The sequence below is a fragment of the Aethalodelphis obliquidens genome, unplaced genomic scaffold (genome assembly GCF_003676395.1).
Source record: "Aethalodelphis obliquidens isolate GAN/ISIS:26980383/991018 unplaced genomic scaffold, ASM367639v1 scaffold1, whole genome shotgun sequence".
Taxonomy (NCBI): Eukaryota; Metazoa; Chordata; class Mammalia; order Artiodactyla; family Delphinidae; genus Aethalodelphis; species Aethalodelphis obliquidens.
The window spans coordinates 61,421,627-61,493,715 of NW_020837945.1; the positions used below are offsets into that span (position 1 = coordinate 61,421,627).

Genomic DNA, 72,089 nt, shown 5'->3' on the forward strand with positions numbered 1-72,089 from the left:
ACTGTAATCAAGACAGTATGGTACTGGCACAAAAACAGAAAGATAGGACAATGGAACAGGATAGAAAGCCCAAAGATAAACCCACGCACATATGGTCACCTTATCTTTGATAAAGGAGGCAGGAATGTACAGTGGAGAAAGGACAGCCTCTTCAATAAGTGGTGCTGTGAAAACTGGACAGCTACATGTAAAAGTATGAGATTAGATCACTCCCTAACACCATACACAAAAATAAGCTCGAAGTGGATTAAAGACCTAAATGTAAGGCCAGAAACTATCAAACTCTTAGAGGAAAACATAGGCAGAACACTCTATGACATAAATCACAGTAAGATCCTTTTTGACCCACCTCCTAGAGAAATGGAAATAAAAACAAAAATAAACAAATGGTACCTAATGAAGCTTCAGAACTTTTGCACAGCAAAGGAAACCATAAATAAGACCAAAAGACAACCCTCAGAATGGGAGAAAATATTTGCAAATGAAGCAAGTGACAAAGGATTAATCTCCAAAATTTACCAGCAGCTCATGCAGCTGAATAACAAAAAAACAACCCAATCCAAAAATGGGCAGGTGACCTAAATAGACTTTTCTCCAAAGAAGATATACAGATTGCCAACAAACACATGAAAGAATGCTCAATATCATTAATCATTAGAGAAATGCAAATTAAAACTACAATGAGATATCATCTCACACCAGTCAGAATGGCCATCATCAAAAAATTAGAAACAATAAATGCTGGAGAGGGTGTGGAGAAAAGGGAACACTCTTGCACTGCTGGTGGGAATGTGAATTGGTACAGCCACTATGCAGAACAGTATGGAGGTTCCTTAGAAAACTACAAATAGAACTACCATATGACCCAGCAATCCGACTACTGGGCATATACCCTGAGAAAACCATAATTCAAAAAGAGTCATGTACCAAAATGTTCATTGCAGCTCTATATACAATAGCCAGGAGATGGAAACACCCTAAGTGTCCATCATCAGATGAATGGATAAAGAAGATGTGGCACATATATGCAATGGAATATTACTCAGCCATAAAAAGAAATGAAACTGAGCTATTTGTAATGAGATTGATGGACCTAGAATCTGTCATACAGAGTGAAGTAAGTCAGAAAGAGAAAGACAAATACCGTATGCTAACACATATATATGTAATTTAAGAAAAAAAAAAGTCATGAAGAACCTAGGGGTAAGACAGGAATAAAGACACAGACCTACTAGAGAATGGACTTGAGGTTATGGGGAGGGGGAAGGGTAAGCTGTGACAAAGTGAGAGAGAGGCATGGACATATATACACTACCAAAGGGATAGCTAGTGGGAAGCAGATGCATAGCACAGGGAGATCAGCTCGGTGCTCTGTGACCACCTAGAGGAGTGGGGTAGGGGGGATGGGAGGAAGGGTGACGCAAGAGGGAAGAGATATGGGAAGATATGTATATGTATAACTGATTCACTTTGTTATAAAGCAGAAACTAACACACCATTGTAAAGCAATTATACTCCAATAAAGATGTAAAAAAAAAATAAAAACTTTAGGCACAAAAACCTCAAAGAAGGTACATACTATCAGCGTTATCTATCACTGTTGATATGACCTTATTCATTCAGATGAAGTATTGTTTTTCGGGTTTCTCCACTGTAAAGTTACTGCCTTTCTTCCCCTTTCCCAAAGTTCTATTCAGAAGGAAGTCACTGTCTACAGCCCACAGTTCGGGAACAGGGATTTATGGACCCTACTCAAGGGCAGATTATCTACATACACTATTTGGAAATTTTTTGCAAGAGAGATTTGTCTATTCTCCCCGTTTATTAATTTATTCAATCATTTATTTATATTAGTATGGACTTATGGATATTTACTTTATATTTTGTGTTATAGTCCAAAAGCACTTTATTTATTTCCTCAAATTGGGGGTTCTTTCAGTTGGCTCCTGTGTCTCTTCAATATGTTTCCATCAATGTAGGGTTGTTGTTTGTTTTTTGAGCATTCCCTTACTTCCTGGTACTATAAGATGCTTCAGACACATCTTGTATATTTCCTGCCTCAGTACTAGAATCAGCCACTTCTCCAAGGAACCCTGGTTCTTCTTACTGGAAAATGGTGTTAGAATACAAGATGTGGATGCTAAGTATGATCATTCTTACTGGTATGTCATTGCTTCTAGACCCTGTCATCTGACATAGCAAAGAAATATGCTTGTATTTTAACCCATGTATGTACACATATCTATAAATATTTGTATATGTAATCATCTGTATCTATATTAAGGTAAATGTGTGTTCATACTCATGTCTCCAACTTCAGTCCAGTACCACATGGATTATTCTAGCCTCATCCTCTTGTTTATAACTTCCTATTCCAGTGATGAGAAACCTGGTTCCCACCAACAACCATCCACTTACTTAACTATTCGATTCCATTATATGGTTTCAGAATTGTTAACCCACATTGCTATGGGACACAACTTTATCAACAAGAGTACAGTGCTTATGTACAATTCTTTTGCCTCTAGTATAACAGACTCCCCTCATTTTCAAAGTTGCACTTTTGAAAAAGTCAGCACTTTTTCACCCATCCTCTTCAGTAGGCTTCTTTCATACATTTATAAAACAGTTAGGCTCACTCGTCACAATCTACATTCCTTTATGAGCTTTTCTGAACTTCTAAATTGTTTTTTAAAATTTGCTTTCATTAATGTTCATTCTCTGAAGTTCTATAGGTTTTGAAAAAAAAGACATAATGCCTAGTATATAAAATAGTTTCACTGCCATAAAAATCTCCTATGCTTCATCTATTCAACCCTTCTCCCCTTCCCCCCAAATGACCAGCAACCACTGATGTTTCTACTGTCTCTGTAGTTTTGCCTTTTCTAGAATGTCACATAATTGGAATCACATGTAGCTTTCTCAGACTGGCTATCTTCACTTAGCCATTTACATTTAAGGTTTCCCCATATATTTTCTTGGTTTGATAGCTCATTTCTTTATTCTTGAACAATGTTCTATTTTATGAATATACCACAGTTTTGTTTATCCTTTCACCTATTGAAGGACATCTTGGTTACTTCTGTTTTTTGGCTATTATGAATAAAGCTGTTATAAACATTTGCATACTCGTTTTTGTGTGAATGTAAATTTTTAAATGAGGGTAAATATCTTGGAATGTGATTGCTGAATCATATGGTAAGACTGCATTTAGCTTCATAAAAAACTGCCAAACTGTCTTCCAAAGTAGCTGTACCATTTTGTATTCTCACCAGCAAGAAATGAGAGTTCCTGTTTCTCCAAATCCTCACTGACATTTGGTGTTGTCAGTGTTTTAGATTTTAGCCATTTTAGCATGTGTGTAATGGTATCTCACTGTTGTTTTAATTTGCAATTCCTTGATGACATATAATGTTGAGTATCTTTTTATATGCTTACTTTCCATCTGTATACCTTATTTGGTAAGGTGTCTATTCAGATCTTTTGCCCATTTTTAAATTGGGTTGTTTGTTTTCTTATTGCTGAATTTTAAGAATTCTTTTTATATTTTGGATACAAGATCTTTACTAGATATATGTTTTATGAACATTTCATGCTAGTCTGTGACTTGTCTTTTTTTTTTTTCGGTACGTGGACCTCTCACTGCTGTGGCCTCTCCCGTTGCGGAGCACAGGCTCCGGACGCACAGGCTCAGCAGCCATGGCTTACGGGCCCAGCCGCTCCATGGCATGTGGGATCTTCCCGGAGCGGGACACGAACCCATGTCCCCTGCATTGGCAGGCGGACTCTCAACCACTGTGCCACCAGGGAAGCCCCTGTGACTTGTCTTATCATTCTCTTAACAATATCTTTTACAGAGCAGAAGTTTTAAAATTTCTATAAAATCCAGCTTATTATTTTTTTCTTTAATGGATCCTGCTTTTGTTGTTGTATCTAAAAACTCATCACCAAACCCGACGTCACCTAGATTTTCTCTTATGTGTTTTTCTAGAAATTTTATAGTTCTGAATATTACATTTAAGTGTATGATCATTTTGAGTTAATTTTTTATGAAAGTGTAAGGTCTGTGTCTAGGTTAATTTTTTTTGGTTTTTTTGCAAATAAACATGCAATTTTTCAACACCATTTGTTGAAATTCACTTCTTTTTCTTAGTTTCATAAGGTGGAAACATGGACTACTAATTTGTGATCTTTTTCTTTTCAAACATAAGATTTAATGCTATAAATTTCCCTCTATTTACTGCTTTCACTGCATTCCATACATTTAGATAAGTTATATTTTAATTTAGTTAAAAATATGTTTAAATTTCTCTTGAGATTTCTTCTTTGACGTATGTGTTATTTAGCAGTGTGTTGTTTAATCTCCGAATATTTTGGGATTTTCCAGATATCTTTCTGTTATTGATTTCTATGTTAATTCAGTTAAGATCTGAGAACATACTTAGTGTGATTTCTAGGCTTTTACACTTGTTAAGGTGTGCATTATGGCCCCAAATGTGTTCTTTCTTGGTGAATTTTCCATATAAACTCAAGAAGAATGTGTATTATGATGTTGTTGGATCGAGAATTCCATAAATGTCAATTAGATCAAGTTGATTGACAGTGCTGTTTGAGTCAACTCTCTCCTTACTGATTATCTGCCTCTGAAAGAGAGGGGTTGACTCTCTAGCTAGAATCATGGATGTGTCATTCCTCCTTCTAGTTCTATCAAATTTCCTTGCAATTTTGACACTCTGTTAGTTGCATACACCTTAATGATTATTATGTCTTCTTGAAGAATTGACCCCTTTATCATTATATAATGCTTCTATTTATCACTGATAATTTTCCTTTGCTTAAATTCTAATTTATCTGAAATTAATATAGCTACTCCCACTTTCTTATTCTTTCTTCATCCCTTTACTTTTAACTTATTTGTGTCTTTATATTCAAAGTGGATTTCTTGTACAGAGTATGTATAGTTGGGGCTTGTTTTTTATCTGCTCTGATGATCTCTGTCTTTAATTGATGTACTTAGACCAACTTTTTTTAAAAATATAGTCTGAGCCTTGCAGCTCTTTCCACTTTAATCCACTGTTATTACACTGAAGCCCTGCGTATGTGGTAATATGGAGTGGAGGAGGAGAATTATTCTATAATCTTATAATTAAATTTCAGACTTTTAGTGGGCCTGTGTCAATGGGCTGTGGCTTTCACAAATATTTCTTCACCTTTATCCCTCCAAACCTTCTTACCTTCCCCACCCCACCTTTACATAAGACAGGAAGAGTAGAAGGAGCTAGGGAAATGTCCCTCCCCTGGCTAAAATATGGCTTCTTTTTTCACTGGAGAGCAGGCCTTTGTTATGGAAACTGCTCTGGACATATTTCCAAATTGTCACTTTTCTCTTCCCCTTGCCAGAGAAATGAAGTGATTTTTTTCTTGTCTCTTTACCTTGAAAACCTGGTGGGGTTCCTTGAGGTGCAAACCCATTAAAATATGCCCCCCTACCGCTAAAACTGTAGCTTCCAGGAGTTTCTCACTCTTTTGATAGTCCACACTCAGCCTCCAGCAATTCATCAAAATTACCCTTTGAGCATTTGTATCATCAACTGACTCCAGAGGCTCCTACTCCAGGTAAGATGATACGTTATTCTCCATATTTGCTTATCTCTCTAGATTTCAGGGTGAGTGTTTGCCCTGTGACTTTGATAGACCTGCCCAAGACAAGTTATCAATTTTAATTTTTTTTCAGTTTTTTTAATGCTCTAAGGATGGAAACGACAAGCTTATGTACGAGCTTTACTCCATTTTTGTATCCCTGAAAGACTCCAGCAATGTCTTATGCTAGTGTTTATCGAATGACTGAATTTACAGATAAAATAAACCAAGTTTACATACAGCTGAACAAAATTTTCCAACTTCTCAGAAGTTGCTTATTAGTATAAAAGTTAGAAGACATGGGAGAAAAGAATGTGGAATAACCATGATTCTCTATTATATTCAAAACTTATTTTTGTGCGATTTCAATTAAAAAACAAATATACAAGGTAAAAACTCGATAATTTTTTAGAAAAATAATTTGTAATATTGCCAAACATATATTCACTTACATTCTTGTTTTCAAAACTTTAAGCAATGCACAGGCATATAGATTAAAATGTGAAACTATCTCTTTGACCACAGCTTGCTTCCCACTCACCTATTAAGAAAGGTTTTATTTTGTTTTAATATTTTCAAAATCTTTCTGTGTAATTAGATACAAGTCTCCCTCAACCGCTCTTTCATTTGACAAATATTTACTGTGCACCTATCATATGCCAGTACTGTTCTAGGTGCTAGGAATGTAGCAGTGAGCAAGACAAAGTTCCCACCTTTATAGGTCTTCTAGAATCATGAGAGATACTGGTAATAAACATAAATAAATGAATAGATAATGTAATGTCAGAAAGTGATAAATTTTATGAAGAAATTAAAACAAGAGTGGTCAAGAAAGGCCTTATTCTTCTTTCCATTTTTTATGCCCTTGTAATTACTCAGGTAATATACATCAGTATACCCTTATATATCAGTATACTTATTATCAACTGTAGCTTAATAGAATTGGAATATAATTTCTAGACTTTTATTAAAATAGCTATATCTAAAAAAAAAAAAAAAAAAAAAAAAAAAAAAGCTATATCTAGCTAATGTTTATTTTTTTGTCTCATTTATTATTTAATTCATTTCACAAATATTCCTCAAAAGCCTACCATTTGCCAGGCGCTGTTATATATGTTGAGGAGCTAAAGATAGAGCTATACCTGGGGATGGTAGCTAGATGTGAAAATTCAGATTATAGAGAAGCACTTGACACTTCTCTATTTCAAGATATTCACATATTAGCTTAAGTCATTCTTTTATTATAGCCTACTGCCAATGTACTTATACATGGCTTTCAACTCCCTCTCTCAGATTGCCTATTCCTTCCTTCCACAAAGCAAAAGCAGAAAAGAAAAGGAGAAAGAAAGAAGGGAGGGAGGAGGGAGAGAGAGAGGAAGGACGGAAGAAAGGACAAGGTATAATGTCTATACAGAGAATATGACTTGTCCCAGGGGGCAGATTGTCTCTAATCAGAAGATGAAAATACTTATTCTAACAAAGAACAAAACAACCCCTGCCCCAGTGCTACCTCTTTATATTTGGAAGCTGTTACAATTTATTTTATATGGAGAGTACTTACTTTTTTCTCTTGTCTCTTTTACAAATTGCTTCGTTAAGAGTGTTTTTGAAGAAAGTGGCTTTTGAAAGAGTCTATATCTCATACAGTCCAAATTAAAGAAGTTTTCTTAAAAGAGACTTAGCTTCATTTCATGATAATAGCATGTAACATTAAATGCAGGGGAGCAAATCCAAACTCCCCAAAAATAAAATACTGAAAATGTTAAAGAAGCCAAAATAAGATAATAAGACACTGGGGAAAGAATATAGAATAAGCAATATGCCTTTTCTATTAGTTTCAAAATTCTATTTTGTAGCAGGGGCTGGAAGGAGGGGCAAAATGAGGAATTGTTGCTCAAAGTGTATAAGGTTTCAGTTATGCAAGATGAATAAGTTCTAGAGATTTGTTGTATAGCATAGTACCTATAGTTAACAATACAGTGTTGTGTAGTTGTATACGTTAAAATATGTTAAGAGAATAGACCTCATGTTAAGTGTTCTTACCATATCCCCCCTCCCAACACACACACACACAAATCCAAGGAAATGTCTGGAGGTGATGGATATGTTTAGTACCTTGATTGTGGTTTAGTATCTTGGTATCATGGTGTATGTGTATATCTAAACTCATCAAGATATATACATTAAATATGTGCAAATTTTTGTAAGTTAATTATACCTCAATATAATTTAAAAGACTCAGTTTGTATGTTTTGAATTAGAAAAAACACATAAATTTAAAACTGAACACTTCTTTTTTAAATATAAAAGATTCAGTGTAATGTCAAATATTTTTGAAAATGGCCAAATAATTGATAAAATGTTTTGAAGACATAGTCTGTGTTTAATTAAAGTGCCTCAATTGATATTCTCAAGAATCCTGCAGAATGAGTGTTTTATTGTTGCACTGTCTCTCAGATATTGAAGCAGTGGATAAGAGAGAACCAAGGTACCAACAAGTAAATGGCAGTAATGATGCCCATCCTTTGTCTTTTGGGTCCCCATTCCATTGTTTTTCTATTAGATCATTCTGTTTCATTGACTCATCTGGTTTGCGGAAGCTCTGAAGACAAAGCAGGGTAAATATAGTGACATCTTACGGACAGTCAATTAGATGCATACACAGTCAACCTAAACAATTTAGGAATAAAATTCCCTCTCTTTTCTCCCCCCTCAATGATTTGTTTTTCCTGAGTCACTGCTCATAGTTTTCCTCTCACTTGGATGTATTCATTTCTTCTGGCCATCTATCCTTAAGTCTCTCCTTTGCCTTGAGGCTTTTTTCAAATATTTTTGTAATAGTGTAAAATTGAAAAGGGCCCAAGTATGTGAATAAGTAAATGATATTTTAACTTAAGAAATGCATTCAACATTCATTCATGATAAAACCTCTTAGAAAAATAAGAATAGAGAGGAACTTCCTCAACTTAATAAAGAGCATTTACAGAAAAAGCCCACAGCTACCATTATATCTAATGGTGAAAGACTGAATGCCTTCCCCCTAAGATCAAGAACAAGGTAAGGATGTCCACTTTCACCACTCTTAATTCAAGTGCTAGAAGTTCTATCCAGGACATTATGACAAGAAAAGTAAATAAAGGGAATACAGATCAGAAAGGAAGAGATAAAGCTGCCCCTATTTGCAGATGGCATAATTATCTATGTAGAAAATCCCAAGGAATCTATCAAAAAACAAACAAACAAACAAAACTCTAGCTCTAAGTGAGTTCGGCAAGGTCACAGAAAAATATGTTAAATCAATTGTATTTCTGTATGTTAGCAATGAACATGTGGACACTGAAATTTAAAATGCAACATCATTGGGCTTCCCTGGTGGCGCAGTGGTTGAGAGTCCGCCTGCCAATGCAGGGGACGTGGGTTCGTGCCCCGCTCCGGGAGGATCCCACATGCCGCGGAGCGGCTGGGCCCGTGAGCCATGGCCGCTGGGCCTGCGCGTCCGGAGCCTGTGCTCCGCAGCGGGAGAGGCCGCAACAGTGAGAGGCCCGCATACCGCAAAAAAAACAACCAAAAAAAACAACCAAAAAAAAAAACAACCAAAATGCAACATCATTTATAATTGCTCAAAAACCAGTATTCTTGTGGTACAAATCTATGAAAACATGAACAGGACATATATGATGAAAACTTTGTGAAAGAAATGAAAGAAGATTAAATAAATGGAGAGACATACCTGTTCATGGATTGGAAAACTTAATATAGCAAAGATGTCAATTCTTCCCCCAACTGATTTACAGGTTTAATGTAATTTTTATCAGAACCTCAGTTACACTTTTTGGGGATATAGACAAGAGTGCTCAAAGGTTTACATGGAAAAACAAAAGAAGTAGAATAGATAAAAGAAGAAAGAAGGAGGAATCAGTCTACCCAATTTCAAGATTTATTATATAGCAACAGTAATCAAAACTGTGTGACATTGCTAGAAGGATAGATACACAGATCAATGGACAATAGAAAACCCAAATATACCTACAAAACTAAGCCCACATAATTTTTGACAATAGTACAAAAGCAATTTAAAGCAAGAAAGATGGCCTTTTCAACAAATGTGCTGGAGCAACTGGACATCTATAGCCAAAAAGCAAAATAAAACAACAAAAAAACCCCAGAAAACCTAATATAAGTCTCACACCTTATGAAAAATTTAACTAAAAGACATCCCAGGGGCTTCCCTGGTGGTACAGTGGTTGAGAGTCCACCTGCCGATGCAGGGGACACGAGTTCGTGCCCCAGTCCGGGAAGATCGCACATGCCGCGGAGCGTCTGGGCCCGTGAGCCATGGCCGCTGAGCCTGCGCGTCCAGAGCCTGTGCTCCGCAACGGGAGAGGCCACAACAGTGAGAGGCCCGCGTACTGAAAAAAAAAAAAAAAAAAAAGACATCCCAAACTTAAATGTTAGATGCAAAGCTGTAAATCTTTAAGAATAAACATCCTGAAAATCTTCAAGATCTAGGGCTAGGCAGAGTTCCTCGACTTGACACTAAGGCATGAACCATAAAAGGACAGAAGAATCAATAAGTTATACTTCAACAAAATTTTAAACTTTTTGCTCTGCAAGAGACTGTTAAGTGGATGAAAAGACATATTACAGAGTGGAAGAAAATATTTGCAAATCACATTTTGTCATGTAGTATCTAGAATACACAGGGAATTCTCAAATTTGAGCAATCTGAAAGTAAACAGTTCAATTAGAACATGGGCAAAAGACATGAAAAGACATTTTACCAAGGTTTTCACATGGTGGCAAATAAGCACATAAAAAGATGTTCAGCATCGTTAGCCATTATGGAAATGCAAATTAAAACCATGGTGAGGTATCACTACATATCTATTAGAATAGCTAAAGTCAAATATGGTGACTAAACCAAACGCTAGCAAGGATGTGAAAAACCCGGATCATTCATGCATTGCTGGTGGGAATATAAAATGCTATAGTCACTCAGTTTGGCAGTCCCTGTAAAAACTAAACATGCAACTACTTTGTGACCCAGAAATTGCCCGCTTGGGTGTTTATCTCAGAGAAGTAAAGACATGTTCACATAAAAACCTGTACACCAATGTGTACTGTGATTTTATTTGTAATAGCCCGAACTGGAAACAACCCAGATGGTGAATGGTTAAACAAACTGTGGTAAAGCCATACCATGGAATACTACTCAGCAATATAAAGGAATGGAAATATTCTGTATCAGTATCCTGGTTGTGATATTGTACCATAGTTTTGCAAGATGTTAGAATCAAGGAAAACTGGGCAAAGGGCACACAGGATCTCTCTATATTATTTCTTGCAACTTCCTTTAACTCTCCAAATATCTCAGAGTAAAGGTTTCCTTAAAAAATCATGGAACATATACATATGTGTGTGTGTCTGTGTAGTATGTATAGATATGCATACTACACAGACAGTTCTCTCTCTAAGCCCTTAAAATGTTAAGTAGACCTAACTTAAATTTTATTGTATTGTTATCTAACATTATATGTTCTATACTTACATTCCCAACTATAAGCTTCTTGAGGTGACACATGAAGTGTCAGGTATCACAGTACTGAATACTTAACAGGCATTCAGTAAACATTTTATGGAATCATCTAGATATTTGCTCCAACAATTCCCCTTGGTTTACCAGCATAGACAACACACAACTGCAGACTTATTTACTCTCAGTTCCTTTAACTGCTTTGAAGTTCGGCAGCATTTGACATTTTTGGCCTCTTCTTCCTCAAAATTCTCTTTTTCCTTAACTTCTTTGACCAGTCTTCTTTTGATTCCCCTAGTTATTTCATATGTCTTATGACTCATTCTCTGATACTTCATCTTTCCAAACTCTAAATATAAATGTTACCTTATTTTATTTAGCTTCTTTCTTTTTTTCCTCTCTAATTTCCACTGATAATTTCAACCATGTTTCTGATTTTTTTTTTATTAAGACACTTTTATGGATGGCTTCCTAATTTTCAGTTCCAGGCTATACCTAAGCCCCTAAACTCTAATTCTTGACTGTGTGATAAATATTGCCATCTGAACTGCCCTTGACACTTCTAACTCAACATTCCCCATACAGAACATATCTTTTTTTCCCCTTATCTCATTACACACATCTCACCCTTGTCCTGTGCTCCCTATTTCTTATAAAGACCCCACCAGCATCAGTGATATAAAGTCTGTGTGTTCATTGTAGCCAATAAAACTTTCAAACGTTGTACCAGGAAACTGGCCATCTCTTTTCCGTGCTGGAGAGGACCTCTCTTCAGGCTACTTCTTGGTCTCCCCGCTGAGATTATGAACATGAGCTTTAGAGATATCTAACTGATTTTAAGACAAAGCCTGTATTTCTTCCCACTTATATTGGACCCCTAATGCCTCACCTCATATCACATTGCCCCACACATTTACTCCAGCCATTGCTACAGTAACCAGCTGCACAAAGGTATAAGCTAACAGCATCTCAGGTCAGCTCCACCACATTTCTTATTTCCTGATCTGGGGCTCCTAGGCCCATGGGGCTACCTGCAGAACCTGCTCAGCCATTCTGACACACACACAGAGAAGTGGGACAAACTTTGACTAATAGGGGTTAGAAAACTGGGAGCTTATGAGTAAATACCTATCTCTTCCCTGTCAGGCAGGCATTTCTGAGACCTATTCTCCGTGGATCCTCAGAGATTCCCCAAGACAGTTGGATCAGCCCCAGTTGTCCATAGCATTGACCTACACAGTAACACAACCTTGTAGTTAAGATGAGGTCGTACTGAGGGTGGGCCTCTAAAGCAATATGATTGATATCCTTATAAAAAGGGGAAATTTGGACACAGACAACACACAGGGAGTACACCATGTAAAGATGAAGGCGGAGATTAGGGTGATGCTTCTATAACACAAGGAAAGCTAAATATCATTAGCAACCCACCAGAAGCCAGGAGAGAGGCATGGAACAGGTTTCTCCCTCATAGCCCTTAGAAGGGACTAACTCTGCTCATCAACACATTGATTTTGGACTCCTAGTCTCCAGAACTATGACAGAATAAGTTTCTGTTGTTTAATCCATCCGGTTTATGGTACTTAGTTTTAGGAAACTAATATACTAGTAACTAGGTGCCAACTAAGAAAGCCAAGAGGGGGAACCCAACTGAGGGGAAGACAAAAGTAGAGACGGGGTACAGTGTTTTCATTTTAGGCATATTTGAGTCATTAAAAGAGAAACGTAGAGACATGAATGCAAATTGGATTTTTTGTGTGATAGAGCAAGAAACATGGCTCCCATTAATTTAGCTGGAAAGGAAAGCATTATGTGAAAAGGGCAGAACTCATCCTCTGCATGTAACTAATGAATCTGCACTTGAAAAAGCATGCTCACTCTTTTAAGCCTTAGATGGATGGAGAAGAACCAATTAGGTAAATTGGGTGAAATTCAGATAAGGAATTTATGAGAATGGAAGATTGGCTTTAGCAAAGATGAAAGGAAAGAAATGTACTTGGCTAGGCTAAGTGATGATTAAGTGGAATTTGATGATAAGGGACACATATTTTAAAGGTGAAGCTTCAAAGTAGAAATAAACAGATGCAAAGAGAAAGATGCATGCACTGTACCAGTTTATTATAAATACAGGGAAATATTTTTGAAATATGGAGGTGGGAGTAAATACGTTAATTTGTTAATAAGACAACAAAGTGAGAAACCATAAGAGTAAAATGAACAAATTGGATAACAGAAAAATTTGAGTCTGGAATTTAAAAAATCATTTGCCTTAAAAATACTAAAGGAGAAATGAAAATAGGAAAAGCATTTTATTACATATGACTGATAAATGATTAATATCAAAAATTTATAAGTGCTCCTATTAGAAAAAAAGTTATGTCAATTTATAAAATAAAATTTTTTTGAAAAGTTAATATATTAATGTAGATATATAAATAACTAACAGACAGTTGAAAAGGTACTCAAAGTCACTAATTATCAAAACATGCAAATTAAAAGTATAAGATATTTTCTCTTTTCACATTGGAAAAGTTTTTGGAGACCTAAAATACTTAATGTTGATGAAGATACAGGGAAATCAGTACTTTTGTACACTAGTGAAGGGATTAAAATGGGTCTAACCTTTTTGAACCAATTTCAAAATTATTTTCAAAAATTTAAATGTGCATATATTTTGTTTCAAAGTCAACTTGTAGGAATATATCCTGCAGTTATTAAAGAAATGCGTACCGTAGTATTTTACTGCACAATTGTTCAGGTAATGCAAAATTAGAAGCAACCTAAATGCCACCATTAATAGAGAAATAGTTAAATAAGTGGTGATGGTCATAACATAGAGTATTTGTGGCCATTAGAAAAAATGAGGTAGATTCCTGTGCAATTATTGTGACCTAGGAACATGCCTGTGACATTTTCTTAAGTGCAAAAAAGGGAATGACAAGATGGTATTAATCATAAGAACCTTTTTTTTAGTAAGCAGGCACATCTTTATTCATCAAAAAGCCTTAACAATGCTTATCTCTGGTAGGTTAATATTATTAATGACTTGTACTTTCACTATGCACATATCTGTAACTTTTGAAATGTTTTGAATGTGAATGTATTTCTTTTATAATCAAACTTTTAAACAAATGGATAAAAGAAACCCTAGTTAAGAAAAACAAAAAACATAAAAGGGGAGATGCTCCAGGAATATATATTTGAAAGGTAGGAGAAAAATACTTTTTGAGAAAATGCTTATAGATATGCGATGCATCTGGCAGGTGTGACACTCCATCTAGTTAGCATCATTTTTTAAAAGATCAGCAAATTCATGATGGAATTTTAGCTTAATAAATTAGGTACAATATATCTTTGGATTTTATGGATTTAATGTTTAGCGTTTCCATTGAAACTTTATGATGTAAAGTAATTTTTCATTTTTCCAAGGCATAAACTTGAGTTAGGTGCTGAAAAGCTGGTTTGTGGGATACAAGTCATTTAGCTAGGAGCAAAGTTTACAAATGGGCAAGAATCTTCATTTCAACAAGGCTTTGTTTTTTTTTTTTTTTTCTAATTGCACATCCTGTAGTTATACTGTACCACTTACCTGTAAAGTAATAAAATCTACCTTTGTGAAAAAATGACCAGTAAAGGAAAAGAAAGGCAATTTTAGATGTGGGTATTCACTCAAGAACCTCATGTTATGTTAGTGTACAAGCCTTTAGATATAGGAAAAGGCCATATTATCTGTGTTTGTGTAGCACCTCCCTTCCCTTCCACCTACTTCCGGTGAAAGGTCCTTTTCTCCCTGACAGCACATGTGAGCATGTGCTCAAGATTTGGACAGTTGATCAGAACACCTTTTTCTTTCCTGATCACAGTCATTACTTAAGGCTTGAAACAGTCAGAATCTGTCTTAGATTGGGTCCCACAGGAGTAGACCCTGAGATGAGGAGTGCTATGAAATGATTTATTAGGAAGTAGTCCAAGAGACATCTAGAGAAAAGTTAGAGAGGAAGGGAGTGATATTGGAAAGGAAGAACACCAAGCAAGCCTGTGATGTCAAGCAAGGTCCTACGAAGGATATTGTGTCAGGGGTCCCCAAGACCACTCCCAGGTTTGATGATTCACTAGGAGGATTCACAGGACTCAGCATATAATCGTGCTCATGGCTATGATTTTTTACAGTGAAAGGATACAAAGCAAAATGAGCAAAGAAAAAGGGTGTGTAGGGTGAGGCTCAGAGGAAACCAGACATAAGCTTTCTTGAATCCTCTTCTACTGGAGTCACACAAGACACTCAATTTCCCCCGTAAATGAGTTGTGACAACACATAAGAAATGTTGCTAACCAGGGAAGTTCATTAGAGGCTCAGTGCCCAAGGCTTTTGTTGGGGGCTGGTCACATAGGCACCCTCAGCCTGGCACTTACCAAAGTTCCAAACTCCCAGAAGGAAAGCTGGTGTTCAGCATGAACCATATTGTTTGTACAGCTTAGGTACGGTGACTCTTATCAGAGAATGGGGAAACCCTTCTGAAATCCAAGTTCCCAGATGCCAACCAGGGGCCAACCTTGCAAGTGGACTTTTAAGGTTAGCAATTTCAGTCCTTGATATGTTAACTCTTTCCTACACAGATACCTTTGGTTCAATCCCATAGGAAAGCTCTGAAAACTGTGTAGGCTACACCTGACTTTTGGGTAAAGGAACTAAAGACATAAATTTCCAGACACTTCTAGCAATCTGTGTGGGCAGGCCAAGCTGGTTCCAGCTGTCTGAGGGCAAGTCCTCCAACAAAGAGATGCAGGTGTTGGCTGTTGAGAGTGACAGCCCACTGGGAGACATGTGCATAAAAAATAGTCCTGACCCTGAGAGGATATGGGTGAAGTTCTGACAGCATCTGCTACAGTGGTCCTTCCTGGGATGGTATATACTGAACCAGTGATACAGAAATCATCCTCTTGAGATAGGCAAGCTGGCACATGAGCCTAACGCTGCATGTAGGTATGTTCTCCACCTGCTGGAGAAGACCCTTCCACAGTAGCTGAGAATGGAATCTGCACTTACAGGAAAGCAGAGAAAAGATGAGTATAGAAAATCCTAATAGTGTTTCAAGTTCTACTTGAAACCATCTCTAATATCAGTCCTACTAGGGGTCCTCTTTTTTTTCCTTCCAGTTTTATTGACTGGAACAGTGTTTGAGGGGTACAGCATAATGATTTGACTTACATATATCACGAAATGATTAACACGATATTTAGTGAACATCCACCATCTCATATAGATAAAAAATAAAAGAAAAAGAAAAACAACCTGTTTTCCTTGTGAGGAGAACTCTTAGGATTTACTCCGAACAACTGTCTTAAAACAACAGCAGATATAATTGTATTATCATGTTGTACATTACATCTTTAGTACTTATTTATTTGGAACCATTCCCCCCTCCCCGCAACTCCCCACCTCTAGTAACCACAAATCTGATCTCTTTTTCTATGAGTTTGTTTTTTTGAAGCATAATTGACCTACAACACTGTGCTAGTTCCTGATGCACAAACATAGTGATTTGATATTGCTATACATTACAAAATGACACCATGTAAGTCTAGTTACCATCTGTCACCATACAAAGTTATTACAGTACTATTCACAATATTCCCTATGCTGTACATTATGTCCTCGTGACTTATTTATTTTATAACTGGAGGTTTCTACCTCTTAATCTCCTTCACCTATTTCTCTCATCGCTTCAACCCTCTACCATGGATCCTCTTATCTTAGCCTGTAGCACATCTCCTTAATTTAGACTTTTATAGCTTGCAACCATTCCAGAGAGTCCTGTTAAAAATACTCTGTACATTACCTATTGCATCTCGCAGATCATGGATACCCGATTCAGAGATATTTGATAGTAAACTTTATTTCCTTTTTTTTTTTTTTTTTTTTTTTTTTTTTTTTTTTTTTTTTTTTTTGCGGTACGCGGGCCTTTCACTGCTGTGGCCTCTTCCGTTGCAGAGCACAGGCTCCGGATGCGCAGGCTCAGCGGCCATGGCGCTGAGATCGATCTTCCCGGACTGGGGCACGAACCCATGTCCCCTACATCGGCAGGCGGACTCTCAACCACTGCGCCACCAGGGAAACCCATTTATTTTCTTTTAAAGTTAGGAACTTCGATTAGTGGATTCCATGTTAGGTATTTACTAAAACAGATTTTGACAAACTACAGCCAAATCTACCACTCCAGCCCCCCTTCTCTCAAGCACCCCTCCTAGTCTGTTTTTGTAGGACCACAAGAAAGAACAGTTTTTACATTTTTAAATGGTTGAGGGAAAAAATTAAAAGAATATTTTGTGATACATAAAAATCATATGTAATTCAGCTTTCAGTGTTTATAAATAATGTCTTTAATTTTATGAATAAAATATGTGTGGAAATTTGTTCTCTTTCATGTCATATGAGTACCTACATAATAGTCTTGATTTTGCCTCTTGGTCAACAAAGCCTGAAATATTTATTATCTGGACCTTTCAAAAATGTTTGTTAATCCCCATCTGAGAACAATGGAAGAGGAAAACTGACTAACCCTTCTTTGGGGAAGGGACCATTTGTTATTATATATTTTTTAATAATCACATATAATAGTACTTAGAAAAATTCTCTGAAAGTAGAAACATGGAAGACATTGATATCCTACCCTAATAATGGCAGATGGAGGAGTAGCTTAATGATAGTGACCAACCATCACTAAATGATGACTACAGTGACTGAAGACAATGAATACTGCTATCTGCTTGCCCTTTAAGGCATAGTAAGGTGAAGGGGAATTGATGAACCTCTTCCTTGTGATTAGTTTTTTTTTTTACATCTTTACTGGAGTACTATTGCCCCACAATGGTGTATTAGTTTCTGCTTTACAACAAAGCGAATCAGCTATACCTACACACACGTTCCCATATCTCCTCCATCCTGCGTCTCCCTCCCTCCCACCCTCCCCACCCCACCCCTCCAGGCTGCCACAAAGCACCGAGCCGATCCCCCTGTGCTACGCGGCGGCCTCTCACCAGCCACCTACCCCACGCCCGGTAGTGTATACATGTCCATGCCCCTCCCCCGCCCCGTCACAGCCCACCCCTCCACCTCCCCATATCCGCAAATCCACTCTCCAGTAGGTCTGCATCTCTATTCCCGTCCTACCCCCATGCTCTTCATGACTTTTTTTTTCCCTTAACTTCCATACACATGTGCTAGCACATGGTACCCGCCTTTCTCCCTCTGACCCACTTCACCCTGCACGACAGACTCCAGGTCCATCCACCTCACCACAAACAGCCCAATTTCGTTTCCCTCCATGGCTGAGTAATACTCCACTGTATACATGTGCCTCTATCTCCGGGCTATTGTAAATAGAGCTGCAATGAACATTATGGTACATGACTCTTTTTGAATTATGGTTTTCTCAGGGTATATGCCCAGTAGTGGGATTGCTGGGTCATATGGTAGTTCTATTTGTAGTTTTTAAAGAAACCTCCATACTGTTCTCCACAGTGGCTGTATCAATTTACATTCCCACCAGCAGTGCAAGAGGGTTCCCTTTTATCCACCCCCGCTCCAGCATTTATTGTTTCTAGATTTTTTGATGATGGCCATCCTGACTGGTGTGAGATGATATCTCATTGTAGTTTTGATTTGCATTTCTCTAATGATTAATGATGTTGAAAATTCTTCCATGTGTTTGTTGGCAGTCTGTATATCTTCTCTGGAGAAATGTCTACTTAGGTCTTCTGCCCATTTTTGATTGGGTTGTTTGGTTTTTGGTTACTGAGCTGCATGAGCTGCTTATAAATTTTGGATATTAATCCTTTGTCAGTTGCTTCATTTACAAATATTTCTACCATTGTGAGGGTTGTCTTTTGGTCTTGTTTATAGTTTCCTTTGCTGTGCAAAAGCTTTGAAGTTTCATTAGGTCCCATTTGTTTATTTTTGTTTTTATTTCCATTTCTCTGGGAGGTGGGTCAAAAAGGATCTTGCTGTGATTTATGTCATAGAGTGTTCTGCCTATGTATTCCTCTAAGAGTTTGATAGTTTCTGGCCTTACATTTAGATTTTTACTCCATTTTGAGCTTATTTTTGTGTATGGTGTTAGGGAGTGATCTAATCTCATGCTTTTCCATGTATCTGTCCAGTTTTCCCAGCACCACTTATTGAAGAGGCTGTCCTTTCTCCACTGTACATTCCTGCCTCCTTTATCAAAGATAAGGTGACCATATGTGCTTGGGTTTATCTCTGGGCTTTCTATCCTGTTCCATTGATCTATATTTCTGTTTTTGTGCCAGTACCATACTGTCTTGATTACTGTAGCTTTGTAGTATAGTCCAAAATCAGGGAGCCTGATTCCTCCAGCTCCATTTTTCTTTCTAAAGATTGCTTTGGCTATTCGGGGTCTTTTGTGTTTCCATACAAATTGTGAAATTTTTTGTTCTAGTCCTGTGAAAAATGCCAGTGGTAGTTTGATAGGGATTGCATTGAATCTGTAGATTGCTTTGGGTAATAGAGTCATTTTCACAATATTGATTCTTCCAATCCAAGAACATGGTATATCTCTCCATCTATTTGTATCATCTTTAATTTCTTTCATCAGTGTCTCATAATTTTCTGCATACAGGTCTTTTGTCTCCTTAGGTAGGTTTATTCGCAGATATATTATACTTTTTGTTGCAAAAATAAATGGGAGTGTTTTCTTGATTTCACTTTCAGATTTTTCATCATTAGTGTATAGGAATGCCAGAGATTTCTGTGCATTAATTTTGTATCCTGCTACTCTACCAAATTCATTGATTACCTATAGTAGTTTTCTGGTAGCATCTTTAGGATTCTCTATGTATAGTATCATGTCATCTGCAAACAGTGACAGCTTTACTTCTTCTTTTCCGATTTGGATTCCCTTTATTTCCTTTTCTTCTCTGATTGCTGTGGCCAAAACTTCCAAAACTATGTTGAATAAGAGTGGTGAGAGTGGGCAACCTTGTCTTGTTCCTGATTTTAGTGGAAATGCTTTCAGTTTTTCACCATTGAGGATGATGTTGGCTGTGGGTTTGTCATATATGGCCTTTATTATGTTGAGGAAAGTTCCCTCTATGCCTACATACTGCAGGGTTTTCATCATAAATGGGTGTTGAATTTTGTCGAAAGCTTTCTCTGCATCTATTGAGATGATCATATGGTTTTTCTCCTTCAATTTGTTAATATGGTGTATCACATTGATTGATTTCCGTATATTGAAGAATCCTTGCATTCCTGGAATAAACCCCACTTGATCATGGTGTATGATCCGTTTTATGTGCTTTTTGATTCTGTTTGCTAGTATTTTGTTGAGGATTTTTGCATCTATGTTCATCAGTGATATTGGCCTGTAGTTTTCTTTCTTTGTGACATCCTTGTCTGGTTTTGGTATCAGGGTGATGGTGGCCTCGTAGAATGAGTTTGGGAGTGTTCCTCCCTCTGCTATATTTTGGAAGAGTTTGAGAAGGATAGGTGTTAGCTCTTCTCTAAATGTTTGATAGAATTCGCCTGTGAAGCCATCTGGTCCTGGGCTTTTGTTTGTTGGAAGATTTTTAATCACAGTTTCAATTTCAGTGCTTGTGATTGGTGTGTTCATATTTTCTGTTTCTTCCTGATTCAATCTTGGCAGGTTGTGCATTTTTATTTGTCCATTTCTTCCAGGTTGTCCATTTTATTGGCAGAGAGTTGCTTATAGTAATCTCTCATGATCTTTTGTATTTCTGCAGTGTCAGTTGTTACATCTCCTTTTTCATTTATAATTCTGTTGATTTGAGTCTTCTCCCTTTTTTCCTTGATGAGTCTGGCTAATGGTTTATCAATTTTGTTTATCTTCTCAAAGAACCAGCTTTTAATTTTATTGATCTTTGCTATCGTTTCTTTCATTTCTTTTTCATTTATTTCTGATCTGATCTTTATGATTTCTTTCCTTCTGCTAACTTTGGGTTTTTTTTGTTCTTCTTTCTCTAATTGCTTTAGGTGCAAGGTTAGGTTGTTTATTCGAGATGTTTCCTGTTTCTTACGGTAGGATTGTATTGCTATAAACTTCCCTCTTAGAACTGCTTTTGCTGCATCCCATAGATTTTGGGTCGTCGTGTCTCCATTGTCATTTGTTTCTAGGTATTTTTTGATTTCCTCTTTGATTTCTTCAGTGATCACTTGGTTATTAAGTAGTGTATTGTTTAGCCTCCATGTGTTTGTATTTTTTACAGATCTTTTCCTGTAATTGATATCTAGTCTCATAGCGTTGTGGTCGGAAAAGATACTTGATACAATTTCAATTTTCTTAAATTTACCAAGGCTTGATTTGTGACCCAAGATATGATCTATCCTGGAGAATGTTCCATGAGCACTTGAGGAGAATGTGTATTCTGCTGTTTTTGGATGGAATGTCCTATAAATATCAATTAAGTCCATCTTGTTTAATGTATCATTTAAAGCTTGTGTTTCCTTATTTATTTTCATTTTGGATGATTTGTCCATTGGTGAAAGTGGGGTGTTAAAGTTCCCTAGTATGAATGTGTTACTGTTGATTTCCCCTTTTATGGCTGTTAGTATTTGCCTTATGTATTGAGGTGCTCCTATGTTGGGTGCATAAATATTTACAATTGTTATATCTTCTTCTTGGATCGATCCCTTGATCATTATGTAGTGTCCTTCTTTGTCTCTTCTAATAGTCTTTATTTTAAAGTCTATTTTGTCTGATATGAGAATTGCTACTCCAGCTTTCTTTTGGTTTCCATTTGCATGGAATATCTTTTTCCATCCCCTCACTTTCAGTCTGTATGTGTCTCTGGGTCTGAAGTGGGTCACTTGTAGACAGCAAATATATGGGTCTCGTTTTTGTATCCATTCAGCCAATCTGTTTCTTTTGGTGGGAGCATTTAGTCCATTTACATTTAAGGTAATTATCGATATGTATGTTCCTATTCCCATTTTCTTAATTGTTTTGGGTTCGTTATTGTAGGTCTTTTCCTCCTCTTGTGTTTCTTGCCTAGAGAAGATCCTTTAGCAGTTGTTGTAAAGCTGGTTTGGTGGTGCTGAACTCTCTCAGCTTTTGCTTGTCTGTAAAGGTTTTAATTTCTCCATCAAATCTGAATGAGATCCTTGCTGGGTAGAGTAATCTTGGTTGCAGGTTTTTCTCCTTCATCACTTTAACTATGTCCTGCCAGTTCCTTCTGGCTTGCAGAGTTTCTGCTGAAAGATCAGCTGTTAACCTTATGCGGATTCCCTTGTGTGTTATTTGTTGTTTTTCCCTTGCTGCTTTTAATATGTTTTCTTTGTATTTAATTTTTGACAGTTTGATTAATATGTGTCTTGGTGTATTTCTCCTTGGATTTATCCTGTATGGAACTCTTTGTGCTTCCTGGACTTGATTAACTATTTCCTTTCCCATATTAGGGAAGTTTTCAACTATAATCTCTTCAAATGTTTTCTCAGTCCCTTTCTGTTTCTCTTCTTCTTCTGGAACCCCTATAATTCAAATGTTGGTGTGCTTAATGTTGTCCCAGAGGTCTCTGAGACTGTCCTCAGTTCTTTTCATTCTTTTTTCTTTATTCTGCTCTGCAGTAGTTATTTCCACTATTATATCTTCCAGGTCACTTATCCGTTCTTCTGCCTCAGTTATTCTGCTATTGATCCCATCTAGAGTATTTTTAATTTCATTTATTGTGTTGTTCATCGTTGTTTGTTTCATCTTTAGTTCCTCTAGGTCCTTGTTAAATGTTTCTTGCATTTTGCCTATCTATTTCCAAGATTTTGGATCATCTTTACTCTCATTATTCTGACTTCTTTTTCAGGTAGACTGCCTATTTCCTCTTCATTTGTTAGGTCTGGTGGGTTTTTATCTTGCTCCTTCATCTGCTGTGTGTTTGTCTGTCTTCTCATTTTGCTTATCTTACTGTGTTTGGAGTCTCCTTTTTGCAGGCTGCAGGTTCGTAGTTCCTGTTGTTTTTGGTGTCTGTCCCCAGTAGCTAAGGTTGGTTCAGTGGGTTGTGTAGGCTTCCTGGTGGAGGGGACTAGTGCCTGTGTTCTGGTGGATGAGGCTGGATCTTGTCTTTCTGGTGGGCAGGTCCACGTCTTTTGGTATATTTTGGAGTGTCTGTGGACTTATTATGATTTTAGGCATCCTCTTTGCTAATGGGTGTGGCTGTGTTCCTGTCTTGCTAGTTGTTTGGCATAGGATGTCCAGCACTGTAGCTTGTTGGTCATTGAGTGAAGCTGGATGCTGGTCTTGAGATGGAGATCTCTGGGAGATTTTCACTGTTTGATATTATGTGGAGCTGGGAAGTCTCTTGTGGACCAGTGTCCTGAAGTTGGCTCTCCCTCCTCAGAGGCACAGCACTGACTCCTGGCTGCTGCACCAAGAGCCTTTCATCCACATGGCTTAGAATAAAAGGGAGAAAAAGTAGAAAGAAAGAATTGGTAGAAGTAGAAAGAAAGAAAGATAGAAAGAAAGAAAGAAAGAAAGGAGGTTGGGAGGGAGGGAGCAAGGAAGGAAGGAGGGAAGGAAGGAAAAAAAGAAAGGAGATAAAGTAAAATAAAATAAAGTAAGATAAAATATAATAAAGTTATTAAAATAAAAAATAATTATTAAGAGAAAAAAAAGAAAAAAATTTAAAAAACAAACAAGAAAACGGACGGATAGATCCCTAGGGCAAATGGTGGAAGCAAAGCTATACAGACAAAATCTCACACAGAACCATACACATACACACTCACAAAAAGAGGAAAAGGGGAAAAAAATCATAAATCTTGCTCTCAAAGTCCACCTCCTCAATTTGGGATGATTCGTTGTCTAAAGGAGGGAAGGAAGGAAAGAAAGAAAGAAGATAAAGTAAAATAACGTTATTAAAATAAAAAATAATTATTAAGAAAAAAATTTTTTAAAAATGGACGGATAGAACCGTAGGACAAATGGTGGAAGCAAAGCTATACAGACAAAATCTCACACAGAAGCATACAAATACACACTCACAAAAAGAGGAAAAGGGGAAAAAATCATAAATCTTGCTCTCAAAGTCCACCTGCTTAATTTGGGATGATTGGTTGTCTATTCGGGTATTCCACAGATGCAGGGTACTTCAGGTTGATTGTGGAGCTTTAATCCGCTGCTTTTGAGGCTGCTGGGAGAGATTTCCCTTTCTCTTTTTTGTTCTCACAGGTCCCAGGGGCTCAGCTTTGGATTTGGCCCCGCCTCTGCGTGTAGGTCGCCGGAGGGCGTCTGTTCTTCGCTCAGACAGGACGGGGTTAAAGGAGCGGGCCTGCGACAGCAGAGGCCGGCGTGACGTTGCACCAGCCTGAGGCGTGCCGTGCGTTCTCCCGGAGGAGCTGACCTTGATACCGGGACCCTGGCAGTGGCGGGCTGCACAGGCTCCCCGGAAGGGGGCTGTGGATAGTGACCTGTCCTCGCACACAGGCTTCTTGGTGGAGGCAGCAGCTGCCTTAGCGTCTCATGCCTGTCTCTGGGGCCCGTGCTTTTAGCCGCGGCTCGCGCCCGTCTCTGGAGCTCCTTTAAGCAGCGCTCTTAATCCCCTCTCCTCGCGCACCAGGAAACAAAGAGGTAAGAAAAAGTCTCTTGCCTCTTCGGCAGGTCCAGACTTTTCCCCGGACTCCCTCCTGGCTAGCCACGGCGCACTAACCCCCTGCAGGCTGTGTTCACGCCGCCATCCCCCGTCCTCTCCTGGCGCTCCGACCGAAGCCCAAGCCTCAACTCTCAGCCCCGCCCGCCCCGGCGGGTGAGCAGACAAGCCTCTCGGGCTGGTGAGTGCCGGTCGGCCCTGATCCTCTGTGGGGAAATCTCTCCGCTTTGCCCCTGTGATTAGGTTTTGAAGAGTCAATTGAGGACTTATATGAGGTATCCAAATCTAAGATACTGACAACTCAAAAATCAGAGGTTCAAGTGTGTTAATTAGCTCATATTTTAAAAAGCAGGTACATCTCTAAGAATACTAAGTTTCTCAGTCATTCATGCCCAATATGCATGGTTTTCACCATGATAATCAGATTGCTTTTTGTTTAGCTGTTGCAGGGAATGGCTGGTATAAGCAAAGGAAGAATAGATGGGAAAAAAAGAAAATGTGATCTTGGATCCTGAAAAACTGGAAGAGGGTGACACTGTGTGTGCCACTCCACTGGGTGAATTTTTATTTTTGTCAGCCTGAGAACTGTCCCCTAAGAGTAAGAAAGAGGAAAAATAGTTAACTTGAAGATGTGGGAGAAAGTGTGGGAGAAGATGTGGAGGACACCAAGGAAACTTGTTTCATTTCACAATTTTATCTAAGGACCAGATCTCCTTATATACCTATGTTATGCTGCCTGCATATAATTAGGAAATCAGTAGGGAGATATTATTACATTAATTTTGATGTTGAAGATACTTTAATAGGCAAGTTGTATGTGGAATCATTTAAGTTTTATCATATACAGTTATTTCCTAATACTTTTTCTGTGGTTGCATCATGTCCTTTCCTAAGGGATTACTTGAGACTAATAATCATTTATAAAGCAATACTGTGGCACTATTTTCAAGGAGAATCTCTTAGCAATATGAATGAAGATGGAGGCCAAGCTGGTGAATTAAGATAAACCATAAGCCCACTGACTCCTGTCCTCTCAGCCACCCATTGGGAGGAGTTCCTTGTGATCCACCACAAGGAGGAGATCTAGATGAGTTTCTCAAAGTGCTCTCCTCAGCTTAGTGAAACTTATTAATTGGAATTACTTGAGAAATTCATTGTCTTAGATTCAAGTTCCAAATTTGGGGATTCTATGTAGTACGTTTAATACATATGTAGGAAAAACTAACTATTTTGTCTTCACTGTGCTCTACTTTAGATAAAATGGTAAGCAAAATGGGAGAGAGCTTACCCTCATGGTACCATCATCTACCTGCCGTCTAATGTGCGTGTGACCCTCCAGTCTCCCGTAACTCATTAATATCCAGCATCAGTATGTGTTCAGTCTTTAATGCATGCTTATTGTTATCTTCATTCCCACCTAGGATTGATCTAAGAAATTAAGAAATTATGAAATTGGGTTCATCAGAGTGAAGACAGATACCTTTTATAATAATAACAACTAACTTTAAAGAGCACTTATTAAGGGGCAGGCCCTATGCTAAGTGCTAAGTTCGCCTGCATTATTTCATATATTCCTCTCAACAACTTTATGTGGTAGGTAGTATATTTTTCCATTTTATAAATGAAGAAACAGCAGCTTAGAGAAGTTAAGTAACTTGCCCGAGGTCACATCATAAGTGAGCTGTGTTTCAACACAACTCTTGACTCTCTCAAGTCTGAGTTCTTAAACACTGAGATATAACATTTTTCTATAAACCACCGATTATTGCCAGATAATAATTGGTTATCATACAACTGTCTGTCTTATAAGAAGGTTAGAATCAGCCAATGGATACATTGACTAGGCAAAGTAATTCCACCTAGAAGGAAAGAGCAAAGCCTGGAGAGGTAGAACTGGTATGGGTGTTGGTAGAGTAGCATGTTCACAATGAAGAGACTTTCTTGACCAGCAGTGACTCCACATTGGAGTCATGGAAACCAAAATCAGGTAGATCAATGCCATATGTGAAAAATCTTGAAAGCCATTTACAGGAGTTTGAATTTAATGCAGCAGACAATGTAGTGTTATGGAAGTTCTTAAACTAATGCAGTAGCTTACAGGATGCATTGGAGTTGACTAAAATTGCTCTGTAGTTTGGTTCTGAGGCATGGTGTTTGGCGGAGATAGAAAGTGCATCCTAGTGGGAGGAGAGAAGGGAAAATGAGTAGGTAAACTTTAAGTGTATTGAAATTAAAGTAAATTTAAGATGTTATTGGCTGGTTATCCAAGTAAATATGCTCCATAGACAGTTTGAATTAAGATATTGTTTTTTCACTGAGCAGCACTGGGATTGGCAATTGCAGTCTATATATAGGGATGTTCATTGAAGAGGAGAAGATGGAATAAGTGTCAGTGAAGAAGAGCAGACGGCCAAGATAATAGCTTTGATGGAAACCCACAGTTTGGTCATGGGAGGAGGGAGAAAAGCCAACAAAGGAAGCAAAGAAGAATCATTCATTAAGGTTGGAGAACAAAGGGGTACAATGTCCTGGAAACCAAGAGAAGGCCAAGAATGAAGGAGCAGGTACTGGACAGTGTCAAAAGTCATAAAGAGGCTGAAAAAAACATTCAGGAGGATGAAACCTGAGGAGAGATTGGAGATCAATGGTGACACTTGAGAAAGAATTCAATAAGGTAGAAACGGTAGGAACAGATTTCAGGGAATACTTAGGCAGGTATGTCAGTGAAGGCAATTAACAAGAGTCCTAGCTTGAGAACTTTGGCACTAAAAAAGAGAGAAATTGAACTATTCCAGCATAACACACCCTTGATTTCATAATAAAAGACAATAGAAAAGTGAGATTCATCTAAGAGAACTTCACTTGCTAGCTGCATTTGCTGGAGCCTCTATTATTTTCTTGTGGCAGAAAAGACAGTGGTAGAAATTTGCCTTTTTAATAATGAATAGTGAAAAACACAATTCTCTATTTCTATGTTGCCTTTCCATCAGCATTAACTTTACATTTTCCTTAACTTGTCATCTTCTGTGCTGGCAGTAGGAGAAAAAAAAAAAACATGCTTATCTACTGAGATAAAAGTGAAATTTTCAAGACTGTCTATGTACATGATTTCTCTCCTGACTTTTCATTGGCAACAGAGTGTCTAATGTTCAAGGACAAGAGGAATCAGACCGCAGGGTGCCCGCCAGCTCTCCAGGGGACAGAAACCCACTTTTGCATGCATATAAATGAGTCCTGAAGTAGGTTGTGAGATAAGAAGTGGTATAATGTAATAGAGCGCTACACTGCAAGGGGACCTGGACTCTCCTGATGGAGGGGGAAGGTAGATGCTGTATGGCTGGAGTAGATAATGACCTTAGAAAAGAATCTTTCCAATCTTTCAGAGGCATGATGTATTTTCCCTGAGTGCTGTGCCAAGATGGCATGTTGTTTAATTGTGTAAAATATAAAACCGAACAGCTCCTTTCCTCTCACCTTCCAAAAATGCTTACGCTTACAAGGGGAAAGTTTAGCATCAGTTTCCATTCATTTCAAAGGATTACAAAAAGATTGATGTGGAGATATATTGATCTTTTGAAAGGTCAGCAGCAGATTCATAGTTCAAGGTACTACTTCTGAATAGACAAAATGCTAAGTAACGGGAGGAACCACAGGATGAAACAAGGGGAAAAAAACCACGGAAGAATGCCCCATGTAAAATCAACTACATTTTATTGTTTTTGTTCCTAAAGAACAATATAACATAGTGTATGTGTGTATACACATACACAACATTATCATTTACATTAAGGTTAGAGTTCAGACAATTAATTCAGTGATTGCAAGGAATAATTAGAAATATATTTCAGTTTTGTGGTGTAACAAAGTTAGGAAAAAAGAGAGACATACAGAGAAGGGCAACGGAGGTGGAAAAAGAGAGAAGAAAGCGATAAAAATGGAGTGAAGGGGATATAAAGAAGAAACTTAAGGAAAATGAGGGTGAGAGAGAAAGGGAGAGGAAGAAAGGGGTATGTATTCATTGAGCACTTCCTGTATTCCCAGAACCGCATAAAGAGCTAAGAGAGAGGGAGGATGGCAGAGCGATGGAAAAGAAGGCCTGATGAATCGTCTCTACATTCCGAGATGATTGTGCTGGTTGGCCATCTGTTGCCCTTTTTACTCACCCACTGTTCTTTGCCTGGTTAGGTGCACCAAAATAGGTGTGCCTGCTTGGCACCATCCTTTAAAATCAGGACTAGATTTCTAGCAGTTTAGATCAGTCCTTTCAGAGTTTGCAATAATACATCTTATTTTATTTTCAAAGTTCAAAGCAAATTTTTGAAATAAAGTTTTAGTTTCCTTTGGGATCTTTGAGGTTTCTTCTTAATCTGTGAAGGAATGACTGCATTTTAGAGGCCGACTTTGGAACCTCAGTGTGTCGTTGCACAAGGTGTTGCAGGAGGAAGTCGTTTGACATTCAAAACACAAGATATTGCATTTTAACACCTCTGATGGTTTATTTTTGGAATCAGCTATTATTTTATTATGGTGAGCTCTTCCGGCTCCTTGTACATTCAAGTCACCCCACTCTTTTTGTGCTTTTGGTATGTCTCAGTGAGAAATACCTTACTGGATCCATCCCTCCATCCATTCCTTTCTCCCTCCTTTCTACCTTCAGAAATGCCCACTATAGTTCATAGCTCTTTAATTGCTTCTCTTGAACAGTGTCTCAGGATTCCAGGGGAAGCATATTGATCTCTGACCTGCCTCACCTAAGTAACCTCATATGAAACTTGGACAAAATCCATCAATGTGCTTCACATCACCTGTCAACTCTAGCCCAGTTACTGAAAACCAATGTACATTTTACCTGGTTCTTTCTAAAACGGTTTCATTCAGGCTGACCACAAACTTCTGAGATATTAAATACATTTTAATATATATTTAAGTATATTCTCCCCCTTTTAAAGTTACTGTATTACAAGTTCCACAACTATAAGGATTTTGGTTTCTACTAGACAGATTCCCCAAGGTGTGATAAATATGTGTTGCTTTTATCTCTGCACAGTACTGAATTGATATAACACTAAAGGTCTCTGAAATGACTTCCTTAAAAATTGGATGCATATGTAACAGTGCATTCAGTACATTGCATGTATTTATATATACATATAGGCTTTTATGGTTGACTTCTTCATGACCACTAAGAGCTACCACAGCAGCCTTGAACTGTGAACTCTTGGCTACTAAAGTAGCACATTGTTTTGCAAATATTCTCAATATATGAGGGCTCTTCCATATTATCTTAAAGTGAATTTTTTGTTTTTTGGCTGTACCAAGTGTCAGGCATGTGAGATGTCCAACCAGGGGATCGAACCCAGGCCCCCTGCAGTGGAAGCATGGAATCCTAACCACTGGACTGCCAGGGAACTCCCATAAGGTGAATTTTTTTTTAAATATGGCCGTTTCTCAACTGTGGCCTCTCCCTCTGCCATTATTTTGCTTTCTGGGGAGTAGTTTAGACTCTTATAGCTCATGAAACCTTTGACTCGATGGTCTTCCTTTGTGACAACTCTAATGCTATTGAACTGAATTGTAGCATATGGGTTTTACAGAGGTTGTAGTTGTCACCTTCAAGGAAATGATCAAAAACAAAGGGTAAAGGACAGCAAGTATTTAGGAATTGTTAGGAGAATTTTGACATTACGAAGGGCTCATAAACATCTCTGTAGTCTTGCAGGGTTGACACATATTTATAAGTAAGGTGATCAGAAGAAACCTTGTATAGGCCTGAAGTGACTTCAGGAGCAGATTCCACTGAAAGATGAAAAGACCATATCTCCACAGGGACTAAGTTATAATGATGTACTCTAACTCTGCTTAGGTTAGTGCCGACTAAGTTAGCCCTTGCATTTCCAAAAAAGCATTCTCCATCCTACATAGATTATGCCTTTAATGTAGAAATTGGCAAACTATGACCTGCCAGGCAAATCCAGTCTGCCACATATTTTTGTAAATAAAGGGGTTTTTTTTGTTTGTTTTTTGTCTTGATTTTTATTACTATTCAGAAAACTTAATCCAAATGGTGTTAACTGAGGCACCAATTAACTTTTGACCCAGTAGGAAAAGATGCAATAAAAAAAATAGTAAAACTAGGACAAAATCAAATACACGAAGCACTTACATGCATAAGTAACATTCAAAAGCAAGCTAATTATAAAATGTCTCAAAATTCTACTATTACATTGTAAAGTCACAACTAATATAAATCTTAAAAATGTAGCTGGATCCTTTTTCTTTTTAATTTTTGAATTTTATTTTATTTATTTATTTTTTATACAGCAGGTTCTTATTAGTCATCAATTTTATACACATCAGTGTATACAGGTCAATCCTAATCTCCCAATTCATCACACCACCACCACCATCCCCCAGCCGCTTTCCCCTCTTGGTGTCCATACGTTTGTTCTGTACATCTGTGTCTCAATTTCTGCCCTGCAAACCGGTTCATCTGTACCATTTTTCTAGGTTCCACATATATGCGTTAATATACGATATTTGTTTTTCTCTTTCTGACTGACTTCACTCTGTATGACAGTCTCTAGATCCATCCACATGTCTACAAATAACCCAATTTCGTTCCTTTTTATGGCTGAATAATATTCCATTGTATATATGTACCACATCTTCTTTATCCGTTCGTCTGTCGATGGGCATTTAGGTTGCTTCCATAACCTGGCTATTGTATATAATGCTGCAATGAACTTTGGGGTGCATGTGTCTTTTTGAATTATGGTTTTCTCTGTGTATATGCCCAAATAGTGGGATTGCTGGATCATATGGTAATTCTATTTTTAGTTTTTTAAGGAACCTCCATAGTGGCTGTATCAATTTACATTCCCACCAACAGTGCAAGAGGGTTCCCTTTTCTCCACACCCTCTCCAGCATTTGTTGTTTGTAGATTGTCTGGTGATGTCCATTCTAACTGGTGTGAGGTGATACCTCATGGTAGTTTTGATTTGCATTTCTCTAATAATTAGTGATGTTCTCTAATAATTAGTGAAGCTTTTCATGTGCTTCTTGGCCATCTGTATGTCTTCTTTGGAGAAATGTCTACTTAGGTCTTCTGCCCATTTTTGGATTGGCTTGTTTGTTTTTTTAATATTGAGTTGCATGAGCTGTTTATATATTTTAGAGATTAATCCTTTGTCCGTTGATTTGTTTGCAAATATTTTCTCCCATTCTGAGGGTTGCCTTTTCGTCTTGTTTATGGTTTCCTTTGCTGTGCAAAAGCTTTTAAGTTTCATTAGGTCCCATTTGTTAATTTTTATTTTTATTTCCATTACTCTAGGAGGTGGATCAAAAAAGATCTTGCTGTGATTTATGTCAAAGAGTGACCTTCCTATGTTTTCCTCTAAGAGATTTATAGTGTCCGGTCTTACATTTAGGTCTCTAATCCATTTTGAGTTTATTTTTGTGTATGGTGTTAGGGAGTGTTCTAATTTCATTCTTTTACATGTAGCTGTCCAGTTTTCCCAGCGCCACTTATTGAAGAGACTGTCTTTTCTCCATTGTATATCCTTGCCTCCTTTGTCATAGATTAGTTGACCATAGGTGTGTGAGTTTATCTCTGGGCATTCTATCTTCTTCCATTGATCTATGTTTCTGCTTTTGTGCCAGTACCGTATTGTCTTGATTACTGTAGCTTTATAGTATAGTCTGAAGTCAGGGAGTCTGATTCCTCCAGCTCCATTTTTCGTTCTCAAGATTGCTTTGGCTATTCAGGGTCTTTTGTGTCTCCATATGAATTTTAAGATTTTTTGTTCTAGTTCTGTGAAAAATGCCATTGGTAATTTGATAGGGATTGCATTGCACCTGTAGATTGCTTTGGGTAGTATAGTCATTTTCAAAAAATTGATTCTTCCAATCCAGGAACATGGTGTATCTCTCCATCTGTTGGTATCATCTTTAATTTCTTTCATCAGTGTCTTATAGTTTTCTGCATACAGGTCTTTTTTCTCCCTAGGTAGGTTTATTCCTAGGTATTTTATTCTTTTTGTTGCAATGGTAAATCGGAGTGTTTCCTTAATTTCTCTTTCAGACTTTTCATCCGTGTATAGGAATGCAAGAGATTTCTGTGCATTAATTTTGTATCCTGCAACTTTACCAAATTCATTGATTAGCTCTAGTAGTTTTCTGGTAGAGTCTTTAGGATTCTATATGTATAGTATCATGTCATCTGCAAAAAGTGACACTTTTACTTCTTCTTTTCCAATTCGTATCCCTTTTATTTCTTTTTCTTCTCTGATTGCCATGGCTAGGACTTCCAAAACTATGTTGAATAGTAGTGGCGAGAGTGGACATCCTTGTCTTGTTCCTAATCTTAGAGGAAATGCCTTCAGTTTTTCACCATTGAGAATGATGTTTGCTGTGGGTTTGTCGTATATGGCCTTTATTATGTTGAGGTAGGTTCCCTCTATGCCCACTTTCTGGAGAGTCTTTTATCATAAATGGCTGTTGTATTTTGTCAAAAGCTTTTTCTGCATCTATTGAGTTGATCATATGGTTTTTATTCTTCAATTTGTTAATATGGTTTATCACATTGATTGATTTGCATATATTGAAGAATCCTTGCATCCCTGGGATAAAGCCCACTTGATCATGGTGTATGATGCTTTTAATGTGTTGTTGGATTCTGTTTGCTAGTATTTTGTTGAGGATTTTTGCATCTATATTCATCAGTGATATTTGTCTGTAATTTTCTTTTTTTGTAGTATCTTTGTCTGGTTTTGGTATCAGGGTGATGATGGCCTCATAGAATGAGTTTGGGAGTGTTCCCTCCTCCACAATTTCTTGGAAGAGTTTGAGAAGGATGGGTGTTACCTCTTCTCTAAATGTTTGACAGAATTCACCTGTGAAGCCATCTGGTCCAGATTTTTGTTTGTTGGAAGATTTTTAATCACACTTTCAGTTTCATTGCTTGTGATTGGTCTGTTCATATTTTCTGTTTCTTCCTGGTTCAGTCTTGGAAGGTTATACCTTTCTAGGAATCTGTCCATTTCTTCCAGGTTGTCCATTTTATTGGCATAGAGTTGCTTATAGTAAGTAGTCTCTTAGGATGCTTTGTATTTCTGCAGAGTCTGTTGTAACTTCTCCTTTTTCATTTCGAATTTTATTGATTTGAGTCCTCTCCCTCTTTTTCTTGATGAGTCTGGCTAATGGTTTATCAATTTTGTTTATCTTCTCAAAGAACCAGCTTGTAGTTTTATTGATCTTTGCTATTGTTTTCTTTGTTTCTATTTCATTTATTTCTGCTCTAATCTTTATGATTTCTTTCCTTTTGCTAACTTTGGGATTTGTTTGTTCTTCTTTCTCTAGTTCCTTTAGGTGTAAGGTTAGATTGTTTATTTGAGATTTTTGTTGTTTATTGAGGTAGGCTTGTATAGCTATAAACTTCCCTCTTAGAACTGCTTTTGCTGCATCTCATAGGTTTTGGATCATCATGTTTTCACTGTCATTTGTCTCTACGTATTTTTTGATTTCCTCTTGGACTTCTTCACTGATTTCTTGGTTATTTAGTAATGTACTGTTTAGCCTCCATGTGTTTGTGTTTTTTATGTTTTTTCCCCTGTAATTCAGTTCTAATCTCATAGCATTGTGGTCAGAAAAGATGCTTGATATGATTTCAATTTTCTTAAATTTACTGAGGCTTGATTTGTGACCCAGGAAGTGATCTATCCTGGAGAATGTTCCGTGCGCACTTGAGAAGCAAGGGTAATCTGCTGTTTTTGGATGGAATGTCCTATAAATATCAACTAAATCTCTCTGGTCTATTGTGTCATTTAAAGCTTGTGTTTCCTTATTTATTTTCATTTTGGATGATCTGTCCATTGGTGTCAGTGAGGTGTTAAAGTCCCCCACTATTATTTTGTTACTGTCGATTTCCTCTGTTATAGCTGTAAGCAGCTGCCTTATGTATTGAGGTTCTCCTATGTTGGGCGCATATATATTTATAATTGTTATATCTTCTTCTTGGATTGATCCCTTGATCGTTATGTAGTGTCCTTCCTTGTCTCTTGTAACATTCTTTATTTTAAAGTCTATTTTATCTGATATGAATATTGCTACTCCAGCTTTCTTTTGATTTGTATTTGCATGGAATATCTTTTTCCATCCCCTCACTTTCAGTTTGAATGTGTCCCTAGGTCTGAAGTGGGTCTCTTGTAGACAGCATATATATGGGTCTTGTTTTTGTATCCAGTTCGCAAGCCTCTGTCTTTTGGTGGGAGCATTTAATCCATTCACGTTTAAGGTAATTATCGATATGTATGTTCCTGTGACCATTTTCGTAATTGTTTTGGGTTTGTTTTTGTAGGTCCTTTTGTTCTCTTGTGTTTCCCATTTAGAGAAGTTCCTTAGCATTTGTTGTAGAGCTGGTTTGGAGGTGCTGAATTCTCTCAGCTTTTGCTTGTCTGTAAAGCTTTTGATTTCTCTGTGGAATCTGAATGAGATCCTTGCCAGGTAGAGTAATCTTGGTTGGAGGTTCTTCCCTTTCATCACTTTAAGTATATCATGCCACTCCCTTCTGGCCTGTACAGTTTCTGCTGACAAATCAGCTGTTAACCTTATGGGAGTTCCCTTGTATGTTATTTGTCATTTTTCCCTTGTTGCTTCCAATAATTTTTCTTTGTCTTTAATTTTTTGCCAATTTGATTACTAAGTGTCTTGGCATGTTTCTCCTTGGGTTTATCCTGTATGGGACTCTGCGCTTCCTGGACTTGGGTGGCTATTTCCTTTCCCATGTTAGGGACGTTTTCGACTATAATCTTTTCAAATATTTTCTCGGGTCCTTTCTTTCTCTCTTCTCCTTCTGGGACCCCTATAATGCAAATGTTGCTGTGTTTAATGTTGTCCGAGAGGTCTCTTAGGCTGTCTTCATTTATTTTCATTCTTTTTTCTTTATTCTGTTCCACAGCAGTGAATTCCACCATTCTGTCTTCCAGGTCAATTATCTGTTCTTCTGCCTCAGTTATTCTGCTGTTGATTCCTTCTAGTGTAGTTTTCATTTCAGTTATTGTATTGTTCATCTCTGTTGGTTTCTTCTTTAATTCTTCTAGGTCTTTGTTAAACATTTCTTGCATCTTCTTTATCTTTGCCTCCATTCTTTTTCTGAGGTCCTGTATCATCTTCACTATCATTATTCTGAATTCTTTATCTGGAAAGTTGCCTATCTCCACTTCATGTAGTTGTTTTCCTGGGGTTTTATCTTGTTCCTTCATCTGGTATGTAGCCCTCTGCCTTTTCATCTTGTCTATCTTTCTGTGAATATGTTTTTTGTTCCACAGGCTGCAGGATGGTACTTCTTCTTGCTTCTGCTGTCTGCCCTCTGGTGGATGAGGCTATCTAAAAGGCTTTTGCAAGTTTCCTGTTGGGAGGGACTGGTGGTAGGTAGAGCTGACTGTTGCTCTGGTGGGCAGAGCTCAGTAAAACTTTAATCTGCTTGACTGCTGATGGGTGGGGCTGGGTTCCCTCCCTGTTGGTTGTTTGGCCTGAGGCAACCCAACACTGGAGCCTACCTGGGCTCTTTGGTGAGGCTAATGTCAGACTCTGGGAGGGCCCACACCAAGGAGTACTTCCCAGAACTTCTGCTGCCTGTGTCCTTGTCCCCATGGTGAGCCACAGCCACCCCCCACCTCTGCAGGAGACCCCCCAACACTAGTAGGTAGGTCTGGTTCAGTCTCCCCTGGGGTTACTGCTTCTTCCCCTGGGTCCCAATGCGCACACTACTTTGTGTGCCCTCTAAGAGTGGAGTCTCTGTTTCCCCCAGTTCTGTCGAAGTCCTGCAATCAAATCCCCATAGCCTTCAAAGTCTGATTCTCTAGAAATTCCTCCTCCCGTTGCCAGACCCCGAGGTTGGGAAGCCTGACATGGGGCTCAGAACCTTCACTCCAGTTGGTGGACTTCTGTGGTCTAAGTGTTCTCCAGTCTGTGAGTCACCCACGCAGCAGTTATGGGATTTGATTTTACTGTGATTGTGCCTCCCCTACCATCTCATTGTGGCTTCTCCTTTGTCTTTGGATGTGGGGTATCTTTTTTGGTGAGTTCCAGTGTCTTCCTGTCGATCATTGTCCAGCAGCTAGTTGTGATTCTGGTGTTCTCACAAGAGGGAGTGCTGTAAATAAAGTTTTATTGGAACACAGAAACACCATTTCTTTATGTCTTTTCTACAGCTGCTTTCCTACCACGCCAGCTGAGTTGAGTAGTTGGGGCAGAGACTGTTTGGCCCACAAAGCCTGAAATATTTACTCTCTGGCCCTTTATTTAAAAAAAAAAAAAAAGCCAGTCCCTGCTCTAAAGGGTACAAAGAAGTACTAAAGAATTTTGAGTCATAGAAAATATAGAAGAATGTTTTAATTCAGGTTCTTAGTAGAAATAAATTTATTTATGCTGTGTTACTCCGTACCTAAAATGTCTCAGCATTAGGAGGAATCTTAGAAAACACTAACTCCAACTCCCTACTAACAGAAATGCAGCTAGAAAATTTTGCTTTGTTCTTTGTGAGGAGGTTACGCTGGTAAGTAAAGTGAAAAGAGTAAACAGCTAACTGAGGGAATGATTTGCCTATTTATGAGAACTGAGGAAGCAGCCAACATATAGACAAGTATAACTGTGACATAAAGAGAACCAACACTGCTCTGCTGGCATTTGCTATATTAATAATAAATCATTCTTTAGTCCTAATTTATTTCAGTAGGGCTAGTACTTGGCAATATGTTCTCAAATTTGAGCTATTCTGGACAAGTAAAAGCAGTAAAACTTAGTTTCTTTTATGTTATAATCCACAAATGTATGTTAATTAATGTTCTCCTTCCTCCAGACACTCTGCATCAGTAAGTTTACTGTTTTTTGTTTTAACAAAAAAATGAACTTCTCTTCTCCATCTTTTATATCTGGAAGTCACTCTATAATTGCACAGGATGAAGTCACTCTATGATTCCACTATAATTCCACTCTATAATTCCTTCAATTCCAAGGAAATGAAGGTTTCACTGGTAGTAGGGTAAAAATCTCAATGGCCAATGATGACAAGTTGAGATATATGTGAAAATCCTGGAGCCATGTGTTTAATGAAATATGCCTAGCTTTGGGAAAATATTGAAATTTGGAGAAATTTGTATTGCACGATTCCTTTTGTAGCTTTTTTCACTGTCCCTTACTGACAGTGAAATGTATAGTATATATCTGTTTGTGTACATAAGATAGATATAGATATAGATATAGATATAGATATATACCCACACACATATACACACAAACACACACACACACCTTGGTTAGCTCCTAAAATATTTTTAGCATAATACTTTAAGAGGAAAAGTTATTTTTGACAAGAATTACAAATTCACTAGTTGAGTTTATTTTTGTAGATTTTCAATTTTTATTACAAATAGAATTATAAAGTGAATTAAGCTAATGAACATCTCTTAGTAGGCTGGTAAGTCATTCACAGAAAAAGAGTTAGGAAAAAAAAAGAATGAATTCATTGATTAAAAACCTTGCAGTATAGAAAAGTCCATCTCTTTCTGGAGTCAGTAACTAGCTACTTCTTCTGTCCATGCTTTATTATATCACCTTACTGAGTTCTGAAAAGTCAACATTTCTCAATTATCCAATATATTTTTCTTAATTTCAGGTAGTACCATGAACTTGATTAGTTCTTCAAAGGGTTAACTGAGATGGAAAACTGGAAGGTAGATATGCAGCAGAAGAAACAGAGATTGCTTTGTGTGGAGACTTATGCTAAATCTTACTCTGCTCTTTTGGACCAGTACCTCTAAGATGTGCTGCGTTTGTGTCACAAGTTCTAAAAGTGACATTCTTTTGGAAATCCAGGTAAATGTAATCTTAGTGCTATCATTATTTAAATAAAAGCTGTTTTCAAATAACCAAGCTGTCATGATGTCAAACAGGGAATCTACTGTGGTAAGTCAGAAGATGGAAAAATGGTGCCAATTGTCACCGAGTAAATGAAAAAATTTTCTAGGAGTTAGACCTTGGGCTGCCTTGTATGTTAATGAACTCTTTAATCCAGCAAATGTTCAAGCTTGATGATTTTTGCCAGAGATGTAGAGATGCCAATACTGAGCAACAAACTTGACCAGATGACTTAATGTCTTTCAGCTAACTCTAATATTCCATAGTTTTATGTTATTGAGTTTCAATTCTTGGGACAAATAAATATTCAGCCATATGCATTCAAGTACAGAATAATGGGAAGTAAAGACCTTATGAAACACAAATAATTTGGTTGTCAACAAAGACACAGATTCTCCAGATGTGTTGGTTTTATCTGGATTATTCAATATAAATGTGTTAGAACAACACACTATCTGATTCAGATGTTATGAAAACTTTGGTTATAATATTGACCTATAGGTAATTGAAATGTATAATCTGTACAATATTGATTGTAGGTAAACCTAGATAGCATAGTCACCATCAAATATTCATTTAATAAGTAATTGTTGCATGTTTCTTATATGCCAGCATTTTGCTAGGCTCTGGGAATCCAATGGTAAATGATAAAGATGTAGTGTTATGGATCATATAGTCTAGTAGAATATTCCATATGATAAAGAAATTAACAGTCAAGTGAATAAGAATAAGTGTAAACTGGGATAAATGTCAAGAAGGAGAGCAACATCGTGCTAATATTAAAAATAATTGAGTATTCAGGTGCCACTTCAGAGTATTTTGGAAAGGCCTTACTGAGGAAGTGAGATCTACAAGATGCAATCATAGGAAAGGGGTGGGGGGAGAGGCAAGCACTACAGGCTGAAGGAACAGAATATGCTAAAAACTCGAGGTGGGAGGTGTTGAAGTATTGAAAAAAGGCCAGCAGAGTTGCAGAGTTGGAGTCTGGTGAGCAAGGTAAGCAAGGGCAAGATGGACAAAAGATGAGATTGGAGTCATAGGCATGAGCCAGGTGATACAGAGCCTTGGAAAAAGTTTGAAATACAAGGCCATAGAAAAATTTAAAGCAGAGGATCTATATGATCTGAATTACATTTTAAGAAGGTATCTCTTGCAACTGCTGAAATGAAATGTGAGGGAACAGAAACAGCAGAAGGACAGAGATGGTTAGAAAGCTGTTGCTGCAATCCAAGTGAGCACTGGTCAAGTCTTGGACTCAGGTAAAAAGGAAGAGATAAAAAGAAGTAGAAAGATATAATATTTAGTCTAGAGACAGACTCAATATGATGTGTATGGAGGGTGATGGAAAGAAAAGAAGATCTATTGTTTTTGATTACCTTAATAGGCTCCTAAAGTGTTAATTTTTTTGTTTTTTATTTATTTATTTTTATGTGGCCATGTTCTTAGTTTTGCAGAATTTTTTTCCTGTTTCTACTTTATACTTTTTTCTTTGTTTTGTTTTTGGCTTTTGGTATAGCTTAATATTTTATTAGACAGAGAAGTTCCATGTTTTATTAATTTACTTTCTTGTCTTGTTGAAGATAGTATTACAATATCTATAACTATATTGCTTTTGGAGTTTATTATATTTGGATTTTCTGAAACTAATTGCATGATGTCATCAGAAAGGGGTTGCACATTCTGCCTGAATAGTGAGAAGGTTTTGTTCATAGTAGTCTGCTTCCACCTGACTTGTCTAGTGAGGAAATTATTCCAATATTTTATATCTCTTCTTTATCTTTCATAGTATTTCACATGTTTTACAACTGAAATGTATTCTTTCTTATTCCACATGTGAGGCTGTCCAGTGGCTATCCATTTGTATTCTTGTTAATATAGGGTTGGCCAAAAAGTGACTTAGGTTTTAAGTAAAAATAAAAGACACATTTTTCATTTTCACCAAGAACTTTACTGAGCAACGTATTAACCCTTTTTTTCTTAACATCTTTATTGGAGCATAATTGCTTTACAATGGTGTGTTAGTTTCTGCTTTATAACAAAGTGAATCATCTATACATATACCCCCATATCTCCTCCCTCTTGTGTTTCCTGCCCACCCTCCCTATCCCACCCCTCTAGGTGGTCACAAAGCACAGTGCTGATCTTGTGCTATGTGGCTGCTTCCCATTAGCTATTTATTTTATATTTGGTGGTGTATATATGTCCATGCCACTCTCTCACTTTGTCCCAGCTTACCCTTCCCCCTCCCCATGTCCTCAAGTCCATTCTCTATGTCTGTGTCTTTATTCCTGTCCTACCCCTATGTTCTTCAGAACCTTTTTTTAAATATATATATTCCATATATATGTGCTAGCATATGGTATTTGCTTTTCTCTTTCTGACTTACTTCACTCTGTATGACAGACTCTACGTCCATCCACCTCACTACAAATAACTCAATTTTGTTTCTTCATAAGGCTGAGTAATATTCCATTGTATATATGCACCACATCTTCTTTATCCATTCATCTGTGGATGGACACTTAGGTTGCTTCCACATCCTGGCTATTGTAGACAGAGCTGCAGTGAACATTGTGGTACATGATTCCTTTTGAATTATGGTTTTCTCAGGGTGTATGCCCAGTAGTGGGATTGCTGGGTCATATAGTAGTTCTATTTTTAGTTTTTTAAGGAACTTCCATACTGTTCTCCATAGTGACTGTATCAATTTCTATTCCCACCAACAGTGCAAGAGGGTTCCCTTTTCTCCACAGCCTCTCCAGCATTTATTGTTTGTAGATTTTTTGATGATGGCCATTCTGACTGGTGTGAGATGATATCTCATTGTAGTTTTGATTTGCATTTCTCTGATGATTAGTGATGTTGAGAATCCTTTCATGCGTTTTATGGCAATCTGTATATCTTCCTTGGAGAAATGTCTATTTAGGTCTTCTGCCCATTTTTGGATTGGCTTGTTTGTTTCTTTGATATTGAGCTTCATGAGCTGCTTGTAAATTTTGCAGATTAATCCATTGTCACTTGCTTCATTTGCAGATATTTTCTCCCATTCTGAGGGTTGTCTTTTCATCTTTTTTATGGTTTCCTTTGTTGTGCAAAAGCTTTTAACTTTCATTAGGTCCCATTTGTTTATTTTTGTTTTTATTTCCCTTTCTCTAGGAGGTGGGTCAAAAGGGATCTTACTGTGATTTATGTCATAGAGTGTTCTGCCTATGTTTTCCTCTAAGAGTTTGATAGTGTCTGGCCTTACATTTAGGTCTTTAATCCATTTTGAGTTTATTTTTGTGTATGGTGTTAGGGAGTGTTCTAATTTCATTCTTTTACATGTAACTCTCCAGTTTTCCCAGCACCACTTGGTGAAGAAGCAGTCTTTTCTCCATTGTATATTCTTGCTTCCTTTATCAAAGATAAGGTGACCATATGTGCATGGGTTTATCTCTGGGCTTTCTATCCTGTTCCATTGATCTATATTTCTGTCTTTGTGCCAGGAGCATACTGTCTTGATTACTGTAGCTTTGTAGTTTAGTCTGAAGTGTGAGAGCCTGATTCTTCTAGCTCTGTTTTTATTCCTCAGGGTTGCTTTGGCTATTTGGTGTCTTTTGTGTTTCCATACAAATTGTGAAATTTTTTGTTCTAGTTCTGTGAAAAATGCCAGTGGTAGTTTGATAGGGATTGCATTGAATCTGTAGATTGCTTTGGGTAGTAGAGTCATTTTCACAGTGTTGATTCTTCCAGTCCAAGAACATGGTATATCTCTCTATCTATCTGTATCACCTTTAATTTCTTTCATCAGTGTCTTATAATTTTCTGCATACAGGTCTTTTGTCTCCTTAGGTAGGTTTATTCCTAGGTATTTTATTCTTTTTGTTGCAATGGTAAATCAGAGTGTTTCCTTAATTTCTCTTTCAGATTTTTCATCATTAGTGTATAGGAATGCCAGAGATTTCTGTGCATTAATTTTGTATCCTGCAACTTACCAAATTCTTTGAGTAGCTCTAGTAGTTTTCTGGTAGAGTCGTTAGGATTCTCTGTGTATAGTATCATGTCATCTGCAAACAGTGACAGCTTTAGGTCATCTTTTCTGATTTGGATTCCTTTTATTTCTTTTTCTTCTCTGATTGACGTGGCTAAAACTTCCAAATCTATGTTGAATAATAGTGGTGAGAGTGGGCAACCTTGTCTTGCTCCTGATCTTAGTGGTAATGGTTTCAGATTTTCACCATTGAGAACAATATGGGCTGTGGGTTTGTCATATATGGCCTTTATTATGTAGAGGTAAGTTCCCTCTATGCCTACTTTCTGGAGCGTTTTTATCATAAATGGATATTGAATTTTGTCAAAAGCTCTTTCTGCATCTATTGAGATGATCATATGGTTTTTATCCTTTAATTTGTTAATATGGTTTATCACATTGATTAATTTGCATATATTGAAGAATCCTTGCATTCCTGGAATAAACCCCACTTGATCATGGTGCATGATCCTTTTAATGTTCTGTTGGATTCTGTTTGCTAGTATTTTGTTGAGGATTTTTGTTCATCAGTGATATTGGCCTGTAGCTTTCTTTCTTTGTGACATCTTTGTCTGGTTTTGGTAACAGGGTTATCGTGGCCTCATAGAATGATTTTGGAGTGTTCCTCTCTCTTCTATATTTTGGAAGAGTTTGAGAACGATAGGTGTTAGCTCTTCTCTAAATGTTTGACAGAATTCACCTGTGAAGCCATCTGATCTGGGGCTTTTGTTTGTCGGAAGATTTTTAATCACAGTCTCAATTTCAGTGCTTGTGATTGGTCTGTTCATATTTTCTATTTCTTCCTGGTTCAGTCTCAGAAGGGTGTGCTTTTCTAAGAATTTGTCCATTTCTTCCAGGTTGTCCATTTTATTGGCAGAGAGTCGCTTGTAGTAATCTCTCATGATCCTTTGTATTTCTGCAGTATCAGTCATTACTTCTCCTTTTTCATTTATAATTCTGTTGATTTGAGTCTTCTCCCTCTTTTTCTTGATGAGTCTGGCTAATGGTTTATCAATTTTGCTTATCTTCTCAAATTTTGCCTTCTTCTCAAAGGACTGCCTTTTAGTTTGATTGATGTTTGCTATTGTTTCCTTCAATTCTTTTTCATTTATTTCTGATCTGTTGTTTATGATTTCTTTCCTTCTGCTAACTTTGGGGTTTTTTGTTCTTCTTTCTCTAATTGCTTTAGGTGCAAGGTTAGGTTGGTTATTTAAGATGTTTCTTGTTTCTTGAGGTAGGATTGTATTGCCATAAACTTTCCTCTTAGAACTGCTTTTGCTGCATCCCATAGGTTTTGAGTTGTCGTGTTTTCATTGTCATTTGTTTCCAGGTATTTTTAAATTTCCCCTTTGATTTCTTCAGTGATCTCTTGGATATTAAGTAGTGTATTGTTTAGCCTCCATGTGTTTGTATTTTTTACAGACTTTTTCCTGTAATTGACATCTAGTCTCATAGTGTTGTTGTCAGAAAAGATACTTGATATGATTTCCATTTTCTTAAGTTTACCAATGCTTGATTTGTGACTCAGGATATGATCTGTCCTGGAGAATGTTCCATAAGCACTTGAGAAGAAAATGTATTCTGTTGTTTTTGGATGGAATGTCCTATAAATATCAATTAAGTCCATCTTGTTTAATGTATCATTTGAAGCTTGTGTTTCCATATTTATTTTCATTTTGGATGATCTGTCCATTGGTGAATGTGGGGTGTTAAACTCCCCTACTATGATTGTGTTACTGTCAATTTCTCCTTTTATGACTGTTAGCATTGGCCTTAGGTTTGAGGTACTCCTGTATTTGGTGTATAAATATTTACAATCGTTATATCTTCTTCTTGGATTGATCCCTTGATCATTATGTAGTGTCCTTCTTTGTCTCTTGTAATAGTCTTTATGTTAAAGTCTATTTTGTCTGATATGAGAATTGCTACTCCAGCTTTCTTTTGGTTTCCATCTGCATGGAATATCTTTTTCCATCCCCTCATTTTCAGTCTGTATGTGTCCCTAGGTCTGAAGTGGGTCTCTTGTAGATAGCATATGTACGGGTCTTGCTTTTGTATCCATTCAGCCAGTCTATGTCTTTTGGTTGGAGCATTTAATCCATTTACAGTTAAGGTAATTATTGATATATATGTTCCTAATACCATTTTCTTAATTGTTTTGGGCTTGTTATTGTAGGTCTTTTCCTTCTCTTGTGTTTCCTGCCTAGAGAAGTTCCTTTAGCATTTGTTGTAAAGCTGATTTGGTTTTGCTGAATTCTCTTAACTTTTGCTTGTCTGTAAGGGTTTCAATTTCTCCATCAAATCTGAATAAGATCCCTGCTGGGTCGAGTAATCTTGGTTGTAGGTTTTTCTCCTTCATCACTTTAAATGTGTCCTGCCACTCCCTTCTGGCTTGCAGAGTTTCTGCTGAAAGATCAGCTGTTAACCTTATGGGGATTCCCTTGTGTGTTATTTGTTGTTTTTCCCTTGCTGCTTTTAATATGTTTTCTTTGTATTTAATTTTTGACAGTTTGATTAATATGTGTCGTGTGGTCTGTTTCTCCTTGGATTTATCCTGTGTGGGACTCTCTGCACTTCCTGGTGTTGACTGACTATTTCCTTTCACATATTATGGAAGCTTTCAACTATTATTTCTACAAATATTTTCTCAGACACTTTCTTTTTCTCTTCTTCTTCTGGGACCCCTATATTTTGAATGTTGGTGCATTTAATGTTGTCCGAGCAGTCTGTGAGACTGTCCTCAATTCTTTTCATTCTTTTTTCTTCATTCTGCTCTGTGGTAGTTATTTCTACTGTTTTATGTTCCAGGTCAGTTATCCGTTCTTCTGCCTCAGTTATTCTGCTATTGATTCCTTCTAGAGTATTTTTAGTTTCATTTATTTTGTTGTTCATCATTGTTTTTTGCTCTTTAGTTCTTCTAGGTCCTTGTTAAACCTTTCTTGTATTTTCTCCATTCTATTTCCAAGATTTTGGATCATCTTTATTTTCATTACTCTGAGTTTTCTTTAGGTAGACTGCCTATTTCCTCTTCATTTGTTTGGTCTGATGCGTTTTGCCTTGCTCCTTCATCTGCTGTGTGTTTTTCTGTCTTCTTATTTTGCCTAACTTACTGTATTTGGGGTCTCCTTTTTGCAAGCTGCAGGTTCATAATTCCCATTGTTTGTGGTGTCTGCCCCCAGTGGCTAAGGTTGGTTCAGTGGGTTGTGTAGGCTTCCTGGTGGAGGGGACCTGTGCCTGTGTTCTGGTTGATGAGGCTGGATCTTTTCTTTCTGGTGGGCAGGACCGCATCCAGTGGTGTATTTTGGAGTGTCTGTGACCTTATTATGATATTAGGCAGCCTCTCAGCTAATGGGTGGGGTTGTGTTCCTGTCTTGCTAGTTGTTTGGCATAGGTTGTCCAGCACTGTAACTTGCTGTTCATTTAGTGGAGCTGGGTCTTAGCATTGAGATGGAGATCTCTGGGAGAGCTTTCGCTGTTTGATATTACGTGGGGTCAGGAGTTCTCTGGTGCATCAATGTCCTGAACTCGGCTCTCCCACCTCAGAGGCACAGGCCTGATACTCGGCCGGAGCACCAAGATCCTGTCAGCCACATGGCTCAGAAGAAAAGGGAGTAAGAAGAAAGAAAGAAAGAAAGGAAGGAAGGAAGGAAGGAATAAAGAAAGAAAGAAAGAAAGAGGAAGAAAGGAAGAAAGAACGAAAGAAAAGGAAAGAAAAGAAAGTTATTAAAAGATAATTATTAAAAATAAAAGTAGTAAAAAAAAGAAAGAAGAGAGCGACCAAACCAAAAAACAAATCCACCAATGATAATAAGTGCTAAAAACTATACTAAGAAAAAAAAAGGACAGATAGAACCCTAGGACAAACGGTAAAAGCTAAGCTATACAGACAAAATCACACAAAGAAGCATACACATACACACTCACAAAAAGAGAAAAAGGAAAATAAAATCTATGTATTAAAAAACCAAGGAAGAGAGCAACCAAATCAATAAACAAATCTACAAATGATAATAAACTCTAAATACTAAACTAAGATAAACAGAAAACCAGAAACAAATTAGGTGCAGAAAGCAAACCCCAAGTCTACAGTTGCTCCCAAAGTCTACCACCTCAATTTTGGGATGATTCGAGGGAATCTGTTCCCTGTCCAGGCAGGAGGGGGTTAAAGGAGCAGCTGATTCAAGGGCTCTGGCTCACTCAGGCCAAGGGAGGAAGGGGTATGGAATGAGGGGCGAAACTGTGGTGGCAGAGGCTGGCATGACGTTGCACCAACGTTGTGCCTGAGGTGGGCTGTGTGCTCTCCCAGGGAAGTTATCCCTGGATCACAGGACCCTGGCAGTGGCAGGCTGCCCGGACTCCCAGGAGGGGAGGTGTTGATAGTGATCTGTGCTTGCACACAAGCTTCTTGGTGGCTGCAGCAGCAGCCTTAGCATCTCATGCCCGTCTCTGTTGTTCTCACCTATAGCCATGGCTCACACCCATCTCTGGAGCTCCTTTAGGCAGTGCTCTGAATCCCCTCTCCTCACACACCCTGAAACAATGGTCTCTTGCCTCTTAGGCAGTTCTAGACTTTTTCCCAGACTCCCTCCCAGCTAGCTGTGGCGCACTAGCCCCCTTCAGGCTGTGTTCACGCAGCCAACCCCAGTCCTCTCCCTGGGATCTGACCTCCGAAGCCTGAGCCTCAGCTCCCAGCCCCCACCCGTCGCAGCAGGTGAGCAGACAAGTGTCTCAGTCTGGTGAGTGCTGGTTGGCACCAATCCTCTGTGCGGGAATCTCTCCACTTTGCCCTCTGCACCCCTGTTGCTGTGCTCTCCTCCGTGGCTCCAAAGATTCCCCCTCCTCCACCCTCTGTCTCCATCAGTGAAGGGGCTTCCTAGTGTGTGGAAACTTTTCCTCCTTCTCTGCCCCTTCCCAGAGGGGCATGTCCTGTCCCTGTTCTTTTGTCTCTGTTTTTTCTGTTTTCTTTTGCCCTACCCAGGTATGTGGGGAGTTTCTTGACTTTTGGGAAGTCTGAGGTCTTCTGCCAGCATTCAGTAAGTGTTCTGTAGGAGTTGTTCCTCATGTAGATGTATTTCTGATGTTTGTGGGGAGGAAGGTGATATCCACATCTTACTCCTCTGTCATCTTGAAGGTCTCTTGAACAACATATTTACATTTTTGTTCCACTACCTTCTGCCATTTTTCAGGCAATGTCATAATTCCATCTTCACAAAATTTTTTATCTTTTTGAGCAAAGAACTGTTCCAGGTGCCTTTTACAGTCTTCCAGGGAATTGAAATATTTTCCATTAAGAGAATTTTGTAAAGACCGAAATAAATGGAAATTCGAAGGTGCCATGTCTGGTGAATATGGCGGATGAATCAGAACTTCCCAACCAAGCTGTAACAGTTTTCACCTCATTATCAAAGAAACATGAGGCATTGCATTATCCTGATGGAAGATTATGCATTTTCTGTTGACTAATTCCAGACACTTTTCATCTAATGCTGCTTTCATTTGGTCTAATTGGGAGCAGTACTTGTTGGAATTAATCGTTTGGTTTTCTAGAAGGAGCTCATAACAGAGGACTCCCTTCCAATCCCACAATATACATAACAAAACACCACCTTTGGATGAAGACCAGCCTTTGGTGTGGTTGGTGTTGGTTCATTTCACTTGCCCCACAATCTCTTCCATTCCACGTTATTGTACAGTATCCACTTTCCATTGCATGTCACAATTTGTTTTAAAAACAGAATATTTTCACTACTTTTTTTTTTCTTTGTGCGGTATGCGGGCCTCTCACTGCTGTGGCCTCTCCCGTTGTGGAGCACAGGCTCCGGACACGCAGGCTCAGTGGCCATGGCTCACGGGCCCAGCTGCTCCGCGGCATGTGGGATCTTCCCGGACCGGGGCACGAACCCATGTCCCCTGCATTGGCAGGCGGACTCTCAACCACTGCGCCACCAGGGAAGCCCTCATTACATTTAAGTAGAGAATCACATGCGGAAATACAGTCAAGAAGGTTTTTTTCTCTTAACTTTTGTGGAACCCAAACATCAAAGCGATTAACGTAACCAAGCTGGTACAAATGATTTTCAACACTTGATTTGGATATTTTGAATATGTTGCCTATCTCCCACGTGGTATAACGTTGCTTGTTCTCAATTAATGTCTCAATTGGATCGTTATCCACTTTAACTGGTCTACCTGACCGTGGAGCATCGTCCAGCGAGAAATCTCCAGCATGAAATTTTGCACACCATTTTTGACACATTTGATCAGTCACAGCACCTTCTCCATACACTGCACAAATCTTTTTGTATTTCAGTTGCTTTTTTACCTTTCTTGAAGTAATAAAGCATAATATGCCAAAAATGTTGCTTTTTTTCTTCCATCTTCGATATTAAAATGGCTACACAAAAATTCACCAATTTTGATAAGTATTTTTTAAGTGCACACTGATATGATGGCTGTCACAATACCATCTAACAAATTGTTTTGAATGAAGTTAAAGACAACTAAGTGCTACTAGAGCCATCTTATGGGAAAAAATGAACGAAACTTTTGGCCAACCCAATACTATAAAAAGCCTTTTAATTTTAAATGGTTGGAAATGGAAAAACAAAATGTGATGTATCTATACAATGGAATACTATCCTACAATAAAATCAATGAAGTACCAGGGAATTCATAAAACTCAGCAACAATTCAACTCAATTCAAAAATGGGCAAAGGATTTAAAGACATTTCTCCAAAGAAGATATACAAATGGCCAGTAAGAACATGAAAGATGCTTGACCTCACTAAATGCAGTTCAGAATATCTTCTTAAACTCTGAAACTTAAATTTAGAATACTTACCATACAAATCATGGTTTAATGACAGTGATGTACTATAGCTTGATCTTACTTTAATGCATTATATTCATTATGCTTATTGCATATTTTCTTGTCTCTTCAATTGGATTATAAGTACATTTTTTCTTTTTTCTACATCCTTCATGTTATCAACAGCTTCTTTTTTTCCAAGTTATATTTATAAGTGTACCACTTTGTTTCTGTGCTTTATTGTAATTTCTCTTAATTTGGAAATTCAGCTTTCTCTTCCATTTGAACATCGTTCCCATTTTCCCTTTCAAAGTTAGATGTACCTGAGAAATTATTTTCTCATAATGAGAAGTCCCATCACTTTGCTATTTCTCCTGACTTCTCTCTCCAAGGTTGTTTGGAGATGTTCTTCCCTGGAAAAGAAGAATTGTGATTATTCTGTGTAACTCCAGAAAACAGAATGAAGATTAATTGCAGGAAGTGAGAGGAAGAAAGATTGTAACTCAGTTTGTGGAGACCTTGCTAATAACTGCAACTATGTGGTGGTCTCTGGAAGTGCCCAGGTAGGAGCTGCCCATTTATCAGCTCCTGGAGAAGGAATGCCAACATTGCAGTGTCATGTCTTAGAAGAATGATTCCTTCCAGATTTTTCCTGACTCTAAGATTCCATCATTCAGAGACGATTTTTTTCAACTCCCCCTCCCCCACCCCATCTTCTTCTCTAGAGTCTATGCAAAAATTTAAATAAAAGAAAATATAAGATAAAATAAAATCAAATAAAATAACACCTCTCTGGCATAGCCACCAAATTAACATCTTCAGGATAATTGCATTTCTCCTCTCTGACCCCTCTTTGACTTTGCACTTTGCACCGGTGGACTTTGTTTCCACCTTTCCAACATGTGCATCCCTTTCTGTTATTATTAGTGCGGTCAGCTCCCAGCACTACAATTAGTCTTAGCTGCATTCTCCAAATCTCATTTTTTATTTTCTATTTTTTTTTTACATTTAGCATGAACTGACATGGAGAAATAAATGGCCACATTGGCATTGAGAGACTAACAGGAAGTCTTGCCTTATTCCCATAATTCCTCAAATTTTTTTCCCATCTATCATTTTATTAAGTTGAAATACAATTTCTTACATATCTCTACTACTCAGTTGAAATACCACATTGTGTCATACTTTTCTATTGGGAAAAGAATCCTAGTTTGTCAGGTTAAAGGCTTTTCCTTGATTTAAACCATCTGAATATACTTTCTCCATCCCGTTTTGCTATAATCAGCTTTCACAAGAGTCAGCCCTGTTCCATACCTCTGAGAATACTATACTATGTTCAGTGTCTTAATATAAACTCTCCTGTTCTAGCCAGAATTTAAGTGTGATTAAAGCTCAAGTGTGATTAAATTCTTAATCTGATGCCTAATAGCACATAACAAAAAAGACAGTAGACCTTCTACCCAAATACTAGAAGGTGTAGGAGTAAGATTGAAGTAGGTTTAAGATTGACTCCTTTGAGAGAAGCATTATTTTTTGTTGAACTTAAATACATGTAAAGGTTTCAAAGGTGGAAATTATGTGCTCCTGCAAAGATTTAATGTGTGGTGTGAGAGAGCATATATGGCCTAGGATAATCCAAATGAGCTCAGAGAAGGTACTTGCCCACTCACTATCAGAATGACCTCATTGTTAACTAGCCACATAGGATCTTCCCTGGATGTTAAATGTTAGAATCATAAAGGCCTTCATGGCTAATGTCACATTTGATTGTTATTGCTAATACATAGTTTGTGGAATCATTCATGCTCTTTATCAGCCTAGTATTTCCAGGATGAAGGATATCATGTATGCAAAATGCCAATGCAATAACAGGTACACTATAGGCACTTAAAACAAGCCAGGCCCTTCTCCCTCTTACCCCCGAATCCACTCACTAGCTTTCTATTTTTGCCTAAGCTCTTCAGCAATAAAAAATATACCTGGGCAATAAATAATATACATCCTGCCATTTCCATTCTTTAAAGGTGGAAATCCGGAATTGGGCCTCTTTCTTTCAATAGGCTTATCCTGCATTATCTGTTTGAAGACAGAGCCTCTGAAGGGGCTCTCAAGACAACAGTACTACATCAGCCTTTTATATGGTCTTCGAAAATCATTAAACCTGGAAAAATCTATTTGGCCTATCATGTTTACATATGTCTCACTCATATCTTGCCAGGTTACTTCCTTTCTCAGGAGTTAAATTTGCTTTCCTCTATTCCCTTAATGTTTCCACGTTGAGTGAAAAAAAGCAACATATACATGACACCACCCCTATCATCACCACGTACACACTCAGACACACATATGCACATCTATCTGTAGATTTACAAAGATTATTTTACACTCGATTTCTTTTATACTCTTGCTAAATCAGCATGTTAATTTATTTTCAAGGCTACTTATATGATTGAATAGATGAAAGCTTGAGAAAAAGTTTTGATTGTTGTGTATGTGTTGGCAGAGGGCAGGGAGGCTATAATCAGCCTTGAAGGAAGCTAATGTCACCATACATACTAGCACATCACAATCTCACATTTCTAGTCTCATGATGGCTGCAAATCTTGGTGAAGTCTAGTCTTTTTTTTCCCCTAGGAGGGAGAAGACTTGAAACTGCACTCCTGAGCTGAGAGGATAGATGGCTGCTAAATTATCTCAAGGAATGTAACAGCAACATTCAAAATGATCCATCATCTTGAATAAGTTGTTTTCTCCTCTCACTCTAGTCCAGTGGGGAGGACGCATAACATCTTGGAAAGGGGAAAAATACAGGAGTACTTTGGGGGAATTTTTTTAGCAAATATAGTGAAGCGTGAAGTCTGGGAATATCACAATGAGCCAAAATAACAAGTGAGAGCGGTTGCTGAGGAGGGTGTGAGGTGAAGAGGAGGTGGACGTCTAAACTCTGGCAGGTACATATGCATATCAGCACCTCCCCTTCTTTCTCCCTTTACTTTTACCCTGAGTGGAGAAAGACTGAACATTGGAAGAAGCCTGGGAGAAGAGATGTGAGAAGGCGAGACCAAAATCCCAATCGTCTACTCTAGTCCTGGTATCTGTGGGTCATTAGGAACCTTGAGCACATAAGCCAAGCAACTTTCTGAAGCTTCTTTAGGGTCTTAATTTTCTTTTTTTCAAAAGAGAAATTTTTGTGCATCTCTTTTACCTCATTTTTTCTGATTTTCCCTTTATTTTCCCAAAACTCTTGTGTACTTTTCATCTGCTATAGGCTCCCTCTTGGGATACCTCATCCAGGTCCCCTGCCATCCTCTGCCAATGCCCAAAGCTCCAAATGACCTCTTCCTTTCAGAGTTCATTACAACTAACACCCAGATTCAGAATGCAGTTCATTTCATTTATGTAGGTATTCAACTGAATTAATTCACATGAAATTATAAAAAATGGAATTTAACGATTCCTGAGTTTCTACTTTTATAATCTAAATGAAATACTAATTGATGGTCTGAATCTAGAATAGATGTTTGGAGGGAAGGCTTTTCCCAAAGTTCTGGTCTCTTCCTACCTCTACCCCTCCCATTTAATGAACCATCTTTGGAATGGTTTGGCTTTGCTTTATCTGCTCACCTTTTTGAGCCCTGGTAAATATTTCTGTATCCCATTGGACTTAGAAACAATTGTAGGGGTAGGCACATTCTCATATAGGCAAATCACAAATCCAAAAATGGAGAATTTCCTTTTTAATACCAAGATCTGGCTATTAATTTACTCACACATTACAGAGCACAACTTTTAAAGATGGTAGGAAGTTTATCATACATGTTTAATAAATATTCTTTATTTATACTGATAGAAATGCACAAAAGAGCCTAGCAGGTTTTTAAATAATAGTTAAATAAAAATAACCAAGAGCCATTGACTTCTTGCCTCTTTATCTCGCTGTACAAATGTCTGATTTTAATTTTATTCTTTAAATGTATTTTAACTCTCAAAACTGCCATTTATGGTAAATAATACTATAGACACTCAAATATGTTATGTACGTTAATATCTTGACGACCACACCTGTTGTTTATTATTGTCAGGTGAACAGGGTTTTGTGCAATCCTCAGAATAATGCTTTTTCTGTCATCACTCTGCATCTATGTAAGCTTAGTGTAACATGTCATAGATTAGAAAAAACTCTAATTCCACATTAGTTTCTTTCTTTTTTTTTTTTTTTTAAATTCACACCTGCACATCTCTGCAGCACATGTCTACAGAGCTCATTTAAAACCCAAGCAGCCTCAGGCACATCAGTTTGGTTCATGCTCTGCTCCAGCTTCAGAAGTCACTCATATGCAAAAACACATGAATATGGGAAATGCTATGTATTACTGGTAGATTTTGAAATCATTAGAAAAAAGGCCTTTATATATAGCAAGATGTTAAAATGAAGTTCTTTGAAACTCATTGTTTAAGCTGAGTTCCCAAAATGTCAGGGACAAAAGAATGGAGGCAAATTCTGAATTAATAGTCCAAAGTGAGATGATGAACCGTCTTCCTAGGATTTGCAAAGGAGACTTGAAAATACTGGTTTTATGACCCTGGACTGACCATATACCTTTAGCCTATAAAGGGGGACACAGAGGCCTAGAGAAGGAAAGTTGAGAATCTGAAAAGGCTTTCCCTAGAGAGATGCTCAAATCGAGTCATGTGTATTCACCACCTTCACCCTCCCAAAAGTGGAGGGTAGGGAGGGCGGGGCTTCATCCTCCCTTTACTAGTGTGAGGAACTTCAGTGGGACCAATCAGAGAGTTTAAGTAACTTTTCTGTAGTTTGAGGAACAGTGAACTTCTGTCTGACACAGACTTGAGGATTGAGCAGGAGGCCATGTCTGAAGCTTCCTGCTTGCATAAGAAGCAAAAAGGGAAGTAGATGTGGCAGGGACAGCCTGCATGCCCAGAGTTTGATGAGCTAAAGATCTGTGAATGTTTCCCATGGATCTAGTGTGGACTCTCTAGAGGAACTTGCTTGGAGTAGTCTTTGATGCACCTTGAGAGAGTTGTTTGGAAGAGCTAGGAGATCTCAGCCAACAGGCCTGAGGCTAATGGAGGAATAAAGTTGCCAGCTTGGGGAGATGCATTTGTACTATAGAGGGAGCTTCAGGGGGAGATCCCTGGAAATTGAGAAGAGGGGGTGTCTGAGCAATCCACAAAGCACCTGATGAGAGGAGCCAGCACTAAACTACCACAGCTAGATGAAACCTGGGGCAGGTTACAAGGGTACCAGTACAGTAACACGTTTTCTATACAACCATGCTACACACACACACACACACACACACACACACACACACACACACACACCTCTTCCTCCAAAGGATCCAGGAATCACAGCTAATGTTTATTTTTTAAAGGGGATAAGTACTTTTTAAAAATAGGCTTTATTTTAGAGCAATTTTAGGTTCACAGCAGTATTGAGCAATTTCCCACTTACTCCCTGCCCCACACATGCAAAGCCTTCCTCATTATCAATATCCCCCACCAGAGTGGTACATTTATTATAACTGATGAAGTTACATCGACTTATCATTATCGCCTGAAGTCCATAGATTACATTAAATTTCAATCTTGGTATTGTACATTCTGTGGGTTTGGATAAATTTATAATGATGTGCATCCACCATCATAGTATCAGTATACAGAGTAGTTTCATTGTCCTAAAAGTCCTCTGTGCTCTGCCCAGTCATCCTTCCCTTCTACCAATCCCTGGCAAGCACTGCTTTTTTTTTTACTGTCTCCACAATTTTTCCTTTTCTAGAATGTCACATAGTTGGAATCAGACAGTATGTATCCTTTAAAGATTGCCTTCTTTCACTTAATAATTGCATTTATGTCTCCTTCATGTTTTTTCATGGCTTGATATTTACTTCTTTTTAGCTTTGAATAATATTCTATTGTCTGGATGTACCCCAGTTTATTTATCCATTCACCTACTAAAGAACATCTTGGTTGCTTTCAAGTTTTGGCAATTATGAATAAAGTTCCCATAAACATCTTTGTGCAGGTTTTTGTGTAGACATAAGTTCTCAACTACTTTGTTTAAATATCGAGGAGTGTGGTTGCTGGATCAAATGGTAAGAGTATGTTTAGTTTTATGAGAAACCACCAAACTGTCTTCCAAAGTGGCTGTGCCATTTTGTATTCCCACCAGCAATGAATGAGAGTGTCTGCTGCCCCACATCCTTGCCAGCATTAGATTTCTTGTCAGTATTCTGGATTTTGGCCACTCTAATAGATGTGTAGTAGTATCTTGTTATTGTTTTAGCTTGCATTTCCCTGATGACATATGATGTGGAACATCTTTCAATATGCTTATCTGTCATCTGTATATCTTCTTTGATGAGGTGTCTGTTAAGGTCTTTGCCTATTTTTTTATATTGGATTTCTTTTTTTCTTATTGTTGAGTTTTAGGAATTCTTTGTATGTAACAGTCCTTTATCAGATATGTCCTTTGCAGACATTTTCTCCCAGTCTGTGGTTTGTCTTCTCATTTTCTTGACAGTGTCATTCATAGAGCAGAATTTTTTTTTAATTGAAGTATAGTTTTTACAGTATTGTGTTAGGTTCAGGTGTAAAGCAAAGTGATTAAGTTATATATACTTTTTCAGATTATTTTCTATATAGGTTTTTACAAGATATTGAATACAGTTCCCTGTGTTATACAGTAAATCCTTGTTGCTTATCTATTTTATGTATAGTAGTTCATATCTGTTAATCCCATACTCCTAATTTATCTCCTCCTCCCTTTCCCTTTTGGTAACCATAAGTTTATTTTCTATGTCTATGAGTCTGTATCTATTTTGTACATAGATTAATTTGTATTCTTTTTTATATTCCACGTATAAGTGATGTCATGTAATATTTGTCTTTTCTGTCTGAGTCACTTCACTTAGTATGATATTCCATGGAGCAGAAATTTTTAATTTTAAGGAAGTCCAGTTTATCAATTATTTGTTCACAGATTGTGCTATGGTGTTGTATCTAAAAAGTCCTCACCAAACCCAAGATGATCTAGATTTTCTCCTATGTTATCTTCTAGTATTTTCATAGTTTGTATTTTACATTTAGGTTTATGATCTATTGATATTTTGAGTTAATTTTTATGAAGGGTGTAACGCCTGTGTTTAGATTCCATTATTATTATCGTTGTTGTTGTTGTTATTGTTATTTTGCATGTGAATGTCCAGTAGTTTTTCTGGCACCATTTGTTGAAAAGACTGTCATTCTCTATTGCATTGCCTTTGCTCCTTTGTCAAACATCAGTAGACAGTATTTATGTGGATCTATTTCTGGACTCTATTCTGTTCCATTGATTTATATGTCTATTTTACGAATATCATGCTGTCTTGATTACTATAGCTTTTTAGTAAATCTTGAAATCAAGTACTGTCAGTCCTCTAACTTTGTTTTTTCCTTCAATATTGTGTTGGCTATTCTGGGTCTTTTGCCTCTCTATATAAATTTTAGATTCAGTTTGTTGATATCCACAAAATAACTAGCTGAGATCTTGATTGGGATTTCATTGAATCTATAGACAAGTTGGGAAGAACTGACATCTTGACAGTATTGAGTGTTTCTATCCATGAACATGGAATATCTCCCCATTTATTTAGTTCTTTGATTTTGTATGTCAGAGTTTTGTAGTTTTCCTCATATAGATCCTGTACATATTTTGTTAGATTTATACCTAAGCATTTCATTTTGTAGGGAGATGCTAACATAAATGGTAATTTTTTAAATTCAAAATTCCACTTGTTCATTGCTGGTATATGAGAAAGCAATTGACTTTTGTGTATTAACCTTGTATCCTGTGACCTTACTATAATTACTTATTAGTTCCAGAAGTTTTTAATTGATTCTTTCAGATTTTTGACATAAATGATCATGTCATCTGTGAATAAAGACAGTTTTATTTCTCCCTTCCCAATCTGTGTACGTTTCATTTCCTTTTCTTGTCTTATTGTATTATTAGGACTTCTAGTGTCATGTTGAAAATCAGTGGTGAGAGGTGATAACTTTGCCTTCTTCTTGATCTTAATGGGAAAGCATCGAGTTTCTAATCATTAAATATGATGTTAGCTGTTGGTTTTTTGTAGATATTCTTTATTAAGTTGAGGAAATTTCCCGTTATTACTAGTTTACTGAGAGTTTTTATCATGAATGGGTATTGGAGCTAATGACTTTTTAACTCATGAGATAATATGAGACATACAGTATTATAATAAATGACTGACTTTTACAAAGCATATGTGCCTTAGAAAACCTGTTATTTAAATAGGTAAATCATGTAAATTGGTTAGAAAACATATGAAACAATGGTTGTATTTTCACATCCACCACACCACATGGGATGTTTTGAAAACAGAAAACTTTATACAATATCTTAGATTTTAAACAGTAAATAATGGGAATACAACAGATTCTTCTGCCTGTCAATTCTCCTGCCAAAAATCAGATTTAGTAATGTACATTCATTTCCTTAATCCTTATAAAAAGTATCATGCAATATTTTTAATGGAATATCTATTTTTTGAGAAATTCTTCTTCTGTATATTGGAGTGCACCAAAAACCATTTACATTGGTTATACTTGGCAGAAACTAGAGGAGAGAATGATGTAAAAGTCCTTGGGAAAAGATTGGACAAAGCATGTTGTGTGCTTCTTCTTGCTCTAGTTTTCTTTAGTGTGCCTACCTTTTAGTTGCACAAGAACTATCTCCACTCCACAAGTCAGTAAATGACTTTTGTTGCATGAAATGCAAGTAGTTTCCACTGCCTCTGAGAGAGTAATTTTTTATTCAACTATTACTAATTTGGGTTATCTAATTCAATTATGTTTGATTGGGCCCTGCTCACTGATGAGTCAATTGAGAATCACACCATCAATATGTGCCAGACGTTATAGCAAATTTTTTAAAATTGTTACAATAGTATGATTATTAAGACTGGATAATTATTCAGATCATTTTAGGACAGTTCTATTGTTCTGATAATTTTAGTGTTTATACTTCAGTATAAAAGATCTTCCATTCATCTGCTTTTAAGTTTCTGGATGGCTTAATTGAGAAATATCCTAAAGTGTTTTTTTTACAGTAATCTCTAAAAAAAAAATTCAACTATTGTTCTTTGTTACTTCTTAGCCTTGTCAGATTTTTTTCTGCTTCATACTAAAATAAAATCTGGAACTGAAAAATATCGTTGAGACCAGGATTTTGCAGTTACTAATTAAAATTTTTTGTATTCATAAAAAGACTTGTTCTCAATAATGGAATTTATAAGTTGTTTCAATTATATTATTATGAAATAATTTCACTATAATAATACATATTTATTAATTTTGCTTAAAGATATTTGTATAAATTTTATTTTGAAACGTTCCCACTGGTCTCAAAATTTTTTGAAAATTATTGATCTACATCAAAAGTTGAATAAACACTTTAAAAAATCATTTGTATTATAACACTCTGGGCTTGAGATTAAATAAATTATTTATATTTTAGTAAAAATAGTTAATTCTGGTATTGCATTTATAACCTATTAATTTAAACACATGGATTTAGGTTTATGTTAATAATGTCTACAAAATATGTTTGCTAAACGTTTTTATAAAGCAGACAATATTATAGAAGATAAAGTATTTTCAAGGCCTTTGCTATTGTCTGTTTACATACAAATAGAAAATGTTTATTAGATATGATTCTCACTTGTTCATTAAAACAGTTCCAGGAATCTGATTTTCAGACATAATAATAAAGGAACAAATCAAATACAGGAATAACCAGAATTTATCTAACAAATCAGAATTTCTGTGTTGTTAGATAAATTATTGGTCAGCCAATCCAAGCACTCAATTGGTGATTGAACACCTATTATGCTAGGTACAGGACTCGTTGTGCAATACAAATAATTATAAGAAGTGGTCTTTGCTCTCAATGAGCTTAGATGTGGGAAGTAAGGTATAAACATGTGAGATTTAACTAAAAATATTTAGTTAAAAATATTTAAATCAGTCGAAGAGATTGCTAAAAACAATGGCTCAAGAGAGTATATTACCAAATGCCAAAATAATTAATTAAACAATCTGTCCTTTTCAGAGGAAGCTACTCAATCCATCCCGTAGATTGTTGTATGGAGGAGAGTCCCATATACATTCTTTAAAACCTGCAGAACATCCATTTTGATAGTTCAACATAGCTTTCTCTTAAGTTAGGTATTTTGGTGACATTTCTTATGTAGGACATTCCTTGAGATACACTACAATACACATTTTGGTAAGTTAAATCATAATCTATACATTGTTAAGGATACCATTAGCTTCTCAGATGCAAGGTCTCTTTTGGTTCATGTGACAAGAAGAGCTAGGAAAATCTGACTAATATAGGAGAAACAGGAAGAAAATACTTCAGTTGAAATTTTCTAGTTTTTGTGGATTACAGGTTGAATCTAAGTTTTTTTTTCATATTTTTTTCCATTGTGGTTTATTATAGGATATTGTATATAGCTCCCTGTGCTATACAGTAAGACCTTGTTGTTTAACTATTTTATAGTTTGTATCTGCTAATCCCAAACTCCTGATTTATCCCTCCCCAACCCCATTTCCCCTTTGGTAACCATAAGTTTGTTTTCTATTTCTGTGAGTCTGTTTCTGTTTTGTAAATAAATTCATTTGTATCATATTTTGGATTCCATATGTGAGTGATATCATATGGTATTTGCCTTTGTCTGGCTTACTTCACTTAGTATGATAATCTCTAGGTCCATCCATGTTGCTGCAAATGGCGTTATTTTATTCTTTTTTATGGCTGAGTAGTATTTCACTGTATATCTTCTTTATCCATTCATCTGTTGATTGACATTTAGGTTGCTTCCATGTCTTGGCTATTGTAAATAGTGCTGCTATGAGCATTGGGGTGCATGTATCTTTTTGAATTAGAGTTTTCTATGAATATCTGCCCAGGAGTGGGATTGCTGGATCATATGGCAACTCTATTTTTAAGGAACCTCCATACTGTTTTCTATAGTGGCTGCACCAACTTACAGTCCTACCAACAGTGTAGGAGGGTTCCCTTTTCTCCACACCTTCTCCAGCATTTTTTATTGGTAGACTTTTTAATGATGGCCCTTCTGACCAATGTGAGGTTATACCTCATTGTAGTTTTGATTTGCATTTCTCTAATAATTAGTGATGTTGAGCATCTACTCATTGCCTGTTGGCCATCTGTATGTCTTCTTTGGAGAAATGTCTGTTTAGATCCCCTGCCCATTTTTAATTGGGTTTGTTTTTTTGTTACTGAGTTGGTTGAGCTGTTTGTATAATTTGGAAATTAAGCCCTTGTCGGTCGCATCATTTGCAAATATTTTCTCCCAGTCCATAGGTTATCTTTTCATTTTGTTCATGGTTTCCTTTGCTGTGCAAAAGCTTATAAGTTTGATTAGGTCCCATTTGTTTATTTTTGCTTTTATTTCTGTTGCCTTGGAAGACTGAATCTAAGTTTTTTAGAAATGATAGTGATGTTAGTGGTGGAATGGGGAGGATATTTTTTCCTTTTAGTCAAGGATTTTTGAGCTCTGGTTCATCCCATCTCCTTGCTCTCTTTTACTAATTAATTAAGATGAAATAGCCTCTTCTTCCCTTTTTCTCCTCCCCTTTTTCCATCAACCCCACCAAAAAGAAAGTTCTCTGATTCTTGAAGTTCCTATTGTCACTACTTTCTATTCTGTGTTAATTTCTCCTCCAAAGAATTTGAGACTAGGACTCAAGGTCTTTCTCTCTTTTTCTCTTCAGATATCAGTATCTTGTGTAATCTTCTATCCTATGACATATTCTATTTTATTGGACATGACATGACTATTTTACTTCAGTGCAAGGGAATCTGAGGGATGAAACTATAATTGAATCAAATAAGTTATAGTTATACATTATCCAATTACTAAGTCTATCTCCTGAGCTTTGCAAGCTAAATATCTAGTCACAACCATGCCCTCCTCTCTATTTTGTTCAATAAATAGCTTTATTGTGAATCTACTTCTACTCCACATTTCCAACATTTCGGCTCTCTGTATTAAGAAATTTAAGAAATGATCCTTCAAAATACACATAGTACTATGTAATCTTAGATGTGTAAAGGAGAGATTGTCTAGACATCTCTTTAAATATAAAAAGGGATGACAGCTTTACTTCTTCTTTTCCAATTTGGATTCTTTTTATTTCTTTTTCTTCTCTGATTGCTGTGGCTAAAACTTCCAAAACAATGTTGAATAATAGTAGTGAGACTGGGCAAACTTATCTTGTTCCTGATCTTAGTATAAATGGTTTCAGTTTTTCACCATTGAGGACGATGTTGGCTGTGGGTTTGTCATATATGGCCTTTATTATGTTGAGGTAAGTTCCCTCTAGGCCTACTTTCTGGAGGGTTTTTATCAAAAATCTACAAACAATAAATGCTGGAGAGGGTGTGGAGAAAAGAGAACTCTCTTGCACTGTTGGTGGAAATGTAAACTGATACAGCCACTATGGAGAACAGTATGGAGTTTCCTTAAAAAACTAAAAATAGAAGTACCATACGACCCAGCAATCCCACTACTGGGCATATACCCTGAGAAAACCATAATTCAAAAAGACACATGTACCACAATGTTCATTGCAGCTCTATTTACAATAGCCAGGACATGGAATCAATCTAAGTGTCCATCGACAGATGAATGGATAAAAAATATGTGGCACATATATACAATGGAATATTACTCAGCCATAAAAAGAAACGAAATTGAGTTATTTGTAGTGAGGTGGATGGACCTAGAGACTGTCGTACAGAGTGAAGTAAGTCAGAAAGAGAAAAACAAGTACCGTATGCTAACACATATATATGGAATCTAAAAAAAAAGAAAAAATGGTCATGGAGAACCTAGGAGCAGGATGGGAATAAAGATGCAGACCTTCTAGAGAATGGACCTGAGGACATAGGGAGGGGGAAGGGTAAGCTGGGGCAAAGTGAGAGAGTGGCATGGACATATATACACTACCAAATGTAAATGGATAGCTAGTGGGAAGCAGTCACATAGCACAGGGAGATCAGCTCAGTGCTTTGTGACCACCTAGAGGGGTGGGATAGGGAGGGTGGGAGGGAGGGAGATGCAAGAGGGAAGAGATATGGGGATATATGTATATGTATAGCTGATTCACTTTGTTATAAAGCAGAAACTAACACATCATACTAAAGCAGTTATACTCCAATAAAGATGTTAAAAAAAAAAAAAAAGATGAGAAAATTCAGACTCAGAGATAATAATCACAAGAAAGTGTCAGTACTGAGATTCAGCAAAAAGTCACCTGACTCCAAATTTAATGCTTATATTTACTAACTCCTTTTGTCACCAATACACTAGCATTTGCTTTCCCTATAGTATTAAATTGTACAAATTCCAATAATTAATACAGAAAGACTTCACTATTCTAGCCTGTAGTAAGATTTTCAGGCGTCTGGTACTGAATCAAACAGTCTGGTGTTTTGTTATTTTATCAGGTAATAGAAAATTAAAACCAGATGTGACAAGCCTTGCTGTAAAACCTGTTAAGAAACAGATTTTTTTGATCTCATAGTAGGTTATTCTGAGATTAGACCTCAAAACTTATGAATTATTAATGGCTAAAAACAGCAATAAAAAGTTATTCTAAGATTTCCATACACTTGCCTCCTCTGGGTCTGGGATGGAGGCAGGAGCTTGGTGAACACAAATATATACTTGTTTGTGGAGTAGTCGTCAATAGCACACGTCATGATTATTTAGGCAAAATACTCACTTTCCCATTTCTTCCTTTTCTATAGCTTCCATTTCCTACCAGCTTTTGCACCCGCCTGCCATTTCCTGAAAGCCACTGTGACTAATGAGTGCCAGAGGCAGCAGATGGGAAGGTAAGCTTTTCCCGTCTGCACTCTTATATTAGCCAGTAGGATTTCTTGTTCTTTCCCGTAACATTCCACTCAGTTGATCACTAAACAGTCAGAAACAATGTGAGAGGCATTTAGTACTTTAATACAAGGATCTGCATCAGAGATTATGCAAGAGTTAGATGAAAACATGGTTTGAATTTACTTGCACCTCAGTCAGGAAAGTATGGTTGAGCCCCACCTGTGATGCAGTGTATCTATAGCTCACCTCCTAAGTTTTGCCCCTGACTTGGCTATTGAAAATTTATTAGAGCTGATGCAATTTTACAATAGATATACCCAATTCTGACCTCAAAATCAGCTTCGTTGTGCTATAGGCCATATTAAATTGCTAGCAGATTCATAAAGAAATCCATCCTTCCAAATGTGTGAAAGGGCTCTGAATTCTGGTGGTCATGCACTCTGTGAAACAGTCAGCTCCCAATTATTCAGGGACTCATTTTCAAGTCAGAGGATCAGTAAGGTCTTTAGAATGTTCTTGTTTTCTTTCCTATAGTAGCTATCCTTTTGGTCATTTCACTGCTCATTAGAACTTGCAGTAGGGGGCCAGAGAAAAAGAAGTAAAAAATCAATTCTATTTTGTGGTAGTGGATAACAAAATAAGCTATTGTGACAGTGCAGAAGATGTGGAAGCTACTGGTTATAATGAGGCTTACAGATTATCTGCACATCAGTTATTGAGGTTTATTTTATAGATGTGGGAAACTGGGAATTGCCTATGTAGAAAAGAATGTTCATTTCTGTAGCCAACTATATTTGCTATCATCTTTACTGTTAATTTTATTTTTTTCATAAAAGCAGTGGTAATAAAAACCTAAGCATTATATATAAGTGTGAAATAAAAACAAATTCTCTCTCTGCCTCTCCCACAGTCCCACTCCTAAGAAGTAATGCATTTTGAACAATATTATTTTTAGATCTCCTATTGATGAGCTCCATTACTCTAAATAGTATATCTCTACTGTTTTATTTAACAACTCTAAAAGATGAAAGATGAAAATGAAGAATATAGCCCATGTATATGATCTCTTCTCTTTTCATGCTCATTTTAAATTATGTTAGCACTTCTATCACTACCTTTATAACTTCAAACAGTAGATTTAAAGCTATATATATATAGCTATATATATGTATATATACATACATATATATATACACATACACACACTCTATCTCTCTCTACTATAGATACTATTTCTTGACTCAGCCATATTAGTGGCTGTTATATTTCTGTGTTTTGTTCATGGGGTTGATTGTAAGAATTGAAATTCAATAAATTCTATAAATATTATTCATTTAAGATGAAGCAGTGTGAACATACCTGTGGAGAAGGTAATACATATTTTACCTTCTTGAAGAAGAATGTCTCTAGTGAAAACCCTTTTTACTCTCCATTAGTTGTCCAAAATTACACACACACACACACAAACACACACACTTACAAATACCATATAAACATGAAGTTTGCTCTAGTACTTCCACAAGAAATATTTTCCAGAAATGGTGGGTTACAGGTAAGAAGTATAATCATGCCTAAGAATATTGTGCCTTTGCCTCATGTTTTGCTGATATTTTGGCTGAGTATAGTATTTCATGTTTATATGGTATTCGTGTGTGTGTGTATGTGTGTAAGTTTGAAGGCATTTGCTGCATTGCCTTTTGGTATCCTATGATAATGATTAGACGATGGATGACAATCTATTTATTATTCTGTTAATCTGTTTATTAACACTCTTCCCTATTTTTTCTTGAAAGCTTTTGGGATTTTTTTCCCTTTATCTTTGAAATTTGAATTTTTCATTCATCCTGCTTGGCATTCTACCAGCCCTGAATCTGAAAACTTGGGTACTACTTCAACTCTAAACAATATACTCCATTATTTAAAATCTTATTCCTCCCTTTCATTTTCTCTGCTCCTTCTTTGTAGAACAGGCATTAGATATGTGATGGATATCCTGCAATGATTTTCTAACTTTCAAGTTTTCCATTAAATTTTCTATCCTTTTCTATATTGATTTACATTCCAGGAAATTTCTTCAACTGTATTACAGCTTTTTTCCCAATTTAAAAAAATTTGGTTGATCACAGTCTAAATTTCTAAAACCTCTTTCTTATACTCAGATTTCTTTATTTTTATTTAGCAGCATATTTTTATTTTTTGGAATTAATATTTTCTTAAATCTTTCTGAGCATATACAATATTTTCAAGCTCTGAATTATTCTTGCTTATTTTGAGGTCAGTGTTTTTTTCTTTTTCTTTTTCTGTGCTACTAGTTTTCCTAAAATTCTGAATGAAATCAGTTTTAAGATGGTCATTCCTTTTTTCAATTTTTTAATAGCTCTGAAATCAGGATGCATCTTAGAATCAATAGAATGTTATAGTTTAATTGGCCGTGATATATAAAATAATGTGTTCTACAATTAATACCATCTTAGTTGAAAGGAAACAAATGATTTGGTCATCTGCAGTTGGTTGTTAACATTCATAAGGGTTAGATCAACTGGCATGGTTTTCTTATGCAGTTATTTAGGCTTGTTAGAATATTAGTCTGATTGCAGCTTAAATTACATCACAGGCATCATGGCACACAAACACTAGTCCTAAGCATTTTTCTCACATCATTTTTACTTAATTCTAGATGGGACTCTATCAGCAACACAGTGGTTTAGTGAGACAGAAAGAAACCTTTCCTAAATTCTTAGGATAGTAGAGTAACCTGCAATCCATGATTAAGACTGGAACGTAGCAGGTATCATAAGAGCTGAATTAGAATCACTGAAGACCTAAGCTTCTAGTGGCTAGTATTACCAGCAGGGTAGTGATTCTGATGTGATTTTTGTAAGGTGCTCCAGTCTGTTGACTCTAATTCATTTCCCCAAGAGAGTCATGAACTATGATCCACAAATCCATCCTTCTTTGATTCAGCTTTCTTAAAACAAGGATGACCCCATTTCTAACGGGAGACCCCTGGACAGCATATAAATATGGTCAGGGAGAAGAGCTCTATTTGCAATTAGGAATAGTCCTCCTCCACTACTCTTAAGAAAAGTCTTCCCCTTGTTTCTGAAAAAAATAATTATTGAAAGTTGAGGTTGGGGGAAGCGCTTTTCTAGTGCTAGTGAGGGAGTTTTGTAAACGTTAACTAGGGAATACCACTATGACGCTTCAAAAATACCAGGCACATGAGCCCCCAGAATGCTGAAGGCACATGTCCCAGAAGCTCCCTCCCACCCCTCTGTGTTGAGGTTATCAGCATCTCCAAACTGATTAACCCTTCAATCTTTGTTCTTAATGCCTAAGCATTGGTGAGCAAGCCTTTGGACAAGATAAGAACAGAAAAGCTGGGCAAGTTACTCTCCTGAATGCCTGTGAGGTTAAGAAAAGGGGTTTTGCATATACCATGTTGCCGGAGGCCTGGTTCAGAGAACACTAGCTAAGGGAAACTTAAACACAGGAAGTGTTAATTAGGTCCACCTGAGACTGATGTGTGCCCAATCTGTGTAAAGTTCTGTCACAGAACTCTGTAAAGTTCTCAGTGAACTTTACATTTTAAACTCAGCCTCCTAAAAACTGAACACTCTCCCCAAAGCTGATAAATATTTGTTGGTGGGTGGGGTGGCAGGTAGGGGCAAAGAAAGTGTGGCTACTTCCTGCAAAAAGTTTTGCCGCACTCACCCATCCTCAGGAGCTGATGTAGAGGAAAACAACAAAAATAGCCGAAACCCTCAAACACAGCTGTCTGGACTTCTGGGAGTCAGCTGCTGGCGTACTTGGCTACAGGCTATCAGACAGATGCTGAGGCAAGTAGATCCCAATATCCCACCAAGAGGGAACTCGCTCAGCCTGTTCTCACTGGCATGGTCAAGAACACCCACAGTGGGACTGTAATAAGGAAGGTACTTTAGGCCCAGTATCTCAGGGGGAAGATGGGGAATGGGGACAGAGCATGAGCCCTTCCTGGACAACTTCAGAAGAAGTCCAGGCTAGGCTGTCTTTCAAGCTTAAATTTCTCCCAGGACTGCTGGGGCCTCTGAGTGGAGGTGACCAGGCAGGCAGAAGAAAGTGGGCTTTCTTAGTGGGTCACAAGAGATCATTGTAATCAAATTGTTCCATGAAAAAAATTAAAATATGTATCCTGAAGGATAACCTTACCCAGGCCTGTTGAGCCAGAATTTCTTGAAATGAGAGCTGTAGGTGGTCAGTGGTTAAAGTCAATGAATTGTAGCCAGAACTTGAAAGCCAGCAGGGAGCCTCACTGTTAACTGGGTGTAAGCAGTTTAGAATAATGCTAGGCCCACACTTTCAGAAGCATGCAAACTTGAAGGCCTTCCATGTTTTTCCTGTTCACATTCTGTGTTTAGATGCCTACAGAGAATCGAAGGCACACACTATGACACCCTACTCTTTTCTAGGAGTTGTACCTCCCAGACCCCTCGAGTTAAGCTCCAAGAACTTTGATTTCAGGGACTTCCCAATACCCAAGGAGTGGAAAGAAATGGAGAAAGGAACTTTAAGCCAAGAGTAAAGTTTTTTCTCACCATGATTGAAATATGGAATGTGTTCAGGGTGAGAACACAAACAGAACTGAATGACCCTGACCTTTTGAAATAGGTCCAGAAATAGCTCATTTTATGAAGTTAAAGATTTGAGAGTGAATAAATAAAAGAGTTGCCAAATAGTGGCATAACCTTTGAACCTATGCAATCCTTTTGTTTCCCACAATGACGGTGAATAAGAAAGCAATTCTGAGAAACGGACCCTATGACTCTCTACTCACAGAGTCTTCAGGTGTGAAGTCCAAATCCACACACAGTACGTAATCCCTTCTAAAGTCTAAACCCTCTGCAGCCTTAGGTCTTATCACGTTTGTTGTTCCCCAAACAGTGCCCGGCCCATGGTGAGCACTCAGCACAAAGGTATGTAAGGTAAAGTTCTGTCTGGATAATACTTCATCTTCGAAGAACCACCAAGACTTATGAAGCCTTTCTTACGCTCCCCTTTCCCCAGATATAGCAGTTATTATTATATATGTATGTCTATAATCGCACCCATGTGGCCGTGAGCTCCTATGCAAGAAGAATATCATTCTACTCTGTGTTCCCAGAACCTGGCATAGTCTCAGGTGTTCAGGGCATACACAAAAATATTGAATGAATGAATGAATAATAAACAAGCAGATGAAGTACAAGGATGTGTAGTGCCTTAACCAACAGCATTTTGTAGAACAACCAGGACCAGAAATTAAATATAAAAATTTTAGCCCCAGCTCTCTTCAGAACCCCACCACAAATTCTATGTTACATGAATCCTTCTTTGCTTTGTTTTGCATTGAATTTCTATAGCTATATATAAACGGAACGCCTGGTGAGTGGGTGGGTAGTGGTGTTCACTCTTATTTAGTGAAATGTGAATATATCAGAATTACAGAAAATAGAAGAAAATGGTTTATGCAAAGGTGTCAGTTTCATGCCTATTTTTTTTAAATCTGCGATGGTGCCGAGATGGTTCAAACTTAATATTCACATCCATTTTATCACATCAAATATGATCATTAGCAAACAGTGTTTGATGGTAGCTATTTCCTGACTGACAATAGCCATCCGGTGGAACCCACTTTCCCATATCCTGGGGCTGATATATTTCAGATAGTGTGGAAAATAGTAGGAGGAAGGAAGTAATTAAAAATGAAGGGGAAGCTGGGGGAAGGGGATAGGTACCAGTTTTATCTCACACAAGAATATCTCTATACCTATTCTCTTGAAAGTTATGGGTGGGGACAGAAATACTATTTTTAAACCTGTTTCATGTCCTCAAGTTGGCATGCGGTTCTGCCCATAGGATGAGTGTCAGGAAACCCTGAGGGTGGGCACTAGTGTTTAAAATAACCTCAGGCTGTAGCCTAAGAAAACAGGAAGAAATTATCTCTAGACTACTGTGGATACGGAGGAAGCTGGGAAAGGGGACTGTGGTGAAATTATAAATTCAGTGTCCCAAGCAATATTCTGTAACAGGTCTGTTACTCCCCCCAACCTTAAACAGCACTTCACTCTCACCAGCAATACCTTCACCATATGGAGCAGAGGGTGGGGCTGGGGGGTAGCTGAGTGGGAGGGAGGCCTGGCTGGCAGGGTTCCTTAGCATTGCAGCGGCCTCTGAAGCAGCAGCATCACCCAGAAAGACAGAGGAAAAGTGTTCAGCACTAATTTGTGAACACTAATTGTGAACACAGCACTAATTTGTGAACACTGTCCCTGGTGGCACAGTGGTTGAGAGTCTGCCTGCCGATGCAGGGGACACGGGTTCATGCCCCGGTCCAGGAGGATGCCACATGCCGCGGAGCGGCTGGGCCCATGAGCCATGGCCGCTGAGCCTGCGCGTCCGGAGCCTGTGCTCCACAACAGGAGAGGCCACAGCAGTGAGAGGCCCGCATACCGCAAAAAAAAAAAAAAAAAAAAAAAGTGAGGAGGCTTTAACTGCATTCTTAATTTCAGGACTACCCTGTTGCAAAAACTGACTGGTTATTCATTAAATTCCTGTCCTGATCTTTCTGACTCAGCATTTGGCTATATTACATTACCCACCCTTCCTCCACCTCCAATTAATGGGGTCATGTGGTGAGTTCTGGCCAGTGGAATATGGGCTGAAGTGATTGATGCCACTTGCCAGGCCTGGCTCATCATCCCATTAGTCTCATTCCTCATTCACAGCCTGAGTGGAGAGGAATCTGAGCCTCCAGAGGAAGGAGATGCCCCAAAATAGATAGGGTCTGGGTGTGTAAATGATCTACTCATGAGGTGGCCGACCAGCAAGAACACTCCCTCCCGCCAGACATTTGGGTTTCATATGTCATTTGATGAAGCCACTAACGCTTGGGAGTTTATCCTTTGCAGGAGAGATACAGCTGCAGCTTCCAAGTCTTTCACAAAAATGACTCAAATGGTCTCACATACCATGTCCTCCGATGTTCTCTGTCACTCTCAAGGAGCACTTTCTTGACAGCTCTCCTCCTGTTTTGGGCACACAAGCAAACTGTTCATTCAAAATGGCAAAAACTCACTTGTGGCTAGAATAGTAATGACATTTAAATAGCCGAGGAATCAACAGAGCAATTTTTTGGAGAAAAGGTATAAAGAATTGAGGGGACATGATGAGCAAACTTTTAGTCATCACGGCATTCTTCTTTTCATTAATGTGCACGTGTAATTTCAACTAAAGTGCCAGGTCCCCATGGTTCCTGAAAGCAAGCTCTGGGGTTTAACTAGAATAATGGGGCAATTTAAACAGCTTTGGGCTCTCAATTTAAAGCTGAGATGTTGAAGCGAGGTTATTAAATAAATAGACGAATAATCTCTGTATATCTTGAGTGTAGTCGTGGGTGACTGGAAGTTGGGTGGGGACTGGGGGACACATAAAACAGGAATACTGGTGAGCAAAGAATTTCCACAAGGTCCTGTTGCATATTTGAATCTTAATCTAGACACACAGCCCTCTTATTTACCCAAGTGATGAATCAGGACGCAGTACTCCAGGCGAGGGCAAGAGTAACCTTGCATTCTGCCCATTGCTTGCTCTCAATCTCACTTTTCTATTGCCTCTACCCAAGGATAAAAAGGAAGTTCTTTCTTCAACAAAGATGATTCCCTGGTTCACTGCATTTCCTTACTTTTCTACGTCCCCTGTGGCACTCGAGCCTTGTGGTGAATATGAAGATAAAAGCTTATTTAAGAGCAGAAATACTCATGATTACAAAGTGAAGAAAACAGGTGTAGCTGCCCGAGCAGTTGAGAGAACCAGAATGCTGAGCTTCAGGAATACACCAGCTAGGTGATCCCTGCAGGATGGCTGGGACAAAAGGAAAGAGAATCTGTCTACTCATCTTTGCCTGGGGCAGCCAGTGAACTGCTAGGGATAGAAAAACAACTTGTTGGTACCTCTTCCCTGTCTGATTTTCAGGGAGACTCCTCTGAGTGTCCTGAATGACCCAACACACAGGGCACCACCATCCCGGTCAGCAACTGCTAAGCCATGTCTTTGACCTGCACCACTTCCCTCCCTTGATGTCTTTTTGTGAACTCGCTTTTGGATTAGAAACCTCCCATCCCCGTATGCACATCTCTTGACTATTGCTTTCTAGCAGGTTTCATGCCAGTTACTTTTCCCTCCATCTCAGAGAGACCCTAGACAATGGTGCTACCCCAAGATGGAGGAAAGATCCCTGAGTGACAGTGAAAAATATTCCCAAGAAAACTTCTCATCGTAAAGTATATTATGGTTTACGAGTACTTTCACTTCCTTGTAAGAACTTCCGCCTATTGCTATTAAACTCAGCTGTGTGATATACTTGAAGTACAGGCATGTGAGCATACCTGGTATATGCTACTACCTTCCAGAAGCCCTAGGAGGCATTGTGAGCTTCTGCCAGTTCTTTTGCTTCTGCCTCCTGCCATGAAATGGCCCATCCCACTCAGAGATTTCTTCTTTAGCTTGGGTCCAAGGAATAAAAAGGCACATGGAGCAGAGCCAAATGGAATCAAGCAGAGACACAAGCACAATTATAAGGTGCTCTGTTGTTGAAAGC

General features: G+C 37.6%; 1 long non-coding RNA gene across 1 annotated transcript; it reads right to left on the reverse strand.

The window, feature by feature from the left end:
- Positions 1-18,420: 18,420 nt before the first annotated feature.
- LOC113619850 (uncharacterized) lies at positions 18,421-41,226 on the reverse strand. Its single transcript, XR_003432568.1, has 2 exons — positions 41,189-41,226; positions 18,421-18,531 (listed from the first exon to the last, which is right to left on the reverse strand). It is a non-coding gene; the product is annotated as an uncharacterized LOC113619850 (long non-coding RNA).
- Between the last annotated feature and the right edge of the window lie 30,863 nt (positions 41,227-72,089).